The sequence below is a fragment of the Eptesicus fuscus genome, chromosome 17, assembly GCF_027574615.1.
Source record: "Eptesicus fuscus isolate TK198812 chromosome 17, DD_ASM_mEF_20220401, whole genome shotgun sequence".
In the NCBI taxonomy this organism is placed as follows: domain Eukaryota; kingdom Metazoa; phylum Chordata; class Mammalia; order Chiroptera; family Vespertilionidae; genus Eptesicus; species Eptesicus fuscus.
In genome coordinates, this window is record NC_072489.1 from 11,179,574 (window position 1) to 11,251,347 (window position 71,774).

A 71,774-nucleotide genomic window follows, 5' to 3' on the forward strand; every position below is an offset into this window, starting at 1 on the left:
AGGGACGGAGCAAAGGAGAAGGGATCGCCAGGCAGCCTGAGGGGCAGACAGTGGAGGGCCTTCCTGGCCACACTAGTGCTTTCTTCTCCACCTGCTCGTGGTTCTGGGCTGCGGAGGAATCTGTTTGCTCCAGTTCTTTCTCATTCTGAGTTTACCACATCCTCGGGCATCATGGGAGTCTCTAAACACCAGGCAAGCTCACAGGCCAGCAGTGTGGCCCTTGCTGGGTCAGAGGCTCGGCCATGAGCACCAAAGCATCCAGCCTGAGCCAGGGCATTGCCCCCTGGTGTGCAGCTGCCACAATTCAAGGGCCCTGTGCCCACATCTGGGGAAGAATGAAAAGCAACAGGCATTCTTCCCATGAGCTCAAGATGGCACAGAGGGCACCAGAGCTCATTGTAGCAGAAAGCAGCCTGGGCAGGAGCCACCTCACAGGGTTGGAGACCTAGGACTTGGATGAGGCCTCCTCACTGGGCCTATAGAGGTATTGGGCAGAGCCACATCCCCTTAAACCACATAGTGTTCACTTTATGCCTCAATGTCAGACTAAAGTATTATTTAAAAAAATGACGTCTCTAAAAATTAATTAGAAATCAGTAAACTTGTCCAGTGGGTGTATTTTTAAGACAAAGATTTGAAGCTAAGAGGGAAGATGGTTTATCCATGTCCAACGGGCAGTTGGTACCAGGATGGGCTTTAACCCCGGGGCTGGGAAGGTCTGGGCTGTTTCTCCTCCACCACCTTCCTTTCTGAAGAAGTCAGGGATGCAGAGAGCCAAGCGAGAAATTGAAATTGCATGCCCACCTGAGGCTTCCTGACAATGGCTTCTGGGGACCGGGTGAGTGTCATATCCCCTCATCCACCCTACCCCAGCACAGAAGGCAAATCTCCCACTGAGCAAAGGAAGCAGAGCGAGGGGCAGAAGAATGGTCCTCTTCCCCCACTATGCTGCCCTCTCAGGCCCATACCCAAACCCACACCCACACCCACACCTCCCAGACCAGAAGAGCTACATAGACCCTCTGATCTTCCTCAACACCAGTACATTAGACCATCCCAAATGGGCAGGGGGACATTCACTGGACTCAGACAAAACCAAAAGAGAGGCAGGCCCAGAGACACTCACCATTGCTTCCTCGAGGGCTCAGGGTCCCCAGGCAAATGCGCACTTCCTGGCACGCACAGGCTTTTTATGCTGCCCTGCAACCTGAGCCACCAGGCGCTGGTCTTTTAAGAACTCTTTTGGATAATTTTCTTCCTTATTGACTCACTCAATCTCACCCCCACCTGGGTTCTGGAAACTTGCCACTGAGTTCCCAACACTACATACATGTCACTTTAGAGTTCACAGAGCACGCTCAGGGCATGACCTCATCTGTACCTCCCTGGGCTCTGTGAATTCAGTGGCAATCATCAGTGTCTGGGTTTTACAGATTTCCAAGAATCCAGGGTCCTGAGAAGACGAAAGCCAAGGAGGCAGAGTGTGGGGCAGATGAGGAAGCAAGTTGCCCAATAACCTACAACTATTGCAAAAGCACATGCATTTGCATATTTCAAGAATCAGGGCTTTCTGTGCCACCTTCTCTTTGTCCTTCACCTCAACATTACTACGCAAATAGTGGGAAAGAGCTGGGAGCTTCTTGGCATTTCTGGGCAGGGGTGGAGTAGCTAGAGGGTTGCAGAGGCTGCAGCATTCTCTGAGGACGGTGCCTGGGGAGTCACTCTTTTGCTTCCTGGTCTAGATCTGGGTGCCTCTCACTTGGTTTTTATGGGATGGATGTCCTTAAATCCTTGCCATCATCTCCCCACTTCCTTAGCTGGTGTTGCCTCTGTGTGTTGCTCTAGTGAGCAGGTTGGACCCTGAGCTGCTGATACACTATTGCAGGCCTCCTCCAGGAAACTCTGACTTCCAGTGGCCATGGGGCAGTTGCCTGCCCTCCTGCTGTTGCTGTCATCTCTACTCCCTTCTAGGTCCCTGTGGCTTCATATCTTGCATCAATGGACTTTTGCCTAGGGCCACATACCAGCTGCCCAATGCCTGCAATACTCTCCTTTGGCCACTCCATTGGGGGTGCTGACTGCTCCTGGGTTTCGTTGCTCCTTGTGTATTGTAGAGTCTATAATGCCAGTTTTCCTCGGCTCATAGGAAAGGCTCTTGTTTCCCCTATTGCAATGTTTTGAAGCAGGATCCCATAGTAGAGCCACCTGTGCCTCAAATGATAAAACTCTTTCATTATTAACATCCCCATGCTAGGATGTTCGTGTGCCTCCCAGAGATCTGGATCAGCATGGAGGCTGAACTGACCTGAACCATTGCTCTCCACTCCCCACAGAGCCTACCTGACAAGTCTTATCCTGGTAGCCTGACAAACTCCTATTTATGGTGACTTTTATTTCAGAAGCCCTATATGTCTTCTCTGTTTGCAACTTAGCTTCTATTAGCTGCTACCTCCTGGCCTATTAAGTACTCCCTCTCAATGCCTGGCATCCCCCTATAACACAGACTATAGTGTTTCCTTCGTCTAACTCCACATTACAACAGAGTCTAATTTTATTTATGACCCAACCCAGACACTCCTGTTACAATGATAACCTTTGCCTTCCTCAGTGACACCAACACAGGTGAGAAGAGTCAGATATCAAATGATGATGACAGTGACTTTCATGAATAAGAATCAGTCAGAAATGAAGAATCCCATAGCTGGCATCAAGAATACAGTGAAAAAAATTTTAAAGTAGGCTGGATTAACCAGAGGATATAATTAATGATTTAAAAGATAATGTAGGAAAAACACCCAATCAGAGCAACAAAAACAAAAAAGAATTAAAAAAAAAAAACCCACAAGGATAGTGTAAGGGAACTTTGGGACAACATGAAACATAACAATACCCACAAATTGGGGTACCAGGGAGAGAGGAGAGTGAGCAAGGAATAAAGAACCTGTTGAAGAAAGAATGAATGGAAAATCCCTAACCTAGAGAAGGATAGTGTCATATAAGTTCAGAAAGTCCTAATAAAGATGAAGACAAAGTGACCCACATTAAGAACATCATAATTCAAATGGCAAACTTTAAGAGAATCTTAAGGACAGCAAAAGAATGACAGTCAGTTGCCTACAAGTGAGTTCCCTAAAGCTGTCAGCTGGTTTCTCAACAGGATCACTATAAGCCAGAAGTGACTGGCATGAAGTATTCAAAGTCACGAAAAGCAAGGATCTGAAAGCAAGACTACTCTATCAGCAAAGCTATCATTCACAATTGAAGGTGAAATAAAAAGCTTTCCAAACACAAACACACAAACCTAAAGGACTTTATTACCACCCAACCAGCATTGCAAGAAATGCTAAAGAGGCTGTTGTAAGAAGAAGAGAGAGACGGGAGGAAAAATAGGCATAAAAAGTAAAAATGGCAATAAATACAATAAATAAGTACCTATCTATACTAAAAAAAAAAAAAAAAGCCTAGGTGGCCCCCGCACCCTCACAAGACACCCCCACATCATCACAAGATGGCCACCACAAAATGACTGCCACAAGATGACTGGCAGGGGAGGGCAGTTAGGGGCGACTAGGTCGGCAGGGAGGGCAGTTGGGGATGAACAGGCCAGCATGGGAGGGCAGTTGGGAGTGATTGGGCCAGCAGGGGAGAGCAATTGGGGGCAACCAGGCTGGCAGTTGGGGGTGACCAAGCCAGCAGGGGAGGACAGTTAGGGGTGACCAGGTGGGCAGGGGAGGACAGTTGGGGGCGATCAGGCTGGCAAAGGAGGGCATTTGGGGGTGATTGGGCTGGCAGGGGAGCAGTTAGACATCAATCAGGCTGGCAGGGTAGCAGTTAGGGGGTGATCAGGCTAGCAGGCAGAAGCAGTTATGGGCAATCAGGCAGGCAGGCAGGCAGGCGGCAGGCAGGCAGGCGAGTGGTTAGGAGCCAGCAGTCCCGTATTTTGAGAGGGATGTCCGACTGCTGGTTTAGGCTCAGTCCCTATGGGTTGGGCCTAAACCAGAAGTTGGACATCCCCTGAGGGGTCCCAGATTGGAGAGGGTGCAGGCTGGGGTAGGGACAACTCTCCAGTGCATGAATTTCGTGTACTGGGCCTCTAGTCTATATATATAAAACCCTAAGTGACGGGCCGACCAAACACTGAACACCAGGGAGCAGATGCTCAATGCAGGAGCTACGAAGTGACAGCAACTATGCAGAATGCCCTCTTGCATTCTGGGACCCCTTGGGGGATGTTTGAGAGCTGGTTTTGGCTGATCCACGCAGGCCAGGCTGAGGGAGCCCACTGGTGCATGAATCTGTGCACCAAACCTCTAGTCAATTATTAAATTAAATATAAGTGGACTAAGTACTCCAATCAAAAGACACAGAGTAGCTGAATGGATAACAAAATAAAACAAAACAAAAAATGACCCATATATAGGCTGTCTATAAGAGACCCACCTCAGAACAAAAGATTCACACAGGATGAAAGTGAAGGGATGGAAAAATTTTTCCAAGCACATGGAAATGAAAAAATAGTGGGGTAGCAATACTTATATCTGACAAAATAGACTCCAAAACAAAGATCATAGCAAGAGCCAAAGAAATTCATTACATAATACTAAAGGGATTGTTCCAACGAGAGACTATAACCCTGGTAGACATATATCCAACCAATATAGAAGTACCCAAAAACATTAAAACAAAAACTCTTGGAGGACTTTAAGGGAGAGATTGACATTAATACAGTCATAGTAAGGGATTTTAATACCCCACTGACATTACAAAAGAGATCTTCCAGACAAAAACTCAACCCAAAATCAGATGAAGAAAGGAAATAATAAAAATTAGAGCAGAGTTGAATAAAATAAAGAACAAAAGGACTCTACAAAAAATTAATACAAAGAGCTAGTTCTTTGAAAAGATGAATCAAGTTGACAAATCCCTGGCTACACTCACTAAGGAAAAAAAAAAGAAAAGATTTAAATAAACAAAATCAGATGTGAAAGACAGAAAGTACCACAGACAACACAGATATACAAAGGATCACACTAGAATATATGAAAGACTATCTGTCACATAATCAAGAATAAATGGATATATTCCTAGAAATATATAACCTTCCTAAAATGAACATGAAGAATTGGAAACTCTAAATAGACTGATAAACAGTGAGGAAATTGAAACAACCATCAAAAACCAAGTCAGAAATAAAAGTACAGCACCAGATGGCTTCACTAGTAAATTCTACCAAATATTCAAAGATTTAATGCCTATTCTTCTGAAAATCTTCCAAAATATTGAAGAAGAAGCAATACTTCCTAACACATTTTATAAGGCCAACCTAACCCTCATACCAAAACCTGGCAAGAATAACACAGAAAAAGAAAACTACAAACCAATATCTCTAACAAATGCAGATGCAAAAATCCTAAACAAAATACTAGGGAATGGAATGCAATAATACATTTTTAAAAATAACACATCATGATTAAGTGGGGTTCATTCCAAGGGTACAAGGATCGCTCAGCATATACAATCAGGGTAACACATCACAGTAACAAAACAAAGGATAAAAAGTCACATCATCTTATCAATAGATGCAGAAAAAGCATTTGATAAGATTCAACATCCAGGTATGATTAAAATACTCAAAAAATGGCTATTGAAGGAAAGTACCTCAACATAATAAAGACCATATGACAAACCTCCAGCCTATATCATACTCAAAGGTGTAAAACTGAAAGTTGCAGGATATAAAATCAATGTAAAAAATCCACTGCTTTCCTATATACTAACAATAAAACCTCAAAAAAATAAATGAAAAAAAAGTCCTTTTGCAATTTCAACCATAAGAATAAAATACCTTGGAATAAACTGAACAAAGGATGTGAAGGACCTATATACTGAAAACTACAAAGCATGATTGAATGGGATTGAAAAAGACACAATGAAATGAAAATATATTTTGTATTCATGAATTGGAAGAATCAATATAGCTAAAATGGCCATATTACCCAAAATAATATATAGATTTAATATGAGCCCATCAAAATCCAAAGTCATTTTTTTTAAACAAACAGAACCAAAAACATCAAATTTGCATGGAACCATGAAGACCCCCTAATACCCAGAGCAATCCTGAGAAAAAAAGAACGAAACCAGAGGTATCACACTACCTGGCTTCAAATTATACTACAGAGCTATAATAATCAAAACAGCATGGCATTAGCAGAAAAACAATCACACAGACCAATGCATCAGAATTGGGAGCCCAGAAATAAAACCACGTGTATATGGGCTAATAATTTTTGGCAAAGGAGCCCAAAACACAATAAGGAGAAAAGAAAGCCTCATCAATAAATGGCACTGGAAAGGTTGGAAAGCCAGATGCAAAAGAATGGAACTAGATTACAGTTTGTCCCCATGTACAAAAATTAATACAAAGTGGATCAAATACCTAAATATATGATCTCAAACAGTAAATTAGATAGAAGAAAACATAGGTACTAAACGTAGGGTCCTTGTTTGTAGAGAACATTTTATGAATTTGACCCCAAAGGAAACAAAAGGACAAAATAAATGAAATGAACGATATCAAACTAAAAAGCTCTGTGCAGCAAAAGAAACTGACAACAAAACGAAAAGGCAACCAACAGAATGGGAGATGATATTTGCAAACAACAGCTCCAACAAGGAGTTAATTTCCAAATTATATAAAGAACTTATACAAAAACTAGAGGCCTGATGCACAAAATTCGTGCATGGGGGTGGAGGGGTCCCCTCAGCCCAGCCTGCATCCTCTCCAATCCAGGAACCCACGGGGGATGTCCAAAACTGGCAGTCGGACATCCCTCTCACAACCCTGGACAGCTGGCTCCTAATCACCTGCCTGCCAGTCTGGTTGCCCCTAAATGCCACCCCACTCCCCACCAGCTGATCACCCCTCACTGCCTCTGCGTGCCAGACTGATCTCGCCCAACTTCCCCCCTTGCCGGCCTGGTATCCCCTTATTGCCCCCCCTTCCAACCTGGTCACTGCCCACTTCCCACCTCTGCTGGCCTGATCCCTCTTATCTGTCCCCGCTGCTGGCCTGGTCACCCCCAACTGCACCCCCTCCGCCAGACTGGTCAACTCTTGCTGCACCCCCTGCTGGCCTGTTAGCCCCTAACTGTCCTCCCCCCTGCCAGCCTGGTCACCCCCAACTGCTCCCCCTGCCGGCTTGGTGGCCCCTCATGGCTTGCTGTTCAGTCGTTTGGTGGTCCCTCACTAACCTCCCTGCCGGCCTGGTCGCCCCACGCAGCCTTCTTGTTCAGTTGTTTGGTTGTGCCTCACTAACCCCCCTGCCAGCCTGGTCATAGGCAACCATCTTTGTGAGGGAGTGACAGTCAATTTGCATATTACCTCTTTATTATATGGGATATGCAAACAAACAATATGATTAAAAAATGGGCAGAGGACCTAAACAAGCAGCTCTCCTAAGACATACAGTTAACAGAATATGAAAACATGTTAAACTTCACTAGCTACTAGAGAAATGCAAATAAAAATTACAATGTGATACCACATCACACCTGTTAGAATGGCTATTATCAACAAGGCAGGTAATAACAAGTGTTAGAGAGGTTGTGAAGAAAAAGGAACACTCATTCACTGCTGGTGGGAATGTACACTGGTGCAGCCACTATGGAAAACAGTATGGATAATTCTCGAAAAATTAAGAATAGAGTTATCATAGAATCCAATAGTCCCTCTTCTGGGTATCTACCTGCAAGCTCAAAAACATTTATACTCGCCCTGACTGGTTTGGCTCAGTTGATAGAGCATTGGCCTGAGGACTGAAGGGTCCCAGGTTCGATTCTGGTTAAGGGCATATACCTTGGTTGTGGGCAACATCCCCATAAGGGGGTGTGCAGGGGGCAGCTGATCGATGTTTCTCTCTCATTGATGTTTCTAACTCTCTATCTCCCTTCCTCTCTGTAAAAAATCAATAAAATATATTTAAAAAAACAACACATTTATTCTCAAATATATATATATATACTCATGTGTTCATTGCAGCATTATTCTTGGTGGCCAAGACAGGGAGACAACAAAAATGTCCTTCAGTAGAGGATTGGATAAAGATGTGGTACATACATACTATGGATACTGCTCAACCATAAGAAAAAATGAAATACTACCATTTGTGATAACATGAATTGACCTTGAGAATATTATTCTAGATTTTGAAAATGGCAGCAGGCAGGATGGAGGTGAGGGAGAGGATGAGAGTGAGTGAAGGGATGAAAGGAGAGTGTGTGGATGTGTGTGGTGTGTGTGTGAGTGAGTGAGGGACAGTTAAATCTGGCAGGAGCAGCAGGTGCTGGCAGACCAGGCTCTCTTGGACAGGGAGAGACTACCACAGCTGCGGGCACTCCCTGGACTGTGGGACTCGGGCATGGAGCCCAAGCTGTCTTGAAGGGGAGAGCAGCTTCTTCTAGGAACTCATCAGCACCACTACCCAGACAGACCTTGGACACTGCCGGCGACCCAGCAGCAACTCCAGCCAAAATCCTGCTTCCCTACCTGCACACCCAAGGACCCTGGGACATCCACCTCCAAAGGTGCACCACTCCCGCAGCAGTAAATGTGACTTCCTCCTCCCCAGTGGCACACCTCCAGACATCAAAGGGCATAGGCCTCCAGGGCACACCACTCCTGAGGCCACTCTTGGAAGCCACTATGAGTCCCTGCTGGGTGTGATTTTGTACAGACAAGGGCGCACTGCCCTGCAGTAGAAATTATGAATTCCCTCTTCTTGAATAACTGCCCACAGATACCCCAGCTGCGCAACTTCAGCGCCAGGGCCCCTCAGAGTGCATCAGAGCTCTGTGCCGGCAAACGCACTGACACATTCACACATTTCCAGCAAGCAGGTCCCCTAAGCCCATCAATCCACAGGGTGCCCTTCGGAGCCTCTGTGAGCCCCCACTGAATGCAATCTTGGACAAACCTGGACGCACTCCCCCAGCAATAGAAATTCTGAATTCACTCATCCTGGATACCTGCCCATAGACACTTCAATTGCAAGGCTTCAGTACCAGGGCCCTTCAGAGTGATTCTGTGCTCTGAGCTGGCAAATGCACCGCGGGTGGCCCTGTGAGTCACCTCTGGGAACGCGCGTATCCAATCATAGGTGCAGTAGCAAACACTGAGTCTTCCCACCCTGCAGCTGCAGAATTCTGGACACTACAGTCACAGGATTTTCTAGCGTGCAGGCATCCCAAGCCCACTGCTCCACAGGCAGCCCTTGGGTGCCACTGTGAACCCCCACTGGGCGTGCACTTATACAAACAGGGGCACACTGCTGGGCTGTAGAAACTCTGAATTCCCTCTTCTGCGATACCTGCCCACAGACACTGCGATTGCGTGACTTCAGCGCCAGGGCCCTTCAGGGTGTGTCAGTGCACCCTGCTGGCAAATGCACCATGGGTGCCCCTGTGAGCCACCACTGGGGATGCATGCATCCAACCACAGAGCAGAAGCAAAAGCTGAGTCTGCCCACCCAACAACTAGAGAACTCTGGACACTACAGTCACGCCTTTCTAGAGCACAGGCCTCCTGAACCCCACCACTCCAACAGACAGCTCCTGGGTGCCACTGTGAGTCCCCGCTGGGCACGTGCAATTTCAACCAAGGGCGCAAGACAGCAAAAATTGGGATACTCCCCTCTATGGCAGCTGACTTCTAGACAATGCAATTGAGCCTTTCCAGCTCGCACGCCTACATCAAGAGAACCCAAATAGCTCAAGTAGGGAGCTACACTAGATTACCAGGTAGGAGACCTGAGAGGTCACACCAGTAGCACCATCCCCAAAAGAACCTGGGTAGCAAAGCAATCAGATCTACAATTAAAACTTCACAGCAAACCATGGGAAAACAAAACAAAACAAAACAAAATCCCTAAAGGAAAGAAAAAGAGGAATCACCAAAAAGGGAGTTAAATGAAATTGAGGAAAATAACTTGTCAGAGAAAGAATTCAGAGTAATGGTTATAAGGATGCTCCAATGGCTGGATGACAAATACACACAACTCAACGAGAATTAAAAGGAGCTGAATGAAAATTTCACCAACATGAAAAGCAACCAAGAGGAAATGAAAAACGACATAGCTGCAATAAAGAACAAAATGGAAGGCTTCAACAGTAGACTAGAAGAGGCTGCAGACCGCATCAGCAAATTGGAAGACATGGTAGGAAAAAACCCACAAACACAGCAGAAACTGGAAAGATAATTTAAAAAGCAAGAGGAGAGCCTAAGGGAGCTTTTGGACAACACAAAATGAAACAACATTCACATAATATGGATACCAAAAGGAGAGGAAGAGAAGCGAGGAATAGAAAACCTGTTTGAAGAAATAATGACAGAAAACTTCCCTGATATTGGCAAGAAAAAAACTATGCAAGTCCAAGAAGCACATAGAGTCCAAAACAATATGAACCCCAAAAGACTGACACCAAGACACATCGTAATTAAATTGGCAAACACCAACGACAAAGTAAGAATCTTAAAGGCTGCCAGAGAGAGACAGAAAGTTACCTACAAAGGATCTCCCAGAAGGGAATGGAATGAAATATACAAAGTGATGCAAAGCAAGGGACTAAATCCAAGAATACTACCCAGCAAGGCTATCATTCAAAATTGAAGGTGGAATCAAGAGCTTCACAGACAAAAAAGGGCTAAGAAAGTTTATTACCACCAAGCCAGCAATGCAAGAAATGATAAAGGGACTGCTGTAAAAAGACCAAACAGAAAGGCAAAGAAGAAACACAAACATTAAGAAAAAAAAAAATGATGACAAACAAATACTTATCAATAATATTAAATGCAAGTGGATTAAATGCACCAATCAAAAGACAGAGGGTAGCTGAATGGATAAGAAAACATGACTCATATATTTGCTGTCTGCAAGAGACCCACCTCAGAACAAAGGATTCACACAGACTGAGAGTGAAGGGATGGGAAAAAATTTTTTTAGTCAAATGAAAATGAGAAAAAAGCTGGGGTTGTGATACTTATACCTGACAAAATAGACCTCAAAGTAAAGGCCATAACAAGCGATAAGAAAGGCCACTACATAATACTAAAGGGAACAATTCAACAAGAAGATATAATTCTGGTAAACATATATGTACCCAATACAGGAGCACCCAAATACATAAAACAACTTCTGGAAGATATCAAGGGAAAGATTGATAGCAATACAGTCATAGTAGGGGACTTTAATACCGCACTGTCAAAAATGGATAAATCCTCTAAACAAAAAATCAGCAAAGAAACAGCAATCCTAAATGACTCACAAGATCAGATGGACTTAATTGACATCTTCAGAATATTTCACCCCAAAGCCATGAAATATACATTCTTCTCATGTGCACATGGACATTTTCAAAAATAGACCACATATTAGGTCACAGGCAAAGACTCCCCAAATTCAAGAAGATTGAAATCATATCAAGCATCTTCTCAGACCACAATGGCATAATATTAGAAATAAACTATAATAAAAACAATACAAAAAATTCAAACACTTGGAAGCTGAGTAGCATGCTATTAAACAATGATTGGGTTACCAAAGAGATCAAAGAAGAAATTAAAAACATCCTGGAAACTAATGACAATAAAAACACAACAACCCAAAATCTATGGGACACAATGAAAGCAGTCCTGAGAGGGAAGTTTATAGCTCTACAGGCCTACCTCAAAAACAAGAAAAAAAATGATAGTAAATCATCTAAGCCAGTTTTGGAAACCACTGCTCAAGGAAATACAACCATCCTAGCAGCTTTCTGCCTGCCTTTTTTTACCTTCACAGGGAGACCCAGAAGCCAGGGGGCCAGGGCTTCTCCATCCTTGTAGCCCTTCACCAGGTGAAGGGGGTCCTGCTTAACTCCAGTGTCAGATCCCAAATAATCTCCTTCAGCTGCTCATGGCTCACTAGTAAAACGCAACTGCCGACCCAAATACTTCCCTCTGCATTTCCAGGGTCTGACTGCCTCCTGGCTTCAGGCAATGGGCTTGGGTCTGGAACATCTCTGCCAAATATCAGAGAAGGTGAGGCACTGCACAGGTAAAACCGTAAGTGGGGAATTGTGTTCACATGAATTTGGGACTTTTGTGCATGTGTGAGTGTGTGAGTTTGTGTATAGAAACCAAGAGACCCAATGCTTGAAATTCCCAGCCTCCTGTTATTAGCAGCCCCAGCCACTACCTCCCCACCCCCACCCCCAGCCTATATTCAGGTGCCTTGCTCTGCACACCCCTCACTGAGGAGCTTTGGCTTGGGTGATGTCAGGGGCTCAGGGTGAGGTATGTGCATACTTGGTCATGGACAAAGTGTCCACAAGTGGCCTTGAGCTGAGTACTACCACCCCTGGGCTCAGGAGAGATTGTGTGGGTGATAATGTTACAGAGAACCGGAACAATCAAACAATGCAGGAGACTTTGGAGATACACTTTATTCACCATGGTGGGCTTAGAGAAAATGAATTCAAATTGTAAGTAAAGCTACAAGCAGAACTTCCCTTTTTATTAAGGAGCCAGCCCTCTGTGCAATTAGTGGTTATCTCGCTGCTGTCTTTGAAAACAAACACAGTTCTAAAAATTATGGGCATACCTAGTCTTGACCTACAAGGTCAGACAGGTAAATTTATGGGCATATCTAGTCGCTGGCCTACAAGGTCAGACAGCTAAGTTTATGGTCCTCATTATTCAAGCAGACTAAAGCAGGCTAGAAAGCAAAGTTATTTTTTTAGAATAAGAGGCTGCCTAAGAAAAACAGAAGAGAATTCCAAACAGCAATTTTTACAAAATAGGGGTTTGCCTTCTCAATAACATCATCCTCCTCCTGCAGGGCCTGGCTCTTATTGTCACCATTGTCCTCTCCTTCAAAGCCTTTATCTGACCATCGAATGTATGGCTACTCCAACACCAGTCCCCATTTCTACACCCAGGTTTATTTTCTTATTGGCCGTTGTGGACATTGAAATCATCCTGACCATTTACTTGTTTGGTTTTGTCAGTGTAGCCAAGTCATTAAGAAGACACTGGAACCCTGTCTGGTTTGGCTCAGTGGATAGAGCATCGGCCTGCAGATAGAGGGTCCCAGGTTCGATTCCAGTCAAGGGCACATGCCTAGGTTGTAGGCTTAATCCCCTGTAGGGTCATGCAGGAGGCAGCCGATCAATGATTCTCTCTCATCATTGATGTTTCTATCTCTCTCTCCCTCTTCCTTCCTCTCTGCAATCAATAAAAATATGTTAAAAAACAAACAAACAAACAAAAAAACAGACGCTGGAGCCAGACTGTGTGGATTCACACACTGTGCAGCTGAGGTCCTGAGCAAGTCACACACACACTGGGCGTTGGTTCCCTTCGTGGTAAACATGGGCTATGACTAGTGCCCCCCTCACAGGGTGTGAAGAATAAATGGACTGGCACAATAAGGCAGCCAGAAGAGCACTGGCCCTGATGAATGCCATGCAAGCATTCCTTCTTGGTGTTACTGTGATCAGTTTGATAAGCTTTCATACAATGAAGTCCCAGGGCCCAGAACAGTGCTGGGGACCACCTCACTCTCAATAACTGTTGAGTGAATAAAGGAGTAAACAAATAACTGAAGGAATTGCAGTGCTCCCCAAAAATGTGTGACCCCACAACCTTCTCAGGAGCTTGACTGAGCTCTAAGCTGGAACCAAGAGAGAAGCTGCTTGGAGAGACTTACTTTGTAATATGGCTCTGGGCACAGCTTCCTTTCTTGGGTAAAAGCAGTGGCTTCATGCTGCCCTCTGCTGGTGTTTCTAAGACAGGGTGAGCAAACTCAGAGAGCCAATATGGGGGCAGGTGAGTGGTGGAGTCCTTGTCTGCAACTTCAGATGTTCCTGCTTTCTTCCCTGCGGCCTTGATTGCAATACCCAGTTAGAATGCCTTTCCTAAATGCCCCTCCCCTGTAGGGCCAGGGCAAGATACACTGTCCCACTGGGTGAGCAGAAAACCTCATGTCCAGCAATCCCTGGAACTGGTGGAATTCTCTACCCCGGGTCTGTGTGTCTCTCTCATGTCCACACCTTCAATGTGAGCTCTTCAGAAAGCCACCCCTCAACACCCCCCCCCCCCATCCTCCTTCTTGTCTACCCATCTCAGATTTCTGTGTTTAGGCTGAAGTCAGATCCCTGCCAGGACAGGACTGGCTCTGTGGAGGCTGGATGTGTGGGCATCCCCCTTAGCTACCTCTGTGTATCTCTGGGATGTTCAACCAGAATCAAGCTCTATTCTTCCCTCTTCCCCAGCCCCTCAGCATCAGCCAGGAGAGACTGTGGACTTCTCTCTGAACCAGGTTCCTTTTTACAACATTGATAAGTGTTTGCCTGTGGCCTTTGTGGTGCAGAGGAGTTCAGGCTGAGGACCTATAACTAAGGAAACATGAGAGACGGCCTGGAACCAATGAGGACACCAGAGGAGGGCTCAGCCCACATCAAGATGGTGGGGATCTCCTGCAGGTCTGCAGTGGAGATGACTGTTGTCCCACTAGCTGATAGTCTGTGTTGTAACTGTCCTTGGGCTTCCTGGAAGCCCAGCTGATGGGAGCACCAGGATTATTGCAAGGGACCCAGAAGATGCCTTCACTTGCTCACTGATGCAGCTCAGTGGCTCCCTCTGGTTGGGTTCCCTCAGGTCCTGAGGAGCCTTGACTTCTTACACCAAGAGCGGCAAACACTAGAGCACGTGTTGCCCCTCTCCTCCTCCATACCAGGAGCAGACATGGCTACTCAGCTATTAAGTATTTCTCTCTCTGACCGCCACCAGCGCGGCTAGAGAGCAGTGCATGAATCCTGAGTAGGGGCAGCTGGGGATTGAGAAAATGAAAGAAAGAGACACAGAGACAGAGTGGAAAACCTGGGACCAGGTGGGACAGCTGGCCATCTGATGAAGAGACAGTGACCCACAGCCAGTGCAGTGCATTTATTATATACAGTATAATTCCAGGAAGTTTTACTAGAGTTTAAAATAAAGGAAATTATGTGAAATCATGGTTAAAGATCAAGCTGTAATTTTTCATTCCTTGTGGCTTCTTTGTAATCGTGACTCCTGGCTACGCACAGACAATTGCGTCCATTCCTTGCACCTGACTGAACTTAGATAATGAAACCCACTCCCTGGCACCTGAGCTAAGGGTCAGGCTGATGACGTACCTGCCTCTGGCATGGTACTTCTCCAGGACATGGCTCTGCCAACCCCACTGGATTCAGCTGACAATGATGTAAGAAATGCTCATGTGCCTTCCCAAGCGCTCTCTATACTCAACACCATATCTCAGCCTGGATGAGACCCTGGGGCCATTTGAACCCTGCAGTGACTACCAACGGATCTGAGATGGTGTGTGGAAAAGAACCCATTGTCCAGCTCTGCCTGGTGCTTCTGCCAAGTTCAGCTTCTTGTTAACAACACGTGGCATTGACCACCACAAAAGCACTATCAGATTTCGTAGAAGAGTTGCCTGTGTGACCCTTTACCCAGCAAGAACATTATCTGGAGAGAAAACCTTGGCCACCTGTGCTGACCCTTTCTCGTGCTCTGTCTGCAGTTCCTAGGTGATCCTCTCCCATTACATTGATGAAGTCTGGTACCCAAGCATTCCAAGTGCAGGGACCAGGAAAGGTGGGGTGCATTCAGGATGCACCATGTGGAAGGGGTCTGAGGAGTCCGGAGGCACCCTTGGTCTGAGATGGAGGGTGGATAGATGCTTCAGAGGTGGCTTAACACCACACTCAATGTCCATGCTTTTATTTTGTAACTAGAGGCCCGGTACACGAAATTCATGCATGGTGTGTGTGTGTGTGTGTGGGGGGGGGGAGAGTTCCCCACAGCACAGCCTGCACCCTCTTAAATACAGGTCTCCTCGGGGGATGTCCGACTACTGGTTTAGGCTCAAAATCGGCAGTCAGACATCCCTCTCACAATCCGGGATCACTAGCTCCTAACTGCTCACCTGCCTGCCTGACTGATTGCTCCTAACTGGCCCCCCTGCTGGCCTGGTCACACCCAACTTCCCCCACTGCCAGCCTGGTTGCCCCTCAATGCCCCTCTCTGCTGTATTGGTCAACCCTCATCCTTCGCCCCCATCCCCCAACCCCCGACAGCCTGGTCACCCCACACAGCCTGCTACTCAGTCGTTTTGTAGCCCCTCACTAAACCCCCTGCCAGCCTGGTAACCCCACACAGCCCACTGCTCAGTCATTTGGTCATCCCTCACTAACTCCTTTGCTGGCCTGGTTACCCCATGCAGCCTGTTTGTTCAGTCGTTTGGTTGTTCCTCATTAACCCCACTTCCGACCTAGTCTCCCCAGGCAGCCTGTTCAGTCGACCGTTCAGTTATTTCGGTTACGATGGTGGCTTAGGCTTTTATATATAGAGATTTTTAATAATGAAAGTAAAGTACATTTTCCTCTGAGTATAGCTTGAACTCTAGTCCATAAATTTTTGCGTGTTTACTGCTCTTTAATTTGATTTTCTTTAATTACTACTAAGATTGTACATTTTTCATATTTCATTACTATTGGCATTAGTAGATCTTATTTCATTAATTTTCTCTTCTCATTCTTAGATATTTCTCTTCTCATTACTACTTCAATATTCATCATTTTCTTGTTGATTTATCTGTTATATATTTGCAGATAAATGAGCATTTCAATTTTAATCTTACATTGCCTTAAATTTTGGCAGAGAAGTTTTATATTTTAGTTCTGATTTTAAATTTTATATGTAAGTAAAAATCTGATTTTATTTTTTCACTAAATGCTTACCCATTTAACTGAGAATTATTAATTGAACCATTCATTATTTTCCTATAATCTTGGTAATGTGTTTTTATCATGCATATATGATATATATGTATAGACATACTTGGGCCTGGCTTGGGTAGCCTTTACATTTGGCCCATCTGTTCCTGTGATAGTAACACACTATTATAATTATGTTAGTTTTATAAAACCTTTTAACTTAAGAGGACCAACTGCATTCTCATTGTTTTGTAAGTAATTTTTCTGACTGTTCTAGGTTGTTTATTCTCTCATAAGTCCTCCTGATGGGGTCCTCCCAACCTCACTCTGTTTTGGAACTGAGTCTTTGGAGAACTCACATTCGTCTCATCCTCTTACTATCTTCTCAGGACCTCTGTGGCCAGGGCCAGGTGTCCTGGGCTTGCTCAAAACCCAGCACCCAGCAGCGCTCTTATCCTCCCCTTCCTGCCCTGATCCAGCCCTCTGATCACAGAATGCATTCCCTTGGCCTGAAGATGTCATCTGACCTTTGGCTTCGGCCTGACTCCGGCCACTTACATGTGAAATGAAGCACTCAAACAATTAATAAAAGTGCAGAGAGGCTGGCAGGGGGATCACTGTGCTATTTCATCAGGTCAATGGGCCTGGAAATGTCTTGAAAACACTTTCTTCAACCATACAAACTGGCTTACAAATAAGAATTCAGGATTTCATTCACTCAACTCTTTCATTTTTTCACTCTGTCTTCTTAAGAAGCAAATATGAAAAGTACCGTTTGCTCAGGTAGGGAGGGCCCTTGTGAGTCCTTCTGTGGCTCAAGGTTGTTTGAGTCAGGCAGCCTGAGAGAGACTATATTGCTAATGTAACTGAAAGTCAAGTATATTAATATTCAATATTTGTGCAGTAAAGATGGGCTACGTATGCTGCAGTGACAACCTCCAAACCTCACTCAAGGTCCAGGTATGTCTATCCAAGTGATCTTCAGTGTTTTCCCTGCATTTGCTCAGGTTTCCAGAACGCTGGGTTACACAACATGTTATAATCACGAATGCTGCTGCTCCCACCATGGCAGCAGAGAATATGGCGTTTCAGACAGTGAACTTGCCCTTATGTGCTTCTACCCAGAAGTGACACAGGTCACAGACCACCTTCATAAGGTCTCTCAGATTGAAATATTCACAGACACACAAAAGAAACAACAGCAGTAAAGCCTATGAGAAGACACCTGCCATTGGCCATAAGGAGGCCTAATAGATACAGCTTGGCCAATAATAAGAAGTGTCTTGGTCTCTCAGTAGCTTGGTGATCCCACAAAGAGATGGCTCTCCTCTATTCTCCTGGTTAAAAGGATTTACAATCATCCACTCATTTCAAATCTTCTTCTTGAGTGCCTCTATTGTGTGCAGGAACACAGTTCTTCAGCTTATCCCTCATATCAGGGATGTCCAGGGCTTATAGCATCTAGGAGGGTATGACTATGTGCCCAGATAAATATTTAGCTTATAAATATGTCGTTCCCTCTAGTAGATACATGGGTTCTTGGCTCTCCTATATAAACATTGGTAGCTTGAAAAGGTCAAGCACACCATTAAACTTGAATTAAGAATATCCAGAAGATAAGAGTGATTGAGAATGCCCTCAACTTAAGCAACTCAGTTCTCGGTGTTTTATATTGAGGGAATTCAGGACAAAGATAAAAGATCCTAACACCACTAAACATCAGAGTGCGCCCCACTGTCAGTTCCTGATGGGAAGTGGGTTGGTCGAGTAGCAGGAAGGTTGAGAACCAGGAGGTGATCTGAGAATACACTATTGAACTGAGCAGGGGCTTCCCCATGGAGCTGCTGTGGTTGTCACCCTCCGCACGTGGAAGGACCCCAGGCTGCTCCCAGGATGTTACCTGGCAAGGTGAGGGTCATAGCATCTCCTGAGAGGTCAGAGTCACACAGTATTGGCTTCACTTGGCACCCAGGCTACTCCACTAGGGACCAAGCTACTATGGGTGGGGCAGGTCTAATGCTGTTTAATGCCAGAGTTCACCTCTGCCCATGAATGGGAATGTAGGAGAGGTTGCTGTGCTAAGAAAGTGTTAAAACCTGAATTTTCCGAAATACTGGCCTTAGTCCTTGGCTTTCGTCGGGCTGTGTCTACAGAACCCAAATGGCCCTCCTTACTTGCTCTCTGTGCTGGAGAGCGAACCAGACCCCGTGCTGAGGTGGATATAAAGCTTCTCCTAGGGCCTGGGATCTCCACAGTCCTGGCCTTCAACACCACAGGACACATCTTTTCTTCCTATTGACTCAGTTATGCCATTTCACTCCACTCTTGTCAAAGAAATAGGTTGCCTTACGTGCTGGGTGGGAAGTGGTCACTTTTAGAGGGACTGCCAGACCACCATGACCTTGCATGGGTCCCAATGGCCATACTGTGCTGTGTGGTCCACCCCCAGGCCTAGTCTCTTGGACCAGAGGTGGACACCTGAGACAGGCCGATTCACTTCCACAGGAATTTTGACCTGATATCAAGCAAGAGTTTCTGATCTCTGTGTGACACATGACTGTGCTTGGGCAGCTGAGAGCCGGAAGCAGAAGGAGGTGATGGCAAAGGGAGGAAGAGGGGCGAGGGTGCACAGAGGCAGAAGCAGGGAGACCGCACAGCGCTGCGTGTGCACCTGCAGTCCCTGAGCCACCTCAGAAATCTTCATTTTAAGAAAATATCCCTCCCTGGGCTTAACCCACATCCACTGCTTTTTCCTTTTTATTTGCAATGAAATACCTTTCTCAGCTCCCTGGTGCATGGTGTCCAGGTCTAACTTCTGAATTGAAAATTATTTGCTCACCATTGTATAACTGACATATTTGAGAAGCTACCAGGACCTGGGGCTTTTTTGTCAGTAACAGGAACAAGGTCTCAGCAGAGAGACTGAGCTGAGTGCTGCTGGGAGGTGTGGTCTTCTTTTCCTTTTTTTTACCTATCAATAATCACTTTATTTATTTAAATTATTTTTCATTTTAAATTTATAGGTGACATACTGTATTATATTAACTTCAGGTGTACATCCCAGTGATTAGTCATTACATAACTTACTAAGTGATCATCCTGATCAATCTCATACCATCTGACACCGTGGTGATCAGATGTGGCCTTTTGCTCTCAGACCTGCTGTCCTACATCTGAGGTGTGGCTGGGAAGTGTTGGGAAGAGGGATGTGACTTCCAGTCCCTGGGAACAAAGGAGGGATGGTTTCCTGTCTGGGGAGGAGTCTTGTTGCCTCTCCTATGAGCCTGGGTTTCATCCAGGTGTCCTTCCAATTTCTTAAGCACAAGTGTCATTAAAGTCAACTGGTACACAGAGGCCTTTGGCCCCGAAGTTGACAGGCCAGAAGTATAAGGGTTGGGATAAGATGACCTTTCTCGTGTCCAAGTTGTAGCACTGACACACACACACCTGGGACCTTGAGCAAGTCTCCCCATTCTCTGTGGGATGAGGAGGAGGAACTGGCCAGCTGTCTCTGAGGCAGCATTGGGGAAGAACCTCCTGGACGGAGGCAAGGGGAGGGATGGGGGTGAACCTGAGCTTGCCTGGAGCCTCTGTGCCTGAGATGTCAGCTGGAATGGGGATTGTGAGGTGGGACTCCCTCCCATGAGCCGACAGGCAGTCACAATGACAGGGGAGAATGAGGTCCTGGTGTGCAGGGATGCAGAGGAGGCTACTCAACTGGGCTATACAGTCCTGCCAGGGAGGTAGATGACCTACCAGGTGAGCCCATGGCACTGTGCAGCTTCTGGGGCTCAGGCCTTGAAGCAAGGAGCAACCACTGGAACCTCCCAGCCCTGGGGCTCCAGCTAGCATTGGCCAGAGGAGTCCGGGGCTCTGGGAGAGGTCCTGAGCAGGCAAGTAATGTGGGTGCCAGGGATCTGAGCCCTGGACAGAACAAGTTCATCCCTGGAGTGAGGATGGGGTGGGGAGAGAATGGAGAGCTAAGACTTGAGCACATCTCCATTAAGTGGTCAAAAAGAGGAGGAGGGGCTAGCAAAAGAGGAAGATAAGGAACTGCCCTAATGGGACACCAAAGCAAGAGGAAGAAGAGTGACAGAGGAGGGAGTGACAGAGGAGGGAGTGACAGAGGAGGGAGTGAGAAGCTGGGTGGACAGTTTGAGAAGGCCAAGGGCTGAGGAGCCTTTGTATTTTGGACCTAATTTTATCCCTTGCAACTGGGAAAGCAGGCTGGCCCCTTCTTCCTCTAACAGAGCATCTAGTATGTGAAGGCAGTTTCTTATTTTATTCTGAGAGAGGAGTTCCATGGGAGCCCTTGGCTGGCCTCATTCCACGGCTCTGTGCAGAAGCCTGGCCACAGAGCCATAACCTCTTCTTTGTCGTGTGGGCAGCACATGGTTCTGGGTCTGGCTCCTGGAACACGGCTCCCCCTCCCACTCTACGACTCAGAACTCGCAGATCACAAGGCGCTTCTCTTCACAGGGTATGTCGTTCCATTTGCCTTTGGTGAAGATCTCCACACAGTCCTCATTGCCACCCTTGTTGTTGGGCTCCCCGGGGTTCCAGTTGGAATAGCCCAGGGGCTCCCCTCCGGGGTAAATGAACTTGCCCTCCGTCTGGGAGTCAGTCATGCTCAGGAACGCAGCACCCTTGTCCTCAGCCTCCACCAGCTGTTGCAAAGCCTTGTTCTCAGCTGCAGAGCGTGGGGAGGGCAGATGCCCCCCGGCCTGTGCGCACACTTGCTTTGCCTCCTGGAAAGGTTTCTGAAAGCCTGATGTCTTGAAGACCTTCTGGCCAACACCTCGGCCGTTGGGGAAGAGCTCCACTAGGAGGAGAGGACAGTGAGGTTGGGGTTCTGGGGGTACCTGCCATAGCTCCATGGCTCTGAGACCTTTGTGCTCCAACCAGAGCCCAGGGCCTCCCATAGAGGGCCTCAGAGCACCAGGGAGGACAAAGGTGAGACTCCAGCTTCATGCTGCGCTCTGGAAGGTGGACCTGCCTGTCTAGGTACAGGTGAGAACACTGGGCTCAGAGAGGGTAGCTCAGCTTCATTAACCATCACATGTGGAGTTGGAGAGTCACCCTTATCTGATCTCACACTAAACCTGAGACGTGCTCTTTCTATTTCACCCCACGTTGCATGGCAGAATCAGTTTCCCAATTCCTGGGCGGGACTGGAAAGCTTTGGCATGGTGCAGCGAAATGGCATCGTGCGGCCTCTGAGAGCTGCAAACAAGGAAGGTGCCCCCTCTGCTCTCACTGGGACCCTGCATAACAGCAGGGCAGGTGGCATTGGCAGGGAGGTCCGTGCCATGTGTGGACGTGGGAAAGAAGAGGGGAGGGTGGGCCCTCTGAGGGCAGCGATGTGCTAGTCTCTGCACTGTGTGCAGCCCAGTGGTGGCGCCTAGGTGTGCATGTGGGTGCGGCTGGAGGGCTGGGAGAGAGGAAGAAGACGGCTGAGAGGTGTGCATGGGCGTCAGGGGCAGGAGAGAATCAGTGTTGGAGAGAGCGCTGTCTGGGACCCAGAGGGCCAGGTATTCAGCCCCCCTTGGCCATGCCTGTCCAGGTGGCAAGGAAAAATCACTTCTTTTTTCCGGGTTACCAGTTCCTCATCTCCAAGATGGCAATACAATTGATAAAAGCATCACCTGTGTGACATTCAAATGAAGCATAGTAACAACCATCTTGTGTAAAAACTGCTGTTTGAAATTTTAACCCTACTATTTTGGCTTCTGTAAACGCTTGCTTGCTTAAATAATAAGAAAAAATAAGACTACTCCCATTCCAGAGAGGCCATAAACTATGCCCCAGACAGAGTTGTCATGCTGGTGCCAGGACAGGCCATGAGATATGGTCTCACGGCCCTGTCCCAGAACACTGGACTTCTTTCTCAGAAGATGTGAAAGTCTCATTCCAAATGTGGAAGACAAAGAGCTGAAAAAGTATAAATAGAGAAGACTTCCACCATGTTGGGGCCCAGAATTTGACAGAGATATTCTACTCTGAGCCCACTAGCACTAGTGTAATAATAAAAGACTCCAAATTAATTTGGCTTATTGATTAAGGTGTCTTCTGGTTTGCAATATAACACAACTATATCTTTTCATTCCATCTCATTTTCCATCCCTTTGTAGTGTGTGTGTGTGTGTGTGTGTGTGTGTGTGTGTGCTTTAATATATTTTTATTGATTTCAGAGGGAAGGGAGAGGGAGAGAATGATAGAAACCTCAATGATGACAGAGAATCATTGATTGGCTGCCTCCTGCACGCCCCCTACTGGGGATCACGTCCACAGCCCAGGCACATGCCCTGACCAGGGATTGAACCATGATCTTCTGGTTCATAGGCCAATACTCAACCACTGGGCCATGGTGGCCGGGCTCATTTTCCATCCCTTTGACTTCTGGGTTCGTGCATAGAAGACTTCAGGGCTCCTGAGAGGGCTGTGCTCCAGCCCCAAAGGGCTGGTGAGGAGCCCAGGCTGCACCCCGAACCACCGTGACCCTTCCACAGGGTTCAGGGGGCAGACTCTCCACAGGCTCAGGAGGGCACTCAGAACAGCCCTGGACAAGAGTTCATCTGCCATTCATTACATGCGCCCGGGAGGGTGTGCACACACGAATATGGCCACGTGTCCCTCTAAAGGTACATGGGAACACTGAAGGCCCACCTGGGTGTGTGTGAATATGCATTTGTGCTCATGGGTGTAAATAACATGAGGTGAGTGAATTCATGTGTGTCATACACACATGTATGGCAGGTGCATATCATGAATTTTCCTTTGTTTGCATCAGTGTACATGTCAGGGAGTGAGTGCACATGCATGTTTGTGGAGAGAGGAAGTCATACCAAATGCTTTAAAACCCTTGGTATGTGGGTACGCAGTGGCCTTAGGTGCGTAGGAGCCAACCCTATGTCTCACCCCTGCATGCTCTCCTCCTTCAGAAACTCCTCTTTGGATCAATGAGATTTGCTGAAGGATTTGAGCTGAAAGCTGACATGGCGAAAGCGGGGAGGAGGAGTGGCAAATTAGGGACTCAGGTGAAGATGCCCACAGGCACAGGGCACTGGCTGTGCTCCTGGGGGCCTCTGACTCCTCAGCACCCAGGTTAGGGAAGAGTCTCCACCATGAACACCCAGGGAGGAGCAGGGGAACCCAGCACTGGGCAGAGCCCAGAGGCAGCCTGCCTCCGCCGGACCCAGGGCCTGTCTCAGGTGAGATGCTCAATGGCCACATGCCAAGGTCAGACCATCACAGCCTTGAACCCAAGCACAGCAAACCAGCCCCAACTCTCAGGACAGTGTCTGGAGGTGCTGCTGCTGTGGGCTGGGCAGCAATATCTTGAGGGGTTTGTACACCTAGCCCCATAGAGATAAGAAATGCATCCTGGGTAGTGGGGTGTCCAGGGACCAGCACAGGTCAGCAAGAGGGAAGGTCTGAACAGCTGGGCTTGGGGCATTGATCTGGCTCGGGTCCCAGGTGGCTGTGATGGTGGTGGCTGGAGCCTGGTATCCTTGACCATGCTGGCGCCAGCCCACTGAGCTGGTGTAGGTGCCACAGCCTGATACGTGTCCCTTGCATCTGCTTCCAGCTCCTGGAACATGTGGCTGCCTTGCTCTTCCCGACCCTATGCTTAGCCTCAGGTCCTTCCCCAGTCCCAGGTCCAGCCCATCATCCAAACCCACTACCATCCTAGAGCCCCCAATTCTAGGACCAGGCCTGCCTCAGGCCCGGCCAACTCCAAACCCAAACAGACCCCGCCTGGGGCCTGCCCTTGGCGACTGGCTCAGGTCCAGGTCCAGGTCCAGGAACTCACCTTTCTTATACTGAAGGAAGTCTCCCTGAAGGCGTCCTACCTGCCCCTGCAAGGCCTCCACCTGCTGCCTCAGAGCAGCGATGTCTGCAGGAGAGAGAGGCCCAGTGAAGACCAGGCCCTCACAGCCAGGGATCGGCTCAGAGTCCGGGTCCTAAGGGAAGGGTGCTGAGTGACAGGCTTTCCTGGGGGAGGGGAAGGAGCTGGGCCTCAGCTGGCCATGCTGCCCTCGGGTTCCCGGAGGCTCTGTTGTGAGCACACTGTGCCCTGGGCAGGCCTAGCACCCCACTAACTCTGATCCAGATGACATTTCACAGCAAATTCTGAGAGTCTGGGAGCACATTACTGAGGGTGGGAGTGCGGGGGAGGGGGAATTGCATGTCCCACAAGTGCTCTTCATCCCTGGGTTATATGATGCTCAAAGCTCTCTGATGAGCGGGGAAGAGAGCTGAGCTGTCCCTGTGACCAGATGGGAAGCTGCTCAGGCTTGTCTTCCCCCGAGTACCGGGACTGTCCAGAACCTCATCTTCCTGCCTTCAGCCCAAATGCCTTTCCTGCTTTCACAACCCCACCCCGCCCCCACAATTGGCTGACCCCTGAGCTAGTGGGCCCTCCTCCCTCTGCATGCTGGTGGGGCGCCCAGAGCTAGGGGACATGACCTTACCTGGAAGCCCACTCTCTCCCTTTGCTCCTCTCTCCCCAGGAGCACCTCTGTCCCCCTTCAGTCCTGGGAGGCCCCTGGCACCGGGAGGTCCTGGTAGACCAGGGGGTCCTGCAGGCCCTGAGAACAGACAAGAAGAGGAGAGTAAGCTTGGCACACATTTTTCTGCATTTTCACCTCCCAGAATATGGACTGTGCTACTGTCCAGCAATACACCCTCCCACGTACAGTCTGTCCCAAAGCCAGCCAAACACCCTCTCTGTACACTACTGTCCCATCACCCAGCACCCGGCCTTCCCAGGATGCAGACTGTCCCTGCTGCTCACACCGCACTCTCCCCAGTTACAGAGCTCAAGCCCAGCGAGGCACCTCCTTGCACACACTCCCCAGGGCCCAGTGTTGCAGCTCTGAGCTGGCAGGGTGATGGGGCAGAGACAGGAATCCACAGCTTCAGGTGGACACAGGAGACCTGAAGGCCTGCCCCAGCTTTGCCCATCACTCACCTGGTGGGCCTGCATTCCCAGGGGCTCCACGCTCACCAGGGGCACCTTGCTCTCCTTTGAGACCTGGGGGGCCTCTTGGCCCTGCATAGCCCTGCATGCCTGGGGCACCCACTTCTCCTGAGGAAAGAACAGATTGGGACAAAGGCTGCTGAGAGTGTGTGCTGGCTGGATCATTTCGTCGGCTCCACATGGAGAGGGAGAACTGGGGGGCTGCGCAACCAACTCTCTGGGCTCCACCAGATGATGGGGTGTGGGGCAGTGGCCGCAGCAAGTCTGCCAAGGTGATGCCCTGGCTTCCCTGGCACACTGATCATCCTTAGGTCACATCATGGATTGCCATTGTCATTCCTCCGTCTCCCTTCCGGACCACCACACACCAACCTCCTACCTTTGGCCCCAGGCTCTCCTTTGGGGCCTGGTTCACCTTGGCGTCCTACATCCCCCTGCATTCCCGAGGGACCCTGTCTTCCATCCGGCCCGGGTGGACCTGCAGGTCCCGGAGGTCCTGGGAAAAGAACCAGTCAATCAGTCCACTCAGTCTTTTCGAAAGCGGGAGAGCGTGAGAAGGTGAGAGCAGTCATACAGGTCAGAGAACAGCACCATCATACAGACGCCCAGCAGGATTACAGCCTTCCCCGCGAGAACCCAGCACCACCGGCAAGGCACCCTCCTTCCTGGGATGGGTATGTGCATCCTCCCGCATGGCCTAGTAGCAGGCATTGCAGTCCATGCCACTGCTCACCACTTGGCCCCGAGTCTCCCTTCGGTCCAGGTTCTCCAGCAGGGCCGTTGTCCCCTTTGGGTCCAACTGGGCCAACAGGTCCAGTCATCCCCATTGGCCCTGTAGCTCCTGGTGGACCTGTAGCAGCAGAAGAAATGGGCATAAACCTGGCCCTGGGCCTAGGAGGAGCCAGCACTGCAGGGCTAGTCCCTGCGTTCCTCCAGGTTCCGCAGGTGTAGACATTCCGCCTCCACACTCCTCAGTCCAGTGGTGACCCAGGAGACGGGTGTGCACAGCCCCGTTTCACAGGGGAGGAAACAGGCCTGCCAGAGCTGGATGAATGTCCAGCCAAGGACTGTCTGATTTCCATGCAGTGCACCCTGCCTGCCCCGAGGCTGCAGGATTACAGCAGGGGATCTGCCAGCTTTTACCCTGCATCATGGACTCCTGGCTTTCCCCTTCCTAGGACCAAACTTTATATCAGAAATGGTCCCTGATAGGAGTCACCAGGGAAATGCAAATCAAACCCATGAGATATCATCTCACCCCTCCTAGAATGGCGACTATAAAAAACACAAAAGCTCACAAGTGTTGGTGAGGATGTGGAGAAGAACCCCTATGCACTGTTGGTGGGAGTGTAAATTGGTGCAGCCACTATGGAGACCAATATTCAGTTTCCTGAAGACATTAAAAAAGATAATTTTTTAAAAAAGTATGATCCAGCAATACCACTTCTGGGTTTTATCCAAAGGAAATGAAACACTAATTTGAAAAGATATCTGTACCCTCATGTTCATTGCAACATTTTTTACAGTAGCCAAGAGGTGGAAACAACCTAATAGTGTCCATAATGGATAAAAATGTCACACACACACACACTGGAATATTATTCAGCCATAAAAAAAAATCCTACCTTTTGCCACACATGAATGGATCTTGAAGGAATTATGCTAAGTGCCATACGTCATACAAATTGAGACAGATACAGTGTGATCTCACTTATATCTGGATTCTAAGAAATAAAACAAAGAACCTGAACTCATAAATGCATAAGATGGCAGCTGGGTGGTGGGCAAAACGGGTGAAGGTCAAAAGCTACAAACGTCCAGTTATGAATTATGAGCTCTATTTCCTCCTCTCCGTAGTGCATTTAGGTGAATCCTTTTGATCAGGCCTGAGTGTGGGGCCACAGGGCCTCATCTTTGCCCACCTCTCATGCAGTAGAATTTAGTTAGATATTAACACATTACACATAAATCATTGCACCACAATGAACAATTGTAAAGTGCCACAAGCTTGGTCCTAGAGGGCCCCAAAAACCAGTCATTTACCCACGATTTGCAATTCTTGGGGTGAGAGGGATTAGAAGATCCTAGGGGAGGAATCCCCACCGCTAGAGCAGGGGCAAAAACACCTCGGGGCTCAGGACAGCCTATCATTTACCACCTGGTAACGAGTTGTTTCAGGTGGACTGAATGTCCAGGGAACTTCTTCCCCAGCAGGTGGGCTTCCATTTCCAGGTCTTGCACGGCAGAATACCCAGAGTTGCTGAGTTGGTCCCAATTCCATGCCCACCCATGCCCACCAGGACAAGCCCACGGCTCTAGCCCTACCTGGATCCCCCTTCTCGCCCCGGGGGCCCTCTTTCCCATCTCGTCCATCACGACCAGGCAGGCCATTCTCCACAGGGCCACATATGACCAGGGTGCAGGCATCAACCAAAGATTTCTGGGAAGCCGTTGTCACCTCTGCTCCCCATGACCTTGGAGGCTGTGTGATCAGGACCAGCGTGGAGAGGAGGAGAAGCATGGCCTTCAGGGGTGGACAGAAAGAGAAAGGACATGCTCTTGGTTCCAGAACACGGTTAGTGCTTAGCCCACCGCCCAGAAGTCAGAGAGGCACTTCCTACTGCCTCTCCCTTCTGTGGGATCAGGAGCTGCAGGACTCCCAAAGCAACTTAGGATAAGGCGACCAGACAGTCTGGCCTGGGCGGGCATGAGTTACCAGCTGAACTCTGACATGGGTAATCAGCAACATCTACCTCTTCTCAGAGCCCCATTTTGTCCCTTCTAGTGACTTTCCTTTCACTGCCATCAGCACGGCTAGGATGTGCACTCCTCACTGAGGCCACCTGTCACAGCAGGAAGGATTCAGGAAGTGCCTTTGGGCAGGACAGTCCCCCTCTTTGAACCTCCTTCTCCCTGTCTGTATCAGTAAGGTGGCCGGGCAGACCCATTTCCTGTCACTTGCACCCGTGCATGGACTAGCACTGGCGGTTTCAGTGCTTGCCTGGAACGGAGCCAGAATGCTCAGGGACATTTGTCCTAACACAAGATGGGCACATGGCGACATGTTTCCCAGGTGGTCTGCCATTCACACTGTCTCCATGAAGCAAGTTCCAGATGGAACCCAGAAAAAGTTCTCAGAATAGCTGGAGAGACCCAGGGACGCCTAGAGTGCTGGCCCTCCACCTGGGACGACTTGGGAGAGGGGCCTCGTGGAGGAGGGCATGTGAGGTGTGCTCCGTCAGGGAAAGGGGGGTTTTAGGTGTAGGAAACACAGATGTGCACTAGGGTGTCCAGTGACATGTGAGAGGGACTCCGCAGCTAAGTGAGGTCAGGGTGGGTGCAGGACCTGGTCACTCCCAATGGTGGGCTTCTTTCCTCTTGAGAGAAACTGTACAGTTAGGAGCCAGGAAAGCGCGCATGGGAGTTGCAGAGGCTGGGAACAAGCCTGAGGGACGGAGCAAAGGAGAAGGGATCGCCAGGCAGCCTGAGGGGGAGGCAGTGGAGGGCCTTCCTGGACACAGAAGTGCTTTCTTTGTCACCTGCTGGTGGTTCTGGGCTGCGGAGGACCCTGTTTGCACCAGTTCTTTCTCATTCTGAGTTTACCACGTCTCGGGCATCATGGGAGTCTCTAAACACCAGACAAGCTCACAGGCCAGCAGCGTGGCCCTTGCTGGATCAGAGGCTCGGCCATGAGCACCAAAGGATCCAGCCTGAGCCAGGGCATTGCCCCCTGGTGTGCAGCTGCCACAATTCAAGGGCCCTGTGCCCACATCTGGGGAAGAATGAAAAGCAACAGGCATTCTTCCCATGAGCTCAAGATGGCACCGAGGCCACCAGAGCTCATTGTAGCAGAAAGGGGCCTGGGCAGGAGCCACCTCACAGGGTTGGAGACCTAGGACTTGGATGAGGCCTCTTCGCTGGGCCTATAGAGGTATTGGGCAGAGCCACATCCCCTTAAACCACATAGTGTTCACTTTATGCCTCAATGTCTGACTAAAGTATATTGAAAAGTGACGCCTCTAAAAAATCAATTGGAAATCAGTAAACTTGTCCAGTGAGTGTATTTTTAAGACAAAGATTTGAAGCTAAGAGGGAAGATGTTTATCCATGTCCAACGGGCAGTTGGTACCAGGATGCGCTTTGACCCCGGGCCTGGGAAGGCCTGGGCTGTTTCTCCTCCATGACCTTCCTTTCTGAAGAAATAAGGAGTGCAGAGAGCCAAGCGAGAAGTTGAAATTGCATGCCCACCTGAGGCTTCCTGAAATGGCATCTATGGTCCAGGTGGGTGTCATATTCCACTCACCCACACCCTCCCCCAGCTCAGAAGGCAAATCTCCCACTGAGCAAAGAAAGCAGAGTGAGGGACAGAAGAACGGTCCTTCTTCCCCCACTATGCTGCCCTCTCACGCCCACACCCAACCCACACCCACACCTCTCAGACCAGAAAAGCTACATAGCCCCTCTGATTTTCCTCAACACCAGTACATTAGACCACCCCAAATGGGCAGGGGGACATTCGCTGGACACAGAGAAAACAAAAAGAGAAGCAGGCCCAGAGACACTCACCATTGCTTCCTCAAGGGCTCAGGGTCCCCAGGCAATGAGCGATTCCTTGGCCCGCAAGCAGGGGCTATTTATGCTGCCCTGCAACCTGAGCCACCTGGTGTTGGTCTTTTAAGAACTCTTTTGGATAATTTTCTTCCTTGTTGACTCACCCCACCTGGGTTCTGAAAACTTGCCACTACACACATGTCACCTTAGAGTTTACAGAGCACCCTCAGGGCATGACCTCATCTGCACCTCATCGGGCTTTTTGAGTTCAGTGGCATCATCCGTGTCTGGGTTTTACAGATTTACAAGAATCTGAGGTCCTGAGAAGACCAAAGCCAAGGAAGCAGAGTGAGGGGCAGATGAAGAAGCAAGTTGCCCAATAATCTACAACTATTGCAAAAGCACATGCATTTGCATATTTCAAGATTCTGGGCTTTCTGTGCCACCTTCTCTTTGTCCTTCACCTCAACATTACTACCCAGATAGTGGGAACGAGCTGGGAGCTTCTTGGCATGTCTGGGCAGGGGTGGAGTAGCTAGAGGGGTTGCTGATGCTGCCGCATTCTGTGAGGACAGTGGCTGGGGAGCTGCCACCTGGCAGGGGTCACTCTTTTGCTTCCTGGGATGGATGTCCTGAAATCCTTGCCATTATCTCTCCACTCCTTAGCTGGTGTTGCCTCTGTGTGTTGCTCTAGTGAGCAGTTTGGACCCTGAGCTGCTGATACACTACTGCAGGCCTCCCCCAGGAAACTCTGACTTCCAGTGGCCATGGGGCGGTTGCCTGCCCTCCTGCTGTTGCTGTTTTCTCTGCTCCCTTCTAGGTCCCTATGGCTTCATCTCTTGCATCAAGCGTTTTTCTAGGCCCACATACCAGCTGCCCAATGCCTGCAGTACTCTCCTTTGGACACTCCATTGCGGGTGCTGACTGCTCCTGGGTTTTGTTGCTGCTGTGGCATCTCCTTGTGTATTGTAGAGTCTATAATGCCAGTTTTCCTCGGCTCGTAGGAAAGGCTCTTGTTTCCCATACTGCAATGTTTTGAAGCAGGATTCCCAAAGTAGAGCCACTTGTGCCCTAAATGATAAAACTCTTTCATTATTAACATCCCATGCTAGGATGTTCTTGTGCCTCTCAGAGATCTGGATCAGCATGGAGGCTGAACTGACCTAAATCATTGCTCTCCACTCCCCACAGAGCCTCCTGACAAGTCTTATCCTGCTAGCCAGACAAACTCCTATTTATGGTGACTTTTATTTCAGAAGCTCTATATGTCTTCTCTGTTTGCAACTTAACTGCTGCCTCCTAGCCCAGTGGTCGGCAAACTGTGGTTCTGTTGACTAATGAGTTTGCCGACCAATGTCCTAGCCTATTAAGCACTCCCTCTCATTGCCCTGGGATCCCCCTAAAATGAAGCATTCATCTTATATAAAAGCTACTGCTTAAAATTCTATCCCTGCTATTTTGGCTGCTGTAAATGCTTGCTTGCTTAAAGAGTAAGGAAAATAAGACTGCTCCCATTTCAGAGAGGCCATTAAACCTTCCCCATGTGAAGTTATCAGTGCTGGCCACCAGGACAAGCCTTTGGTTGAGGTCTCAAAACCCCAGCACATAGGGGTTCTTTAAGAACTTGCAAAGGGGACAGGAAACACCCCCTATTTGGGAGATAAAGAAGGTAAAAACATATAAATACGGAAAGTTCCTCTATGTTGGGGCCCAGAATTTGAGAGACATTTTCCTCTGGGCCCGTGTGTAATAATAATAAAAAATGTAACTCCATCTCTCCAAGCATTGCTTGGTTCTTCTCTGGTTTTCTGTAACACTAATGGCTTTCTAGACTGGGAAATAACCATGCTTGGCCTTTTGGCCTCTGGTGAGTGGGCCGGGTTTGGGCCCCGCCGGAGCCAGATAGGCCACCGGGAGGTGCCGATCTGCTGATTTAGCAGAATTGAATGGGGGGACTTTGGGTGCTCCCGGACCTCAGCCCAGGACCCAGCTGGCATCTGGAGAGAGTGGACGAACACTTCTGGACCTGTCAATGGAATTGGTAAGGTAGGGCCCCTTATCAGTCAGGCCCACTCCGGTGAGTGGAAGGGGGAGCTTGATCACCTCTCCAAAAGTCGAGGACTTCCTCAGGCAAATTAATCAGGAATCATGTGGACTATTTAAACTCTGGGTAAATATCTGGTAGAAGTAAAAAACTCTGACTATCTGGTATATAAAAGTGGGACTCCGGAGGTGAGTGAATTCAGATTTGATTAAGGAATTATGAGTTTACTCTGCTGTTTGTTTATTTGTGGGATTAGCCAATTTGTTACTGAGAAGGAGGACTGGATGCAGTCTTAACTCCTCCTATAGGTTCTCACCAAGACGTTGGTCGAGAATTCTATTCTGGGGAATGGATGCCAGGAGTGCCCCCAAGTCCATCTGGGGAGTTGGGCATTGTTTTGTTTATCTGCTCAGCTCCAGTCTAGGCTAATCTACTGAGAGAGTGTGAGTATGGATGTTTGTCTTTCTTGGCATAATTATCTGCTCATTAACTGGTCCATGTGAAGCAAAAGCTACTTTGTGCCTTCTGGCTGTACACATGAGTGTATTTGTTATCTCTTTCTATTGTTTAATTTGTTTAAAGATAGGGCAGACCTGCTGTGATGAAATGCAAAAGTCTCTAGCAGCTGTGAGATTTATTTTTCTCAGAGTATTTTGCTCTCCTTCAGAGAGGGAATCAGATCACTTAGCTAATAAAAATTTCTGTCTATCAGTTGCTCTTCCCTGAGTTGTGAATTTGCTGTATTAAATTGAAATTTTGAAATTCTGGGGTAGATTTAAAGGTATAAATTTTTGAAATTTCAAAGAACAAAGAACTTTTATTTATGGCTTTTCTTATCTCATTTGGTGGTCGGAGACTTGCAGGAGCAGGGCTTACAGTTCCACAGGGCAGAGAGATTTATGGGCCCTGTCCCTGCCTGTGACATATAGTCTAATGTGAGCCACCTGAGGCAGAACTAAGGCTGAAGTTATTACTAACTATCTATGGACCCCATTAACCCTGGTTGTGGACCCCATTAACCCTGGTCTGTTGTCTTCATGGTTGTGTGTTTTATTTGACTAGCGGTTTTCAGTTATTTATTAGGATCCTCATAGAGGACATAACCTGGTCTTTTTCTTCCTCCTTCATCCTGATTCTGATAGCATCAGTAACCGGATTAAAGATCTTTTCTTTTAGGAGGCCCTCCAGGCTTTCAGTCCGAAAGAAATCTCCCTACACACTCTTATCCTCATCTGCTATCTTTCCAGGCCAACTAAGAGTTGTTTTTCGACAGGTTGGACCCCAGCCTCCGGGAGGGAGGACTACTACAGTGGTAGTCTGTAGTTTTCTCCAAAACTCCTGCTGTTTCTATTTCTCCCCTCTGTTGGAATGTCTTTCTCTGACTCACAATAGGAAAGAGAGACAAGCAACTGGACTAGGGGACAGGGGAATGCTCAGAGAGATCAAGAGTAGTAAAGGAGGAGGATTTAAGATCCTCTAGGGCAGCGGTTCTCAACCTTCCTAATGCTGTGACCCTTTAATACAGTTCCTCATGTTGTGGAGACTCCCACCATAAATTTATTTTCATTGCTACTTCATAACTGTAATTTTTCTACTGTTATGAATCATAATGTAAATATCTGTGTTTTCGGATGGTCTTAGGCGACCCCTGTAAAAGGGTTGTTCGACCCCCAAAGGGGCCGTGACCCACAGGTTGAGAACCGCTGCTCTAGGGGCTTAAAGAGGAAAAATCTATGAGGGAAAACAACTGTTACAGAAAGAAAAAAAGTGTCCTTAAATGTAAAAAGCCAAAATATACAGGATCTCAGACCATTTGCCTTGTTTCAGGACAGAGTAGATAGGTGATGCAGAAAGAGGGGGGGAGTTACCAGCAGTTAATTATGAAGCAGGGAGAGATAAGTTTTTTTTTTTAAATAAATCTTTATTGTTCAGATTATTACAGATGTTCCTCTTTTTTCCCCCAATAGCTCCCCTCCACCTGATTTCCGCGCCCCCCCCCATGCCCTTACCCCCTGCTACTGTCCTCATCCATAGGTATAAGATTTTTGTTCAATCTTTTCCTGCACCCCTCACGCCCCCTTCCCCCTGAGAATTGTCAGTCCTCTCCCTTTCTATGCCCCTGATTCTATTATATTCACCAGTTTATTCTGTTCATCAGATTTTTTTTATTGACTTGATTTTTAGATTCATTTGTTGATAGATATGTATTTGTTGTCATTATGTTGTTCATAATTTTTATCTTTACCTTTTTCTTCTTCTTCCTCTTCTTAAAGAATACCCTCATCATTTCATACAATCCTGGTTTGGTGGTGATGAACTCCTTTAGCTTTTTCTTTGTCTGTGAAGCTCTTTATCTGACCTTCAATCTGAATGATAGCTTTGCTGGGTAGAGTAATCTTGGTTGTAGGTTCTTGCTGTTCATCACTTTGAATATTTCTTGCCACTCCCTTCTGGCTTGCACAGTTTCTGCTGAGAAATCAGTGACAGTCGTATGGGTACTCCCTTGTAGGTAACTAACTGTTTTTCTCTTGCTGCTTTCAAGATTCTCTCTTTGTCTTTTGCCCTTGGCATTTTAATTATGATGTGTCTTGATGTGCTCCTCTTTTGATTCCTTTTGTTTGGGGTTCTCTGTGCTTCCTGGACTTGTAAGTCTATTTCTTTCACCAGGTAGGGAAAGTTTTCTGTCGTTATTTCTTCTAATAGGTTTTCAATATCTTGCTCTCTCTATTCTTCTGGCACCCCCTTAATTCAGATGTTGGTACACTTGAGGTTGTCCCAGAGGCTCCTTACACTACCTTCATTTTTTTTTTCTTTTTGTTTTTCTGGTTGGGTGTTTTTTTTTGCTTCCTCATATTTTAAATCTTTGGTTTGATTCTTGGAGTCCTCTAGTCTACTGTTGGATTTCTGTATATTATTCTTTATTTCAGACAGTGTATTCTTAATTTCTGACTGGTCCTTTTCCATTTTTTTGGCATTCTCATTAAGATCCTTGAAGGTCTCACTAAGTTCCTTGGAGGTCTCACTAAGTTTCTTGGCAGTTTCTAGAAGATTCTTGAGTAACCTTATAACTGTGGTTTTGAACTCTATATCCAATAGTTTGCTTTTCTCCATTTCTTTCATTCGTGACATGTTTCTTTGTCTCCACATTTTGGCTGCTTCCCTGTGTTGATGGAGTGGCTTTGTGTGGTAGGTGACCTATAGGGCCTCCCCAATCACCTGAGGTGGACACTCTTGGTGCACCCCTTTGTGGGCTGGGTGCACAGTTTGTTGTAGTTAAGCCTTGATTGCTGTTGGTACACTGGGAGGAATTGATATTCAGGCCAATTGGCTGTGAGGATCAGTTGTGTCTATGATGGAAGAACTACTGTGCTGGAGACACCCTTATGGAGCAGGACTTGCTTCAGTGGGGCTTTGGTGCTCACAGAGTCTGCCTCTTGAGTGTGCCACTTATGGATGTGAAGAGTTGAAATTTGGTGTCATCTCACACTGACCACTAGGTACACTGGCTCCTGGATCTTCAAGGAGGTGCAAATCAGCTCCTGTCTGAGGCCACCCAGCAGGAGCTACAGCAAGACCTGCAGATTTCTCCTCTTTGCTTAAGATTTGGAAGTTTTGGAGCTGACACAGCTGCAGTTTGTTAGGTTAAGCTGCAATAGGGCAGGCCATCCATATGCAAAAGCCACTGAGCACAGTTTGGGTGGGTTTGTAAATTGTGTGGGGCGGGGTCTCAGGGAATCACTAGGGCATGGCAAACAGCGATGGCTTCCAGTCAGCCGTCTCTGCCTCTCTGTGTTTCCACGTCCCCGAGTCCTGTGCCCCACGCAGTAAACAAGGATTCCTGTGTGCACCTGTGCGAGAAAGCCACCCTCACTTTCCAACCTGATGCCAGACAGTCCAACTTCTCCCCATAGGCATCTGGGTCCCCCGAATCTCACTGGAAACTGGAGTTCAGAGCAGTCGGGAGCTTGTGTCTCCCTCCCGCTTGAAAAAGACAACTGTGTTCTCAGTTGCCAGCCTTCTCCTCGCACGCCTCTGTACCTCTGATTTTCCATGACTCTGCAGCTCCTACACAGTCTCAATGCAGTTTTTTCTTTCCTTCTAGTTGTAAAACTTCCACTCAGCCAGTTTTCCTGTGGTTCTGGGTGATGGTCGTTTTGTCTTTTAGTTGTAGTTTTGGTGTGGTTGTGCAAGGCATATAAGGTACAGGCATATACCTTATGTTGCCATCTTGGTTTTCCAAGAGATAAGTTTTTGTTGATTTTTACTGGCTGCAGACTGCTCTGCTGGCATAGGGGCCTGGTCCATAGCCTATCACCAGGTGTCTTATCAGAACTACACTAGATTCAAGGTTGCAAGTTTTCTGCAAGCACAATTAATCTTTCTCTGCTCTGGTTTATTCTTTTTAACCCTTCCAATACTAAATTAGACTGATACAATATACTGTACTTGAAATTACATAAGAAAAATATAGTAACTCAGAACAACTCAAAGCAGCTGTGCCCTTGCTGCTCTGACACTTGGCTTTGCTGGCAGGATCTAAAAGATGTGCACATCCTAGCAGGAGCCAGTGCTCCCAATACTAGGTGCCAGGGCAGGACTTTAGGGGTAAGTGCCCTGTTGGGAGGTCATGTTGACTCCCCACCCCTTGAGGACTTGGAACCAGATCCCCAAAGAGCAGAGGGAGCAAGAGGCTTGGGAAAGACCTTCATCAGAGAAGCAAGAACAGGCAAAAGAAGGTAGAGAGGCCAAATATCTAAGTTGCCTCCAGGCAATCCAGAGATCTCTCAACCCCAGCAGAAACCCTTGCCTAGAATGAGAGCGGGCAGGTAAGTGGGGGTAAGAAGAGTGAGCCGGAGGGAAGGCCAGACACCCAGAGCCCAACAATGACAAGCGCGGGATAGCAGACATTTACCTGATACTAGAGCTACCCCACTGCTGCCCAGTGAGTAATGAGCATTTTACAACAAGCAATATAAGACTTAGGTTTTTGGCTTGCTGGCTACAGCAGTTAAACCAGAAGCCAGTGACTGCTACTAGCCTTCCTGCAGCCCCAGGAATAGAGCAGCAAGCCCGGGATCTGTGAAAGCAGCAGACAGAGCTAGTGAGAGCTCACTGTTTGCAAATGTACTGAAAGGATTCAGTACCTGTTGCTGCTGGAAGAGGAGGGGCTGATATCCCCTTTCAGTGCACTCCCTTGGGAGAGGCCTGGTCTGCCACAAAGGGGACTGGTGGGAAGACAAGGGGCCTCATACCCAAGCCACTGCCACAGGAAGCGCTTTGCAATATGCAAAGCTGTTTCTAACTGCAACTCTGGCTGTTTTGCACTGGCAGCTTAAAGTTAAAGGGCAAAGGAAAGGCACTTTCCCTGGACCCGGGAGCCTTCAGGACTTTGAGATTCTCCAGGAGAGGAGGAGTCTGACTGAGGGACTGGCTGAGAGCCCGTTGGGTTAGGAGGACCGGAGGCTGCATATTGAACTTATAGACTGTGGTTTGCTAGGCAGAGGTCCAGGCCCACTTGTGTAGAGGATAAGCTGCCTGTGTACAGCAAAACAACTTTCTCCCATGTCAGAATACATTTTAGGGAAATCGGACAGACTGTGTTTGTGGCTAGAAAGAAGAACTGGCTGCCACGCACAGCCCTGACAGTGGCCTGCAGAAAACTCTATAATAGACTTCGATGATGCCTGCGTCTTCATGGACATGGCTCCAGAGAGACAGGACAATTTTGCTTTGTGTAGGAAGGTCAATAATATACTTTAGTCACCTCCCTAAGATATTTGTGTAGCCCTACCATGTGTCATATATGGTAGCAGAAGATTTAGCTACCAAAGGTGGCCCCAGTGCCAATATTGTACTTCATTGTGTTAATAATATTGCGTTAACATTCCAGATCTGAATGCAGTTGCCAAAAGGGCAGGTGCCCAAATGGGCAAGGAAAATACCCATCTGGTCTTGGTCTCTATTGAAAGACAGTTGGCAGCCAGTATACTGCCTTGCAGGCCTGTGTGACCATGCCCATTTCAGGGGTGGCACAAACCTCAACTTTAGGAAACTGGGGGAGGCTTGTTTGGAACAGAGGGAAGTAGTGAAGTGATGAGTACTAGCCTTTTGTTACAGGAATTATAGACCCTGTGAGGTCCTGTGACATGTGAGACCCTGTGAAGCAATAAAACTCCCTTAGTCCGTTCTGAGAGGGCGTGTCATTCCTCCCAAAGACTATATGTAGTTTAAGGACAAGTAAAGTAGGGGGAACCCTACTAGAGGGACAGCTGTAACTTTCTACTTGAATATAGACACATTTTTAATTTCTTCTTGCCATTTGAAGACAGTAATATTACTCTAAAGAGACCATGAAAAGGACTAACAAGGAAAATCAGAAGATCTTAAAGCAGGTCAGTATATTTTTCTCCTTATATAATTCCTCTGAAATTTGGCAATGCTTAATAAATCATGGCAATACATTTCTTTGCATAAATTCAATAAGACCGGTTTTCAATAGTGGTTTTATTGATCGAAAACTTTGACTGGAGTATGATGTTTTAAAGAGCCCTGTCTGAACTCTGACGACTTGAAGCCAATAAGAGTGCCATGGAGAAAGCCTGGTATCCTGCTTGATAGCCCTGAAAATAGATGATGCTGGAGCATCAGGCCCATACCCTGCCATTGCTGGTGGTTGGTCAGAGTAGAAGGAGAGCAATAAGGGCTCCTCTATGTCCCTGCGGAATCCCATGCACTCTAGGCTGCAACGAGTAGGAGGGCTTCCTTGAAGCCTAGGGCATGGGCCCAGGTAGAGTCACTGCAGGTGAGGGATTCACCTAACTCAGCAGATACTGCAGGCAGGCCTGATGGCAGCTGGATGGCTTGGCTTCCTGGACCTACGGGGAACAATAAGATTCAATCATGAAATTCCAGCAAAGGTAGTCAGTTACCATTCTTATTGTGTTTGTGCAAATGATCAGGCCAAATTAAATACAATAGATAAATTGGTCTCGATTTGGCTCTTTTAATAAACATAGAGGTAATTTTGAGGACAAAAATTCTATTTCAATAGAGGTTATTAAAACTGAAATGTTTTCTTTGTCTTCCACCAGACCATTTGTTACAGTTTGTCTCTGCCAGGCAACAAGCCTACCTCCTGTGCCCAGGCCTCATCGTCCCTCTTACAGACAGCAAGGATCTCTTGGCTCTGAGAGAAAACTCCATCCCTCCTCAGCATGAAGCAGCTACAGAAGAAATTCAATGTCCATTTTCCCTAAAAGAAATCAGATCCAGGGATCCTTGAGGTAATATATTAGGCAGTTAGACAGACATGAGCAGAGCAAGGATGATGGGCCAATTAGTGCTACCTGATATAACTAAGTCTTTCCACCTCTACATAGGACAAAGGGCATTGCCAAAGAGATACTCACCCAAAGTCTCAGCCCCTAGAAAAGGCTGGTAAGCCTATTTGTCCAAAAGACTTGACCCCTTTGCATTTGGGTGACCTACTTGCCTCCAGGCTATAGCAGCCACAGCTATGCTTATTGAAAAAGCAAATAAGTTAACCCTAGGGCAGGAACTAATCCTAACTGCCCCACATGAGGTCGAGGCTTTACTCCATAACACACTGGAGTGCTGGATGTCAAACACTTGAGTTACCCAGTTTCAGGCTCTCCAGTGGACAAAAGAAAAATCAGTAACAATTTATATTGATAGCAGGTACACATTTACAATGGCTTATATACATAGTGCTATTTGCAAGGTAAGGGGACTCCACAGAAGCAAGAAGCAACTGGGCCACAGATGAAGCAGCCCAGGAGGCTGCCCTAAAACCAGTGGGGCTTTTACAGATTCTAGTGACTCTTCCAGACCCTGACCTACCCAATCTAGAAAAGCTGAAATCCATAACCAATCTTTACTCAAGTTCTTACAGGCTTTACAGTCTACCCAGGAAGCAATCCAGAAGTATGTCCGAGATGCTCTGCCTGTACCAACTTCTGATCCGGTTCATCTCTTCCACCCTGGTGACTCTGTTTGGGTAAAGAAATTTGCCACCCAAGGACTGACTCCTACTGGAAAGGACCACCTCCACGGCAGTCAAGGTTGATGGAATCCCAATGTGGCTTCATTACACCTGGCTTAAGACAGCCCAGGCAAAATAGAGAGTCCAGAACTCTTCAGACCCTCTAAAGATTACTCCTGGCCCTCATTCTGGGACCTTATCTTATAAGCAGGCCCACTAACTTTATTAGGCAGAAAATTAAGATTATAGTCCTCAGAGGTAAATATAACTCCCTCCCTGACAATGACCAAGAGTCAATGATTTGACTTATGTACATAAAACCAATGGGGAATGAGGCATCCATCTTATATAAAAACTGCTGCTTAACATTTTAACCCTGCTATTTTGGCGTCTATAAACACTTGTTTGCTTAAATAATAAGGAAAAACAAAACTACGCCCATTTCAGAGAGGCCATTAAACCTTCCCCAGATGAAGTTATCAGTGTTGGCACCAGGCCAAGCCTTTGGTTGAGGTCTCAAAGCCCCAGCACATAGGGGTTCTTTAAGAACTTGCAAAGGAAACTGGAAACACCCCATATTTGGGAGACAAAGAAGGTAAAAAAATAAATAGGGAAAGTTCCTCCATGTTGGGGCCCAGAATTTGAGAGACATTTTCCTCTGGGCCCATGCATCATCATCATCATCATCATCATCATCATCATCAATGTAACTCGATCTCTCTAAGCATTGGTTGGTTCTTCTCCAGTTTTCTGTAACAATAACACAGACTATAGTGTTTCCTTCATCTAACTCCACATTACAACAGAGTCTAATTTTATTTATGACCCAACCCAGACACTCCTGTTACAATGATAACCTTTGCCTTCTTCAGTTACACCAACACAGGTGAGAAGAGTCAGATCGCAAATGAGGACCACAATGACTTTCATGCAGATGACCACTGAACCACCCTGTGTGAAAGATGAGGGCTAGGATGATCACACAGTTTCTTAGGTTGCTGGCCACTGATGTTATCCTGCAGCCTCAGCAATACCTGCAGCCCCTAATGGACGTCATTAGCTGCACTTTTGTCAGAGCTGAGCTGCAGCCTGGATGTTTGGTTTACCAGGTGCTTGCCCACATCATTGCTGAAACTGAAGCTCAGCAGACCCATTACCTTTCTTATCAGTGCTAGACTGTAGGGCAAGCATATCAAACTCAGGGTCTGCGTGCCGCGGGCCTCTTTAAATAAGTAAACCAGGCATGTGACACATTGGCCGCAAGTTTGACATGCTTGCTATAGGGCAGCAATTGTCAAACAGTGTCCTGCAAGACTTTTTAAAACATGCAATACCTGACTATTGAGTCAGGGGCACTGACCTCTTTTCCCTCAGATTGTCAAATAAACAAATAACAGCAGCTGGGATTCCAGGATAACGGCAGAGTACCTGGAAGCTGTATCACTTGCTTCTGGAGTCAGACCGAATTTACAGCTAAATTACAGAGCAATCAACTTGAAAAACAAATTAAACTATAGCTGAGCTGAAATAGTATAACCAAGGAGCACAGGAAAAGCCAGGTAGAGACTGCTAAGAGGTGTGGAGATGCAGAAAGGGAGATCCCCTCAGGCAGGGACAGCTGGGAAGCCAGGGGGACAGCACAGCTGCCAAACTCCCTCCTCCTAGCAATGTGGGGTCTCAACCCCACGCAGGGATCCCCAACCCAGAGCAAGAGAGACAGGAGTGGAGCCCATGTCCAGCAGGTAGTGGGAATCAGTGGAGATCCTGTCCACCTGGGAGACTCTGACCGCACCATCCTAGGGAAGGACCTCCCATTGCTGCAGCACCAGCCTGGAGTTCCCTCTGCACTACTCATCCATACTTGGGTTTTAAGCCCGGCACGACTTTGAGGGGCCCTGTTCTCTGGAAAGGCTTTAAGGAAAGGCATGGTCAGTGATTGAACTGTGTGGGCTGGTGGTAAGGAACGGTCTCTCCCACCTCACGCACACAGATGGCACCCCTTCCCCAACCTGTTGAGCTCCTGGTCTACTCTATCCTGTTGGGTGCAGAGGCACTGGGAACTAGTTCAAGACTGAGCCTTTTCGGCCCATACTGTGAAGTATGGTAGCACTCATTCTAGGGTAAAAATTGCTGTTTAACATTTTAACCTTGCTGTTTTGGGTTCTGTACTCATTTAAAAGTTATTCTGATTTTCTGAACTTATCTCACTAGTCATCGAAGCACATTCCTGGGAATCAAGACAGATCAATTATCCTAAATTGTCTCAGTAGCTACAGATAACTGAGTTTTGGTTGACTCAATGGTCCCGGAAGCACAAATTATCCTAAATTGCCTCAGTAGCTACTGATAGTGCATTCCTGTTGACTCAGTGATCCCAGAATCTGGACAGCACAATTATTCTAAATTGTCCCGGTGGTCAGTCCCAGATAATGTGTTTCTGTTGGTTCAGTGATTCATAGATAACTAACTTGCTCAAATTCTGCTTCTGTAAAAATGCTTTTAAGCGAAACAGGTTCCTCATTCCAGACCCAAAGATGTAATTGATACTTTTATGATATGCTGTCAATATAAGCCAGACATGGCAAGCTGTTCGGGGCTGCGAGGTCTGGGGCATTTTTGCTCCCTTGTATGCCACCGGCCTTTAATAAATGACTCCATAATTCGACTTTTTTTGAGATGTCCTTTGTAAGTGGGGGTTACATCACAACAACTGCTAGTTAAGTGGTACAAGAGAGCCAAAATTTCAGCCTGTCCAGCTGGGTTAGGAGCTGAACACAGTTGAGAATTTCAGCCCTGCACTGCTGAGATTGTTATATTCTAAATCAGCGAGCCAACATGAGATACCTTAATAAGCCAAATTAATTTGGAGTCTTTTATTACACTACTGCTAGCAGGCTCAGAGCAGAATATTTCTGTCAAATTCTGGGCCCCACATGGTGGAAGTCTTTCCTACTTATACTTTTTCCAGATTTTTGTCTTCCAAATTTGGAATGAGACTTCCAGACCTTCTGAGAAAGAAGTCCTGTGTGTTGGGAAGGGGCTGTGAGACCATATCTCAAGGCCTGGCCTGGCGCCAGCACTGACAACTCTGTCTGGGATATAGTTTATGGCCTCTCTGGAATGGAAGTAGTCTTATTTTTCTCTGTTATTTAAGCAAGCAAGCGTTTACAAAAGCCAAAATAGCAGGGTTAAAATTTCAAACAGCAGTTTTTACACAAGATGGAGGTTACTATGCTTTAAGACCAGACACATGGAGAAACCTGAGTGCTGTGCAAGGCTGATTTTCAGCTCTTCCTTCTTGGTCTGGTGGTACAAGTGAAACAGAATTTTTGAGCTGGAACCCGGATTCTTTGTCTGCCAGAGTCAAAGAATAAATCCACGGACAGAGAGTAGTATAGCAGAGGTAGAGATTTATTGAAGAGCAAGTACAGACTCCCATGTGGAGAGGGGGAAAAAGTCCCACTAAGTTTCTTTTCCCTGTGGCTTATCAAGGCTGCAGATCCTGGTGCCTTGATAGCTCCTCTGATTGGTCACTATTCCCTTAGACTGGTTACTATAGTAACTTCTGAATTCAAAGGTCAAACACCACATGGGACATGTGATGCCCTCCGCCCTCATTGTTCTTTTCTTTCTGGCTTTCTTCCTTCTTCTTTATTTTGTAAATATAGACCTTTTTTTGGCTACTTCCAGCTCCCTTGTCTTATGTAAATGCAACTCTTCCTGCTCCCTGCACCTGGTTTCCTTGTCTTATGGAAATGTAACTGCACCTGGCTTCCTTGTATTATGGAGATGTACCTGTTGCTGCTTCCTTTTCTTATGGAAATGTAACTGCACCTGGATTCCTTGTGTTATGGAGATGTACTTTCTCCCAATCTGTAACCCTGTGTTTTTCCAAGGACCCCAATTCTAAAAATTCCCTAAGCCTGCCTATATTCCCCTAAAATTCTTGTTCCACAAGGGCGCCAGGGAGCTGCCCAGAGCTGGGATTTTTGGATTGTGTCTCCCAAGGAGGCTTCTGTCTGGGAGCCAACTGAGCGAGGGCTGGTCTCTGAGGCTGCTTTGCAGGGAAGTAAATCCGAGCTCCCCTAATGTCCCAGGAAGGAGAAGAGGTGCCTAACCTGCCTCTTACAGTCTTTAGTGAAAGACTGTTTGGATGAGGCAAGATATCTGTCCAGGGTAAGGTTGTCTCTTGGCATAGCTTAGCCATAGCCTGCTTTAGAGTCCGGTCCATGCGCTCCACTTTCCCTGAACTCTGAGGCCTGTAAGCTGTATGTAGATTCCATTTAATTCCTAAAGCCTTGGCGACCTGTTGTACTATTTCTGCTACAAAGGCTGGGCCATTATCGGACCCTATGATCAGAGGCATTCTATACCATGGAATTATATCCTTCAGCAATGCTTTAGTGACTTCTCTCGCCTTTTCAGTGCGATGGGATATGCCTTGACCCAATCTGAAAAGGTGCAAACCAAAACTAGTGTGAACGAAAGGAGCCACATGCTAACCTGACAAGCTCAGGGGAGGCCTACGTGGCAGTCTTGCAAACTCAGAGACCTGAAATAACCACAAAGGATGGTTTGAAAATTAAATATTTAACTACAAGCAGGTTGTAGTGGGTAGTCATGTCCTAGTCCGATATCTTCCCTGACAAAGATCAACTTAGATCTTTCCTGAGCCCATTTGCCTTTTTGCCTCTAAGATAACATATCTGTGAGATGTCTGGGTAACTTGTAACTTCCTTTTTACCCCGGACCCCTCAGGGCACAACAAATGGCACCGGGGCCATTCCTTCATTGTTATTGTTATCAAGTTAATTGTCAACTGTTAATTACGTTAAAGTATCCTGTATCTATCTCTGTAAGAGAAGCACATGTCCATCATTTTACTTTTTATCCAATCCCAGAGGTTTCCCACCGTTTGACTTTATCCCACCTCCTTAATCCGTCACCAATGAATTTCATGTAGCCCACCTGTGTCCCTCCTCTGATGGCAATGTATAAATACAGATGTAACCCACCATTTCTTCGGAGCATTATCTCAATTCATTGAGGTTCTGCTTCCCGGCATATGTCGACATTTTGGCTCAAATAAACTCACTAAAATTCTTTACAGGTTTCAATGGTTTTTTTCGTTAACACATGCCAGTGCTGCTTATTCTTTAGCAGCCAGCTTGGCTGCGGCGTCAGCACGCTAGTTTCCTTCTGATACTGAGTCTTTCCCTTTCTGGTGACCTTTGCAATGGATGACGGCTATTTCCTTGGGCTCCCAGACTGCTTCTAGTAACTTTAAAATATCATTCTGATTTTTGATTCCTTTTCTTCCTGCTGTCAAGAGCCCCCTTTCCTTATATATGGCGCCATGGACATTCAGGGCAGCAAAGGCATAGCGCGAGTCAGTGTAGATGTTGGCACACTTATTACTGAGTTCTAGGGCTCTTACTAGGGCCCAAAGTTCTGCTCTCTGTGCTGACTATCCTTCAGGCAGGGCCTATGCTTCAATTGTCTCAAAGTTTGATACCACTGCATATCCAGCTCGTCTTTTTCCTTTATCTAAGAAGCTGCTGCCGTCTGTGAACAATACCAAGTCCGAGTTTTGCAGGGGCCTATCCTTTAGGTCTGGCCTGCTGGAATAAACCTCCTCTAGGATTTCCAGGCAATCATGGTTAGTGGCCCCCTCAGTGATAGGTAGAAAGGTGGCAAGATTAAGTGTTCTCACTGCTTTTAATCCTACTCGTGGATTCTCACTTAACAGCCCTTGTTACTGAGTCATTCAATCATGAGTCAGCCAGTGCTACCCCCTGGCTTCCATCAGAGTGACAACAGCATGAGGTACTTTTACATTTAAGTTTTGTCCTAAGGTAAGCTTATCCACTTCCTTGACTAACAATGCAGTGGCTGCAAGGGCCCTGAGGCAACGGGGCCACCCGGAGGCAACTGGGTCAAGCCGCTTGGAGAGATAGGCTACTGGTCTTTGCCAGGGTCCAAACTCCTGGGTTAGAACTCCTAGGGCTACCCCTTGTTCTCGTGAACAAAAAGATTAAAGTCTTGTGTCACACCTGGTAGCCCTAGTGCCAGGGCCTCAGTGAACTTTGCCTTTATGGTGACGAAGGCTTTCTCCTGTTTGGGACCCCAGTCAATCGGTGCCTTCTCTTCTCCTCTTAAAGCTTCATAGAGAGGCTTGGCTAGGTCTGAAAACCCTGGGATTCAAATTCAACAGAATCCTGCCGCTCCCAGGAATTCCCGAATCTGCCACTGGGAGCTAGGGACTGGGATAGCACACACTGCCTGCTTCCTTTCAGTCCCTAGCCTTCGTTTCCCTTGGGTGATCCGGAAGCTTAGATACTTGAATTTTTCTGACAAATCTGTGCCTTTTTCTTAGACACTGATAACCTGTTTCAGTTAGTAGTCTCAGAAGGGCTTGTGCTCCCTCCAGCACTGAGCTCGTGTGGAGCTGGCCAGTAGGAGGTCATCTACATACTGGAGTAGAACAACCCAAGTCCTATCCTGGGAAGTTAGACAGATCAGATGCTAATGCTCCACTAAAAAGAGTAAGGGAGTTCTTGAACCCTTGTGGCAGTCTGGTCCAGGTGAACTGCTCCTTGGCCCCTGTAGTTGGGTTTTCCCATTCGAAAGTGAAGAGAGGCTGACTGGAAGGCACTAATTGAAGACAGAAAAAGACATCTTTCAGATCTAGGCTTGTCAACCATTCCGCCTCTGATGGGATGAGTCCCAGGAGAGTGTAGGGCGGTGATGGCGAACCTTTGACACGTGTGTCAGCACTGACACGCGTAGCCATTTCTGATGACACGCAGCCGCTGGGGCAGCCACATGCCGAGGATGAAACATTTGCTGCTCCTGAGGATGAAACATTTGCGACTCTAACTCCAAGACTCTAGTCGCAAATATTTCATCCTCCCCTATTAGACACTCTGTGCCGGAGGTCTGTAGGCCAAAACAACAGAAGTCCGGCACAGAGCGTCTAGTTCTGGGACTTCTGGATAAGCCAGGATCTTTGCCCTCACTTCCGCCAGCAGAGCAGGGAGCAGCGGAACGCAGCGGGGGATGCATCTCTGGGGGCCCTGCCATTACCAGTAACTAAATAACAGTTAACCACAGCAACCATTATCTACTGTTCTGGGGTGTCATGGATTTCTAATCCATCATTACTGAGATAAGTGAGGGGGAGGCTGGGAGAGGCGAGGGTTTGTGGCATGCTATGGGTGCCGTTTCCTGCCATTAGAAATAGCGGCAGCCATTTTAATTCACATAAGGAGCACCATCTTGCTCCATAGTGCAGACTCCATTTCACCACTATTACTGTTGTGCATCCTTATTAACCCCTATTTCTGCTTATTAACCCTGCCCTTTCCTAAAAGACAGTTATATGCACCATTTTGTGGTTAGTTAGGCTAGTTAACCCCTAATTGCCTGCAGGCCTAACAAGCTATCTATAATTCTATCTTCTGTCACTGACCCCCTGATGGAGAACCCAAAAAATAAAAAACTAAGGTTAAGTAAAGAAAGTGGTAGTAGCAGTGGCCAACCCTTTCAAGAGACATGGACCGAGATGTATGGCTTTATAGAAAAAAATGGAAGATCATTTTGCGTTCTATGTACTGAAACGGTAGTAAGCAGAACGTGGAATATAAATAGACATTTTGAAACTAATCATTCCCAGCTCTTGGAAAAAAGTGAGGATGAAAGGAAGGAATACATTTCCAGGCAGCTACACCTTTATAAGAGCCAATCTAATTCCATCCTTAAATTTATGAAAGGCTCTACAAATTTAACATCTGCAAGTTTGAGCATTGCTCACTCTGTAGCTCAGCATGGAAAAGTGCTCAGTGAGGGAGAATTTATTAAAGAAACTCTCCTAAGATGTGCACCAGTTCTACTTCACAATATGCAGATAAAGATGCAATTATTAAGAGAATATCTGAGTTACCACTCAGTAGAAATATAAAAGACCGGATAATGAGACTGAACACAAACGTACAACATCAATTAAAGAGAGACAGGAAGTGTAAATATTTTTCGATCTCTCTTGATGAAACTACTGATGTCACATCACATGCTCAGTTGGCCATTATTGGTCGATATTCTGATGGTCTCACAATGAGAGAAGAGTTGATAAAGTTAGTATCAGTGTCAACAAGTAAATCAGGAAGCGAAATATGTAAGGTTGTTATACAAACATTTTGTGACCTAAGTATTGATATCTCTAAAGTTGTGTCAGTGACGACAGATGGGGCACCAAATATGGTGGGGGAAAAAGTTGGATTTGTCAAATTGTTTACAGAAGCTATTGGACATCCGATTGTGCCTTTTCATTGTATTATCCATCAGGAGGCTTTATGTGCCAAAGCAGGATTCACCGACTTAAACGACTTAATGTCAATTGTTACAAAAATAGTTAATTTAATAGCTGCTCACCCCTTTCACAAGCGAGAATTTTCGGCACTTTTACTGGAGGTTGATTCCACCTACAGTGGACTGCTGATGTACAATAATGTAAGATGGCTAAGCCGAGACAAAGTTCTTGAGCACTTTGTGGAGTGCTTTGAAGAAATTAAGGTATTTCTTGACGATAAGGATCTGGGAAACTTTCCTCAGCTTAATGATGATAAGTGGGTCAACACCCTGATGTTTTTTACAGATCTCTCTGTTCATATTAATGAACTGAACTTAATGTTACAAGGTTTTGGCAAAAGTATTGATGTTATGTTTGGATACATAAAAACTTTTGAAAGTAAAGTTAAAATTTTCAAGCGAGATGTAGAAACTAAAACTTATAAGTATTTTCCTCGAGTAACAAAGTATTTTGAGAAGGCCATGCAGCTGTACAAAATGAAATGAAACTCTTGCATATGAAGTCCCAGCATGTTTTAGACTGGTTACTTGACCAGTTTAGTGATAGATTTAGTCAATTTACAAGTCTAGAACAGACCATGAAAATAATTAAGTATCCTGATGTAGTAGTCTACAGTAGTTTGGAATTAAATGGTTTCCAATGGATGCAAATTGATGATTTGGAGATGCAACTTGCAGAATTTCAAGACAGTATCTGGCTCAGGTGTTTGTCGACTTGAGGTCAAAGCTTGAGAATCTGGAAAGGTGCCACTTGGAGAATCAAGAGGAGTGCCACTACGAACAGGAAATTTGGAGTGCCTGGAACCGACTACCAGACACTTTTAGCACCCTGAAAAATATAGCAATGGCTTTACTCACAATTTTTCCCTCTACATACTTTTGTGAGGCCTTATTCTCAGCGTTAAATAATATCAAAACCAACAAAAGAAACAGATTGACAGATGAAGTTAGTAGCACTTGCTTGGGCCTGAAGTGTACAAAATACCAACCTTCAATTGAAGATTTAGCCAATGAAATTCAGCAACAAAAAAGTCACTAATAGGCAGGTTAGTTAAAGAATTCCCCCTACCCCTCACTTATCTTAGTTCACAGCACCCCACACAAGCTAAATAATATCAAGACCAACAAAAGAATCCAACTGACGGATGAACAAAGAAGTCACTAAGCAGGTAAGTTAAATATTTAGTTTTTGGTTTATTAAATACAATTATATATAGCAATTATACACTTATGTTATTTAAACTATAAATATCGCGAAATAATGTTTTTTCCTCAAAGTGACACACTACCTGAGTTATGCTCTGTTTTTTGGCGAAGGTTGGCACACCAAGCTCAAAAGGTTGCCCAACACTGGTGTAGGGGTTTGGCAGTGCTGAATACAGGGTTATAGCAGCCTCATTAACAGCCCATAGAGCCTGCAATGGGCAGTAGTCGTTAGTCCCAGGCTTTTTGACAGGCAGGAGACGCGTGTTCCATGGAGACCTGCATCGTTTAACAAGTCCCCACTGAAGCAGCCAGTCTAAGTGGACCTAGATTCCTAGGTGTGCTTCCCTTGGAATTGGATATTGGCGGATTTTAACAAGCTGTGCCCCAAGCTTTAACTTGATTAGCACTGGGGCGTGGTCCTTAGCCAGGCCTGGAGTATTCCCTTCTGCCCAGACCAGCGGGAATTCCTTCTCTAATTCAGGTTCTAATGGTGAGGCCTTTGACTGGGGGGCATAAAGTCTCCATTCTTCCTCCCTTCGCACTGCTAGAGACAGGATCATTGAGGAGGTCTCCTCACTTAGGCGAAGCTGTGCTGAGCCATCTGGAGCAAAAGTGATTTCTGCCCCCATTTTGGCTAAAAGGTCTCTACCCATTAGAGGCACTGGACAGTCTGGCAAGTACAGGAATTCATGAATTACCTGATGACTGCCAAGTTGGCATTGACGAGGGCGGCAGAATGGTCTACGGGTCTGGTCCCCAGTAGCTCCAATAATGGTGACCTCCTTTCCTGAGAGAGACACTACTTTCTGAGTTACTACTGAATGCTTAGCTCCCGTATCAACCAAAAAATCCACAGTCTAGCCCCCAATTTTCATTCTGACCATGGGCTCATGGGGGCCTAACTGAAGTGAGCCTGATCTGTCCTATTCGGAATCAGCCATTGCTAGCCCAATGAGATCTGCTTCAGGTGGCTCTGGTTAATAGTGACTGGGCGGAAAAGGGGGCCTAGTCTTTTTACTTTGCCATTTGGGACATTCATTCTTCCAGTGTCCTGTTTCCTTACAATAGGCACACTGGTCTCGTCTCAGGCTTGCTCTTCCTTTTCCCCCTGGTCTGTATCCTTGCTGATCTGTCTGGGAGCCTGAGCCTCTAAAAGCCGCTGCTATTATATTGGCCCTTCTTTCATTCTCTTTTCTTCCTCCTTCCTTGCTGCACTGTCTCAATTGATGAAAACCTTATTAGCTATCTTTAGCAGTTCAGCAGCATTCTTTTCTGCAAAACCTTCCAGTTTCTGTAATTTTCTTCTGATGTCAGGCTGGGCTTGGCCTACAAAAACGGCATTTACCATGGTTTGATTTTCTGGGGCCTCAGGTCTAAAGGGGGTGTAGATCCGGTATGCCTCACATAGTCTCTCGTAGAAAGCTGCTGGATTTTCATCAGGCTTCTGGAAAACGTCAGAGATTTTAGCCATGTTGGTAGGCTTTTTGGCTCTGGCCCTAACTCCCAAGAGGAAGGCCAGCCGATATCTTTCTAGCCCAGTCCTTCCATCTTCTGAGTTCGGGTTCCAATCAGGTTCCTCATCTGGGAAGGCCTTCCTGGCCCATTTGTCTGTATCTAATATTCCTGCTGGGGCCTGGGTCTGGAGCCACTTCCAAGCCTCTGTTACTACTCTCATGCATTCCTCAGTGTTAAAGAACATGAAAGGTAAGCTTCTGGGTTTGGAAGATCATTTCTAGGAGGCCTATCATGGCCTGAGGTTTTTCAGAATAAGCTGGAGTGTGATGTTTCCAATTCCCAAGATGTCACTGGTGGTAAAGGGCTGATAATAATAGACTGGCCCTCCCTCCTGCAAGGTCTCATCTTCTCCAACTACTTTGGCACCCTGAATCTTCCTTAGAGGCATCTGACGTGCCGGTTGTGACCTGGGCCCTTGGTCAGCTGAACACAAGCACTGCCCAACTGGCTCTGGAGAGCCTGGTTGATGAGACATGGAAGGGAGCAGTGTTTCTGGACCTTTCAAACCAGCTGGGACCAGTGATAAAGACCCTCCCACCCCCAACCCCCAGGGCAGTGCATTGTTCACAGTTTTTATGGCCTGACACGCCTTGCAAGACCAGTTTCCTCCTCAAGGAAAGGCCTTCACACCTCACTAGAGCTCATCACAACTAGCCACACAAGTGGCACACCCAAAGAGGGAACCCAGCAGACACCAGATTCTGCTGGGAACAGCATGCCTGAGAGGGCAGCCCCTGCATAGCATCTCATACATGTTGATAGAGCTTTACCCCTATAGTCACCCAGCCTGAAGGCTTAACTCAGATGGGGCAACTTATCTCACACAAGGGACATGCCTAGAGCACCCAAACTGAGAGAACAAAAATACCAGCACTGGCCCTACAGGACCCTACTTCATGAGGCCACCCCATGAGGATGGGGTGTCACACCAGTTCTATCTCATGTTACCGTAAAAAACCATTGAAACCTGTAAAGAATTTTTGTGAGTTTATTTGAGCCAAACTGTCGACATATGCCAGGAAACAGAACCTCAACAAATTGAGATAATGCTCCGGAGAATGGGGAGTTCACACCTTGTTTATATAAATTACCATCAAAAGGAAAGTAAGTAAGTGGGTTACATGAAATTCATTGGAGATAGATTAAGGAGGTGGGAGAAAGCAAAGGGGGGAAACCTCTGGGATAGGATTAAATGTGAAATGATGGACATGTGCTTCTTCTACATAGATGGATACAGAATAGTTTAACATAATTAACAGTTGACATTAACTTGATAACAATAACAATGAGGGAATATCCTGATGCCATTTGTTGTGCCCTGACGGGTATGGAAAACAAAAGGGAAGTTACTAGTACAAGTTACCCAGACATTTCAGATATGTTATCTTAGATGCAAAAAGACAAATGGGCTCAGTAAAGAACTAAGTTGATCTTTGTCAGGGAAAATACTGCCCTGGGACATGACTACCCACTATAACCTCTTTTTAGTTAAAGTTTAATTTCAGACCATCCTTTGTGGTTACTCTAGGTCTCTGATTTTGCAAGACCATCATGCAGGCCTTTCCTGAGCTTGTCAGGTTAGCATGTGGCCCCTTTTGTCCACACTCATACAAGGAAACAAACACAAAGAGACAGCCACATCACACCTGTTAGAATGGCTATTATCAACAAGACAGGTAATAACAAGTGTTAGGTTGTGAAGAAAAAGGAACGCTCATTTGTTAGGTTTGATTAAGCAATTGAGTTGATACCCTCCACTCCCTCCACTCCCTCCTCCCACCCCCTCCCCGCTGCTCAACTGGCTTTGCAGGTCATTTCACTATGGACATTCCCTTTGCTGAAGACTACTTTTCACTTGCGGTGACCACATTCCATTCTCTCCCCCAGGTATGCATAAAGAAGTCTCCGCCCAGAAAAATTCCGCCAAAAGTCCTTTAAAAGCCTCTGACTCCCCTCACTGGGTGCTGGTGCCATCCAGGCTCAGCCACCTGGTGTGCAGATGATCGAATAAATTCATAATCCCTCACCACTCTGGCCTCGTGCATTCCTCCTTCAGTGACCTAACATCATTCACTGCTGGTGGGAATGTAAACTGGTACAGCCACTATAGAAAACAGTATGGATGATTCTCAAAAAATAAGAATAGAGTTGTAGAATCCAACAGTCCCTCTTCTAGGTATCTACCACCAAGCTCAAAAACATTTATTCGCAAATATATATATACCCCTGTGTTCATTGCAGCATTATTCAGAGTGGCCACAACATGGAGACAACCCTAGTGTCCTTCAATAGAGGATTGGATAAAAATGTGGTACATACATAATATGGATACTGCTCAGGCATAAGAAAAAATTAACTACTGCCATTTGTGATAACATGAATTGAACTTGAGAATATTATCCTATGCAAAAAATGTCAGTCAGGCATTCTCTCTCATCATTAACCTTTTGCACTTGGATGTCGAGTGTGACTCGACACGGTTAGTATCGGTACCAGCTCATATGTCGAGCCACACTCGACACGTAGTTTCACCTCGGGGTGGGGGGCAGGGAAGGGAGATTTTTGTCTATTTTTCCAGTATCTTTTCTTGTTTTCATTAGCATGAAAGGACAAGTAAAATGTAAATGCCGTCTCAACTGATGCCACACCTAAGCTTCACCAATGGCATCTTCAAAGGCTATTTGTTTCTAAGACACATCAGTCATGTGAAAAAGGTTAGACCAGTACACTAACTTCCAGGGGTAGATTATTATCCACTAACTTAGAGAAACGTTTAGCTGGAAAGCTCCATATAATCACACCTCACCCTAACAAAAAACACACAGATTGTGTTGTTTGTTCTAACAGAAAAATCAAAGGAGGAAGAAGAGAGATGATTTATATTTGCGAAACATGTGAATGTAAACCAGGTCTTCATGTGGGTGAATGTTTCAAAAAATATTACACCATGAAAAATTGTAGAGATTAAAATTACTCTTTGAATGTATCAATAATTTAAAATATAAAAAAATCCAAATAAATAAGTTTGTATGAAAAGAAACTCCAGTTTTTTATTCTACTGCCGCGCTTTGTAAAATATGGGGTATTTAAAAAATTAAATCCCGAGTAGAATAAAGGAATCGAGAAAAAAGCAAGCGAGTGCAAAGGGTTAATGTTTCTATCTCTTTCTCTTCCTCTCCCTACTTCTCTGAAATCAATAAAAATACATAAAGAAAGAAAAAATGTCAGTCAGAGAAACCTAAGAACAATATGATTTAATTCATATGTGAGATATAACACTGAAACTCATAGACACAGACAACACTATGGTGGATACCAGACAAAAGAAAGTGGAGGGTAGTAAAGGGTAAAAAAAAAAAAAAAAAAGCCAAATGTATGTAATGGAAGATGATTTGACAAAGGGTTGTGGGCACACAATACAGTGTAAAGATCATGTATCAGAGAAATATACATTTGAAACCTATGTGATCCTATTCCTGTAAGTAAACTACATCAGAAATAGATAAATTTACTTTAATTTTTTTCACTTGTAATGCTTATGATAAGACACCCATGGAATTACACTGGTGTCAGAATAAGCCAAAGGAAAATGGTCTGGTTAAATGGAAAGGTCCTAAATCTGGTTTATGGAAAGGTTGTGACCCCTTGTTAATCTTTGGTTGAAGATATGCTTGTGTATTCCCAGAAAACTCCTCCAAGCCCATGTGGATTCCTGCAAGGAACATTCAACATGGATCTGAGCAAGGAACTGACCAGACTACTCCAGCCACAGAGAGCAGAAGCCTCAAGCAACATGCTGAAGATGGGAGGAGAACGAGACAGGAGAAAAAGTCCAGAGATGACCTAGGGGATGGAGAAGAAGCCTTGTCATGTTATCAGACATCAGTTGTGCAATGGTGCAGGTTGCCCTGGACAGAGCCAAAGAAGGTCAGACCTGCATTGGCATTGCCCACCGTTTGTCCACCATCCAGAACTCAAATATCATTGCTGTCATGTCACAAGGGACAGTGATTGAGAAGGGAACTCATAAAGAATTGTTGGCCCATAAAGGAGACGACTGCAAACTAGTTCCTTAGATGCATGGAAGCAATTTAAAAAGGACATAAAAGAACTCGATCATTTTCATTGTCTTATATGTTTATTTCTACTCTTCAGATGCGGAATGAAAAGTCTTAAAAGAACTCAAGCCCTAGGGATGGTATACACCTTTCAAAATTTATTAAGAAAACAAAAAGGGGAAATGCTGAAGGCTAAGACCAACAGTAGTTAGCATATTAATTCGATATTTAGCAGGGCTGAAAATCAGCATAATATTGCCCTACTGTTAGCCAAATGGCTCAAGGCAATCCCCTAACCTGATGATCCTCTTACTGTTTACCAAACTTTACTTTTGCTATGCCTGTATACATTCCTAAAGGGCAAATGTATATTCAAGTGAATAAAAGCAAACGGGACCTAGAAGTCAGGGAAATTCCCCACCAGAGGGAAGTTTCCACCTGGCTCGACCACGGCTTTTAAATTCATATTTTTTTGTCTAGTGTATTCATTTGTGTGTGGCTCCTTCTTTAGATCCTGAACCCTAGCTGCAAATGGATGTGGCATTCACAACACACAATACAATGTAAAGATCATGTATCAGAGAAATATACATTTGAAACCTATATGATCCTATTAACCAATGTTACCCCAATAAATTTAATACAATAAATAAATAGATAAATTTCAAAAGAAAGAAAATAATTAAATTATTTCATTCTAGTTGCCAAAATAATAGGGGCATTAAAATCACAAGGGGCTTGGCTACCTGAGGACACTGAAGCCCAGAGATTAACTTGCCTGAAGTCAAACTCTAAGAAGAAGAATATGCCCAGAGGAACATAAAGCAGGTGAAAGCACGATTTTTTTTTTTTCATGCAAAAAGCAAAGGGTTTATTGGTACAGGCATGCCCGGTCCCACAACATACTCTGAACACAGAGTAGAGGTTGTGGGCCCCGAAGCAGGGTTTGAGCACAGGTTAAATACATTTTAGGGGGCAGGGTCTTTCCATTTTACAACCCGGTAACTTTCCACAGCGGTTTTCTGCTTCCTGGAATAGTTAAGACAATTAAGTCCGTTGACATATAAACATTTTTCTTTATCTATGCACAAGCTCTTGGTATCAGTTCCCCCCAGCTATAGATGGCTATCTGGTTTCTATCTCAACATTCTTGGCTGATTTGTTCTAATTGTCTTCAACTGACCTTGTCTTCAACTGACCTCAGGCCCTTACTGAAATGCTGGCTTTTATGATTTTACAACTCTTCATTCCCCCCTTTTTCTGTGGCCGGTCTCTAATCCTAGAGACCTTCAGATTCATCTAATGCTCAGTATTGCTGCCTGATTAAAGTGATGCTGGTGGGCGAAGGGCAAAGTTTGGGCCCACAGGTACGGGGACAGCTTCCTGTCTCAGTCTTATTGTAAACCATAATCCATAATCATAGCCCGGAGTATAGAATCTAAGACCCCATGTCTGTAGATTCTCTGATTTTCTCCCATTCTCAGTGAAGGAAATGTTTAACCCGTTACATAGAATGCCTGTCCCACAAGGGGCTGGTATTTCACAATCAGTGCTGGCTCTTCCCGTGATATTCCTGTATCCAGTCCCTTGGGGAACCTCATATCCACCAGGCTGCCCCTGTTGTTTTACACCCCCAAGCAGCACAATATAGAGATTCAGGCCCCCCCACAGGTCCTTATTTTTCCCTGGTCCCTCCCTTCCTTGGGGCATACATAAAATTCAATGTTACTGAGAACACACCGCCGGCGGGAATCACTGCACCCCGAGGTATGGGTACCGCTGGGATGGTGCCCATGATCTCGTATGAGCAGGGGGAGTTTGGTGGGGTCTTCTACTGCTCCCAGATCCCAAGTGTCTAATACTGTCAGTCTTTTCTACCGTCCATTCTGGTCCCGGCTGCTGCGGCGCAGGCTTGAGATGGGAGGCATGGATCCAAGACGTGATGTCATCTACTTTTACTGCTGTCGGGGTGGTCGGCAGCACCACGTAGGGTCCTTTCCACCGGGGCTCTAGGCTGTGGGTCTGGTGTCTTCTTACGAGTTCCGAGTCTCCGACTTGGAATGAGTGGGGCACTCTAAGGTCTCCTGGTTGATAAGCGGAGGCCAACGGCTTCCAGACAAATTACTGGATCCCTTCCAGAGCCTTTAACCTGGCAAGCAGAGGGGTATAGGGTAATGAGTCTTTACCTAGAATGGGTGATATTCTTGAGACCGGAGGTGGGGTTCCATACAGAATTTCAAAAGGGGTGAGATTGTACATAGAGGACGAGGGCGTGTTTCGAGCCCGAAACAGAGCATAAGGCAGGAGCAAAGTCCAGTCCTGAACGCCAGTCTCTAAAGTCAATTTAGTTAAGGTCTCCTTAATGGTTCTATTCATTCTCTCTACCTGCCCTGAACTTTGGGGATGATAGGCACAATGTAATTTCCAATTAATCCCCAACACCCTGGCCACTCCCTGACTTACCTGGGCCACGAAAGCAGGTCCATTGTCTGACCCAATTACCTGGGGCAGTCCAAACCGAGGAAAAAGTTCTTCCATAATCTTCTTTCCTTCCGGGTGGGGTAGGCCTCTACCCATCCTGAGAAAGTGTCTACAAAAACTAAGAGAAATCTTAACCCATACTTGGCTGGCCTGATTTCAGTAAAGTCCACTTCCCAGAATTGGCCAGGCCTATTCCCCCTTAGTCTCTTTCCCTCTGAGGTTTGGGATAGATGTGCATTCACAACCTGGCAGGCTTGACAATTCTTAGCTACTTGTTCCGTCAACCTCTTGTTTTCTGTAGCCGTTAAGGAAAAGGGTTGTTCCCTCAGCAGTTCTTGCATTTTTCTGGCACCTAGATGAGTGAGCTGATGAACATGCTGTAAGTAGGAAGTCGCCTGTTATTCCTTACTCTTAGCAGTTGTGGGTGTCAGGTTCTCCTCATGAGTCTTAGTCACTAGTGCTAGAACTTCTGCCCCTCGAAGGGCTGCTGCCTTTGCTTCCTCATCTGCCCGCCGGTTCCCTGCGGCTATGGGGTCTGATCCTTTCTGATGACTGGGGCAATGGACTATAGCCAATTCGGTGGGCAGCAGAACTGCCGCCAGTAGCCTAAGGATTTCAGCCTTATGCTTAATGTCCTTTCCGGCTGAGGTTAGTAGTCCTCTTTGCTGGTATATGGCCTCATGTACATGAGCAGTAGCAAATGCATAGCAGCTGTCTGTATAGATGGTAGCCTTTTTCCTTTAGCCAATTCTAAGGCTCCTGTGAGAGCGATTAGCTCCGCTTTCTGGGCTGAGGTCCCTTCTGGCAGCCCTGCTGACCATATGGTCTTAGTTTTGCTGACTACCGCCGCCCCCGCATGTCTCTTACCACCTCGCAGGAAGCTGCTACCGTCCGTGAACCAGGTTACTTCTGAGTTGGGTAATGGAAGGTCCTTCAGGTCGCAGCGAATTCCTGCTTCCTCTGTCAAGATGTCCTGGCAGGAGTGCAAGACCGGATCCGCAGCTTCGTCCGGGAGCAGGGTGGCAGGGTTTAAGGTAGACGGGGGCCCGAAGGCTACCCGATCCTTATCCAATAAAATGCTCTGATAATGGGTGATGCGAGCATTTGAGAGCCATCGGTCTGGGGGCTGCCTGATGACGCTTTCCAGAGTATGCGGGGCTATGATGGTCAATTTTTGTCCCAAAGTCAATTTGTTAGCGTCTTTGGCCAACAGAGCAGCGGCAGCTATAGCTTTCAAACAGCGGGGCCATCCTCCTGCTACTGAGTCCAGACATTTGGACAGATAGGCCACTGGCCTCCTCCAGGGTCCCAAGGTCTGAGTTAGGACTTCTCAGCTCAACATCGGGGAGTGCCAGTGCTGAGGCTGACAATAGGGCCCTCTTGATGTCATCAAAGGCCTGCTGCTGTTCTGGCCCCCAGGAAAATTCCGCATCCCCTTTTAGAAGTGGATAAAGTGGGGCGGCTAATGACGCAAACCCCGGGATCCATAGTCTACAGAACCCGGCCGTCCCCAGGAACTCTCGGAGTTGTTTCCTGGAGGCAGGTACGGGAATCTGCACAACAGTCTTTTTCCGGGCCTCCGTCAACCACCGCCTTCCTTCCCGGAGAGTACATCCTAGGAAAGTCACCTCCCGCCTACATATCTGGGCCTTCTTAGCTGATGCCCGGTACCCCAGCTGAGCAAGCTCTTGCAATAGGGAACGGGTCCCATACTCACATTCCTCCTGAGACGGTGCAGCCAACAGTAGGTCGTCTACATACTTGAGCAGATTCTCCTCCGGGTGTCGGGTTCTGAAGGGACCCAAGTCCTGGTGGAGGGCCTCATCGAAAATGGTGGGTGAATTCTTAAAGCCCTGGGGTAGCCTTGTCCAGGTCAGTTGTCCCGCTATCCCGGCCTCCGGATCAGTCCATTCAAAGGCAAACAATGGTTGGCTGCTTTCACAGAGCAGCAGACAGAAGAAAGCATCCTTCAAGTCTAATACAGTATACCAGGTTCTGTCAGGTTGGAGGGTGCTTAGAAGGTTGTAGGGGTTAGGTACAGTGGGATGTATGTCCTGTACCCTACTGTTAATTTCCCTTAGGTCTTGTACTGGTCGGTAGTCCCCTGTTCCTGGCTTTTTGACAGGGAGAAGCGGCGTATTCCAAGCCGACTGGCAAGGCCTCAAAACCCCGTCCTGGATTAGCTTCTGAATATGTACTGCAGAGGTCTTCAAGGTAACCACCACTGGGGGTTGATTTTCTGCCAGCCCTAGCCCGGCTTTCTCGGCCCAAGCATCTGGGTATTCCTCAAGCCATGCCGTCATGTCCTGGACCTTTTGGGACAGTCTCTTTTCCAATGGCCCTTCTCCTTGCAATATGCGCACTGGTCCGAGTCCAAATTTTGACCGCCATCGTGGACCCTGGTCCCCTCCCTTTCTACTTCCTTTCTCTTGTGTTACTAACTACTGTGGCCAGGATTTTAGTCAATGCCTTGTCTCTCCTCTGTCTCCCTTTTGTGAAAAACCTTGTCTGCCTCCTTAACTAGGTCTCTGAGAGTCAAATCCTGGAGCCCATCAAGGCACCGTAGTTTACGCCTTATATCCGCAGCTGATTGGCCAATAAAGGCCATGGCCACCGAGGCCTTCTGTTCCTCTGATTGCGGATCAAAGGGCGTAAACCTCCGATAGGCCTCCATTAACCTCTCTAAAAAGACTGTGGGCGATTCGACGGGGGCCCCTGAAAGATTTCCCTTACCTTGGCCAAATTGGTGGGCCGCCTGGAGGCTGCCCGGAGACCTGCCACAAGAGCCTGGCGGTAATAGGACAGATGCTCCCTACCTTCCGGGGTGTTAGGGTCCCAGTCTGGGCGGCGCAGGGGGAAGATGTCGTCAATGCGGTCTTGCAATTGCGTTGGTTGTCCGTCCTGCCCGGGAACGTTTTTCCGCGCCTCTAGGAGCCTAGTTTCTCTCCTCAGTGGTGAAGAGGGTTCCCAGGAGTTGCTGCCAGCCATCCCAAATGGGTTGACGGGAGAACATTAAGGGCTCCACGAGACCTCTTAACCTAGGATAGGGCGGAGGAGAGTCTAAAAGGATCAGATCAGGTTGTGCCGAGAAGACGGGAGGGGCCGAGGGCGGCGGGGAAGGGGTAGCTGGTTTCACAGGCAACATCACGGTCTGCAACGTCGTCGGCAGGGTCCTGGGGAGAGAACTGAGGAGCCAGAAAGGCTTTCTGACCAATGATCCAAGGTCAGGGACAGAGGAGTGGAGGTGGACTGACCCATGACAAGAACCATACAAATGACAGTAAACAATGAACAGAAGACAAGGACAAACACAACACGCTCAGACAAAAATCCAAAAGGTCTCACAGCACCAATTGACCTGGCTGGCAACAGAATTTCAGAGTACTCTAACAGATGGGAGGATTCCAGGCGCCCCTGGGCCTCCCCAGATGGGAGGATTCCAGGCATCCCTGGGCCTCCCCCGAGTCCACCAGGGCGTCCCCCGGGGATGTGGCTTGCGACCTCCCGACACGTCTGTCAGCCGCAGTCGGGGGAGACTTACGCCCCTCCCTGACAGCCACCAGACCAAACAGATTTGCCAGCCTTAACCCTCAAACTAAACAGCAAACAGAAGACAAGGACAAGCGATCGCTATCCGAGAGGCGCCGTTACTTACCCCAAGAAGCGTCTGTTGGAGCCTGAAGGCGGCTGCAGCAAAACTCTCGGTGGAACCTCCAAATGTAAGGCCCGGAATGCTGGCTGCACTCACAAAGCACCAAGAGACGCCTCTCATGCAAAAAGCAAAGGGTTTATTGGTACAGGCATGCCCGGTCCCACAACATACTCTGAACACAGAGTAGAGGTTGTGGGCCGAAAGCACGATTTTTAATGGGGAAGTCCATGGCTAAGGTGCAGGCGGAGGAAGTGTCTGACTTGATTCCAACATAGATCATGCCTCCCCAACCCAAATGGAGGATAAGCACGAGGAACAGACTTGATGGGCAGATGACCTCATGGGAGGCCTGTGAGCCATGCCTGTAGATGGGTCCTGGCTGCTGCTAGGAGTTTGAGGCCTTGAGGGCTCAGCCAGTGCATTTGGGCAGCACTAGGTGTTCTGAGTAGGAGAGAGCGCCATGTGCGAAGCTGGAAGTATTGAAGGAGTTTGGGGACTAAGAGAGCAAACCAAAATAAGGTTCAACCTAAACTGATTTAGGCTGCTTTTCCCCACCCCAATAAACCAAAGTTCACATGAGCTTTTTTGGTTTTATTTTTTCTCTCAGTACCTTGAATTCACACCAGGTGGCAACCTTCCCTGTGCCTCCTCTATCAAGCTGCTTCTAAAACACATTTCCACCAGACTTGCAATTCCTTGCTTCACATTCTTCTCTCAACTCCAGTCAGTAGTGCCTCTGTTCCTACTCCATTATTTCAATCTCATTGGCAAAGGTTAACAAAGGCCCTAAGTTGCCCAGCCAGATGGTTAATCTTCTTCCTTAAGTCATCAAAACTTTTTAAAAAATCTCTCTTAATTCAGATTCTTATTTTAAGCTTAGCTTCACGGTATATCCACTGAGTCCTTAATGCTTTTGAAAAATATCACACACCATATACCAGTGTATGGTATGTGAGCCTCCCACCCGGGGGGAATATGAGGAAGGCCGTCGGGAAGTGGACTGTGGGTCCTTGGGAGCCTGGTGAGTGTGTGAACTGCAGGGAAACAGCCAGCATTTGGATCTCACACAGTTTGCACACAAGTACACCCCAGCGCCTGCACACACCTGCTTGCTTTGTTTTCTGGACTCAATATAACCATGAACTGTGAAAGCCTGTGATGAAGAAAACTTCACCAGCAGGCCACACTGGTGTCCATATAAGTCTAATAAACCCGTGTCTTTCACAGCCAGTCCTCTGGTTTATTTCTTTCAAACCAGCAGGCAAGCTCTAGCCAGTTTGGCTCAGTGGATAGAGTTTAGGCCTGCGGACATAAGGGTCCCAGGATTGATTCCAGGTCAGGGCATATGCCTGGGTTGTGGGCTCGATCCCCAGTAGGGTGCATGCAGGAGGCAGCCAATCAACGATTCTTACCATTGACGTTTCTCTCTCCCTCGCTCTCTGAAATCATAAAGAAAATAAAAAGTGAAATCAGCAAGCAACACACTGATGGTTTTCTCAGACCTCAGCTCTTTGTAGAACAAGTCACTTTGTCCAGTAGGTGGAGGCAGGATGCGAGGTGGTGTGAATGTAGTGGGGGAAATCCCAGGTGGTAAGCCTGATTGACCGTTGGGGACCACCTGGAAAACGCCAATAGGACTATTTTTGGTCCTGGAATCAGTGGTGTGAAAGCTGCCACTGGCAAATGAAAGGAAAATGAAGACAATGGGTCTTTGGCCTGGCCACAGTGGCTCAGTTGGTTGAGCATCATCCCATGAACCGAAAGATCACCGGATCAGTTCCTATCAAGGCACATGCCTGGTTGCAGGCTCCATCCCCAGTAGGGGGTGTGCAGGAGTTAGCCAACTGATGTTTCTCTCTCTCTCCCTTTCCCTTCCTCACTCTCTCTTAAATCAATTGAATATATTTTAAAAATAAATTGGATCTTTTAAGCACCCTTATTTCTTCTGGTGGCCCTGAGGATGCTGTGGTCCCGGGGACAGTGCAGAAATTGGTGCCTCCCCCAAACTCTGTGTGGGCAGTAGGGGTGACTGCCCCACCTCAACATGAGATGGCAAAAACTGACACTTTTAAAACTGAAGTGGTGGAGGTTGTCCAAGCCTAATACCCTCCCTCATCTCCAGCCTTCTTATAAGTTGGCAAGGACACTAGGTAATTAAGCAATGCACTAAAGGAAAGCAATAATCACCAAGAATTCAAATGGTGGTTTAAGGTTAGTGAATGTCTTTCAAAGTTATTAACATAACATACATATTTGTTTTGCCTGGGTTTACAAAACGAAGTTCATGTTATTTATCTCTGTTACAAAATTTGCCAATAAAATGGCTCGCGTAATAATTAACTTTAAAATCTCGTACAGTTAGTAAAAACAAATAAATTTGAATCTGAGAATGAATATATTTTTTACTTTATTTGAAGTATGTCTCTTGAAAATGTGAGTCTATTTGCCAATGAAAAACACCTGTTTCTAGAAGTTATGAAATGTATTCATAAATTTGTCAATCTAGAAAATGCTAATTACTTGCTTTTATATGTCACTTTAAGTTAAGTGTTCTAAGAATTAAGAATTCTAATTAAGTTGGAAAAAAGTATATGGTCTTGGTAATGGAATGTGTAAGTTGTCTGTCTCCTAAGTAGCCTGGGAGAAACTCAGAGTCAAAGCTGGTGTGTCTGCTGTCCCGAGCACAGGGTCCAACACACCAGAGGTGGTAGCGAATGTTGGCTCCACAGAATGAGATGAAATTCTTTCCCTGCACTCTCTCCATACCAGGTGAGGACCATGTTCTGGTTTGTATCACTTCCCACCCTTCTGTGTGTGGTGACAGTGTCCTTCTCAGAACCCACAACCTGTGAAGATGCCCAGAAGGCCTGCTCAGTGACTACCGGTGGCATCCCGGTCACCAATGGCACCCCAGGCAGAGATGGGCGAGACAGAGCCAAGGGAGAAAAGGAGAACCAGGTAGCCAGGCTGGTCTGACTTCTTGAATCTTTACTCCCCAGAGGGATGTGGGACAGAGCCATGAGCAGGCTCCCCTTACATTATGACGGGTATGAATCACTCAGAATAATTCTTGTACATTGTCATTCCCTCCTAAACAAAGACGCTGCTGTGACCTGGATCTCACATTCCACGGAGGAATCGGTGGGGTGTGGTTGTGTGTGAAGAGGCGGTATCTGTAGCCGGGCAGCTGGCGCTAGAGGCAGGAGGGCTTTCTTTCTCAGGTCACCACTAGGTTGCTGGTGGTTTCTGGAGTTAATGTGAATCTAGTGCTGAGCTTTTGGAGGAAGAGAATAAGTGACAGACACTGGGCCACATGTCCTTCATCTTCCAACAGGGCAGGGGCTCTGAAGCTTGCAGGGCCCTCCAGGGAAACTGGGGCCTCCAGGAAGTAGAGGGGCTCCTGGGCCGAAAGGAGTGAAGGGCCAAAAAAGGAGATCATGGAGACAGTTCAGGTAAGGTGCTCATCTCAGCACAGCGTGGGCTGAGGGGCCCAGCCCGGGAACTTGAGGGCCAGATAGGAGGGGTCCTTCTCCACTGCCCCACTGGCAGACCTCATCTCTGCTTTCTGACCCAGCACTCTCACTCCTCCCAGCCTACTTGGGGTCTGAAGGGATTCCCACAAGTGCCTGAGAACACACTTGCAACCCTGTCTGATACTCCTCGTGCATCCTGCAGATTGACCAGCTCCCTCAGCTGGAGCAGCCAATGCCAGGCTCCAGGGTGCTTGGGAGGAAACTGGTGCCCTTGGGGGTTGGGTTTAAGTCTGTTGTCATAAGAGTGGCATGAAGATGGTCTGCTTCATAAGATCCCTGGTCAATAAAGTAAAGAATAGAGTAACTAAATATATTCATCCCAAGTGAAATAAAGTAATTAGTACCAACAAAACAAAACTGATGACCTCACATAAATATTTGCCCACCAGGCCATCACGATTATAAGAATACTAGAGAAAACAGAGTCAAGTCCCCGCCCACCCACACATGCCTGCCCACGGAAACAGCCCCGCCCACCTGTGCACGCCTCAGTGTGCACACAGCCTCCTGGTGACCAGTCTTTGATCGTTTCGGTGTGACGGCCGTCACGGGCAAGGGGTTTTTATAATAGAGATTAAAAGGTTCACCTGGAATAAGAAATGAAAGCATGATTAAGAAAATTTTTCAAAAAGGAGAATGAGTTCAGTCTTTTCCTATAAATGAGTACAATATCACAGTATTTAAGCAGTATGTGAAGAAAAGGATCCAGAGCTACAGATTGCAAGTTACTGTTATTGCTATTATTACTAGTTTCAGAGTTACAGTTTATAGGAGTTATGAATTATGTCTGAGAAGGAATACATGTATGTTTATTTTTCTCTTCCTTTTGTTTTCATATTTTTCTAGAATATTTTCCTTTTGTTTTCATATTTTTCTTAATATTTTCCTTTTGTTTTCATATTTTTCTTAATAAGCTTCCCCCCCCAAAAAAAAATATTCTTGAATTTAGGGTCTTTTTCTCAATATCTGCCCTCTCCCATTGCTTTGCAGTTTCGGAGACTAAGCTGGCAAACTTAGAGAGAGAGCTGAGGAGCCTGGAGGTGGAACTGGACCGCATCAAAAAATGTAAGCCTCTTCCTGCCCCGCTGGGTTCCCGCTCTCCTCCTGTCCATGAGGGCTCTGGGCTTTCAGGAGGGTGAAGAGAACTGACAATTGTGAACACGGATTATATACCAGAGCCTGTGCTAGGTTGGCATTTTCTCACAATATGGTCTCATTCCGTCCTCTCATCACTGCTGTTTGTGACCATTACGCTTATTTAATTTACAAGGGAGAGAAAATAAGTACAGGATTTGTAGGTAATTCATTCACCGTCACCCAGGTGGGAAGCAGCAAAAGAAAGATTGCATGGAGGTCTGAAGCCTCCAAATCTTCGCTCCGTCCTCAGCACCCACTGTTCTCAGATGGCTGTCCCTACCCCTTTCTGTCTTGGCGTCCAAGCCTGGCAGCGGGGCCCACGCCTGTTTCCCTGTCCCCCTGCATTGGACAGTTTGTGCCGGGGACTGTCTCAGGCACAGGCTCCCCCAGGAGAGGCGGGCTCTCCGCCAGGGCCTTCCCCACGCTGAGGAGCTCCTCCTCACTAGGACCTGACCTGAGGGGGTTGCACAGGGGCTCTTTTTCAGAGTCCTGACTCCCTGACAAGGGCTTGGTCATCTACTGGCTGCGGCTCCAGGCCTAGTCAATCCCACCCATCCTTTGTGATTTCAGTGCAAGCCTTCTCCTTGGGCAAGAGATCTGGAAAGAAGCTCTATGTGACCCAAGGTGAAAAGATGCCTTTTTCTAAAGTGAAGGCTCTGTGCGCTGAGCTCCAGGCCACCGTGGCCACCCCCAAGAATGCCGAGGAGAACAAAGCCATCAAGGACATGGCCAATGACCATGCCTTCCTGGGCATCACAGATGAAGTGACCAAAGGCCAGTTTGTGTATGTGACAGGAGGGAGGCTGATCTATAGCAACTAGAAGAAGGATGAGCCTAATGACTGTGGCTCAGGGGAGGACTGTGTGCTCCTTCTAAAGGATGGGGTCTGGAATGACGTCTCCTGCTCTTCCTCCTTCGTGGCCGTCTGTGAATTCCCAGCCTGAAGAGGTGGTCCCTCAACCACTCGTTGGTTCTGCTGAGCTCTCTGCTGCCCTAAAAGAAAATTCAGTGATGTTTTCCTCGTGCGCAGTGTTGACTCATTCTTTGGTGGGGATGAGAGGAAAATGAAGGGATGGGTTTGATTATGGGATTAGGGAGTGAAAAGAGGCTGACATGAGGGTTTCTGGCCCAGTTCTTGGCAGAGGACACCCTCTGTCTTGCCTAGAGCAGGGCACTGGGTCACAGTGAAACCGTGGAAAGGGCCATTCTAGTCCTCTCCTTTCTCAGCGAGGACACTGCAGCCTGCCACAGGGACCCATGGAGGGCCACATCTGTGTCAGTCAGCAGCGGATCTCGGCCTCCAAGAGATCCAATTCCTTTTGTCCAAGTGCTGCCACCACTTGATGCTCTCGATCCCTCCCCATGGCTCGCCCAGTCCTATCTGTGACATGGATGTGTCTTTATTGCTCATGTGCTACACCAGAAGTCCCTTCACCTACTGTAACACCTGGAAACATGCAATGTCCATGTTAGAAGTCCAAACATGTAGAGAATGTTTATAAAAGTTTATCTGAACCAAACAGAGGATACACCTGGTAGCCAGACAACAGTCCGAGAAAATGCTTCTAGAATGCCAGTTTGTGACTTCCTTTGTGCACTTGGAATTGAGGAGGGAACTAAGGGAGATAACCTGAAGGTGGAGAAAAGCAAGGCAGGAAATGGATTGCAGGGTAGGTAACGAGATTCCGTGCTCTCTTGAGGGTGGTTTCTCTTGAGGGGTCTGAAAAGAGGCCGTTCAAAGGTGTGTTAACTCTTTTACTAAAAACACTAGATGCCTGCAGTGTGACTACTCACTGTGACCTGCCCAGTTAGAAATCTGTGATCAGATCACACTGGGAGGTTATGTTCCATGGAACCCCTTTTGCTACCACAGCAACATGGTACTGTGATTAGTCCCAGGAATCCCCAAGTGGCTGCAGCCTCCTTATACCCACCAGGGCAATCTTGAGAACAAAGCACAGCCTTTCCTTCCAGCATACCTTTAGGACACTGATTTGATATGCGCGTGCCAGCATCACTGTGGGGGCAAAAGGTCAGGCAGACTCCTGACCTCCCTCTTCACAGGGCACTGTCAGTCTCAGTCTGTCTGTGTTCAGTGTTCCCTTCCTCTGGGGACATCCTCATCCCATTATAGGTCAATGGGTCCACTATTAGTAGATACAAAAGGAAAAACTCCCCAATGGTGAGCTTCACACCCTGTGGGTCAAATGATGCAGCGTCAACTAGTAGGGCAACCAAACTCCCCCCTCCCCGCACCCGAACTCTGAGCAGGATTCTGACACTGTGGGCCCACAGTCCTGCTCATGACCATGCATGGTTGCAGCAATCTCAGGGTCGGTGGAGCTGAGATGCTGCAGAACCCATGCAGCAAACGGGAGAGAGTGAATTGAAGCTCCACTCGGAGCCCATTCACCAAATAAGGTTGAAAAGTAGTTCATGAATGTGCCAAAGGCCACTTAATAAGATGCTTTTATTAAAATTAGTTTTCTAGCCCTAACCGGTTTGGCTCAGTGGATCAAGTGTCGGCGTGTGGACTGAAAGGTCCTAGGGTCGATTCAGGTCAAGGGCATGTACCTTGGTTGTGGGCATATCCCCAGTAGGAGCTGTGCAGGAGATAGCAGATTGATGTTTCTCTCTCATTGATGTTTCTAACTCTCTATCCCTCTCCCTTCTTCTGTGAAAAAAAAAATCAAATATATTTTTTAAAATAAAAATAAATAAAATTAGTTTTCTATTCTGTTTTTCTTTGTATCTGAACTCCCAGAAAGAGCACCATAAACTTAGGAAATGCTCGATGAGTATTTGTTAATTGGGTAACCCCCCAAAAATGCCCATATGGACGCATGGAGTGGATCTGACAATTAAATGTAGGGAGAGGCCTCTCTCAAGTGCCCTCCTTCTGCAGGACTGTGGGGCAGGGGTGAGAGGTGGCCTGGGAAATGCTGAAGGCTGGTAAAGTAGGGGTGACAGGGCAGGACCTGTGTCACATCACTAGATTTTTAATCCCATGAGACTCTCTCTTTTTAGCACTGCACCTGGGGGCAATGCCAAGAGTAATTTTGTGATGTCAAGCAGAACAATTCTCTACTTTCAATTAAAGTCCATTCTGCTTACCAGAGGAGTGGGAGGCTACTTCAAGTTTAGAGGCACCTATCAAACCATTCATCAAGGCAAATAGAAAAAGGAAAGACTAGAAACTTTCAAGAAGAAAGGAAGATACACATATGATGACTCAGCAAAGAAGGATTACTGCAACCAAGCATGAAAGTTAACGCCTGAATTTTTCTACAGCCAAGAAAACACAGAGAAAATGGACTGGTAACCATTATATAATTATTTCTATATTTTGTAAGGGGCAGGGGGATCGTGCTCTGCCCTGAAGGGAATGTCTTCGTGTTTATACTGTGCATAAAGGACAGGATCTTTAGGTATAAAATTGTAGAAGACAGTCATGTACTTCACATGGATTGTTTCCCTGTATGTAATAGTCAGGAAAACAGTAAAAATCTATAGGACAAGCTCAAATTCTTCCATTCCCCTTCCAGCCTTCTCCTCTGCCTGTCCCTCTCCTGACCTCGCACCTGATCATCTTTTCAGAGCTCCTCTCTCTAAATGCATCTGCCTGCCACGATTCTGCCTCCATCTAGGACTGAGGCAACCACCTCCTTAATATTCACTTCCCAGTTCTTATCAATAAGAAATGGGACCCATGCAAGTTAGCTCTGGTGAGAGTGGCATGAATCTAAAGATACACTATTCTCATGAGAGTCTAAAGGTAGTAACTACAGTTCATCCAGGCTTCCCAGGATCTGGAACAAGACGGACATATGGATTTAAGGAGCCTCTCCAGACAGCCTCTCCCACTACCTCACGGGCTAAGGGCAGGCAGTTCCCTTCACCCAGGGATATACGATGATGACATCTCTTGCACAGGGACCTAATGAAACCAGGGGGTCCAGGACAGGCCTTTGGGCCTTAAGCAGCACATTCCCCTTGGACTTCAGGAGTGGGAAGGACTGAGTGACCTTCTTGAGCTCCGCTGTTTGCTGCATCCCTTCCCACGTTGGCTTTTGGACCAAGAAACCCACAGGCCTATCTGAGCTGCAGTTTTTCTCTGCTGCCTCTTGCAAAGAGTGAGGACCCGAAGGTCATGACTCAGCGCATTCCTGGACAGGAGGCAGGTGCTGAGACCTCTGTGGAGCCTGGGCTCTGACTCCAGGGTTGTGCCCAAGGGAGACAAGGCCTGGGTGTCTGTGCCATGTTGAGGCTGGAGGGGAGGCAGTAGGTTGATGGGAAATGCAAGGTTCGGAAGCATGTCCCTGCCTAATGCATTGGGTGGCATGTGAGCTCCCCGGGCCTCAATCTCTATATCTAAATTGCTCTGTCAAGGCTTCTCCCTGCTAAAGCTGGAGGAGTCAATGGTCACACAGATTCAGATCTGTGGGGCCCATTTCAGGAACAAATGCTGCAGGATCTCAGAAATTTTTTCAGTCTTGGTTACCTGCCATTTTGTGCAAAGTCATTGTGGCCTGACCATGGATCACCTGTTTCTCAAGTCCATCGAAAGCCACACATAGTAAGTTAGAATGGCGAGTCCACCTTGCTCTGGAGATAGTAACCTTGAATTTAAAGTACATGTAAGTCCACTGTCTCCTGAGGGAGTATAGACCCAGCCAGTGTGATTTGCTTCCGCCACCAGAGGAGAAGCAGCTACCAAAGATTGCAAAGTTCAAGGCCTGGCTCCAGCTGGGCTCTGCACCTGGAATTGCAGGGCCTCACTCCTGCAGGATCATCTTTCTGTGGAGCCCTACAGCTCTGCTGTTCTCACTCGCAGCCATGCCCACGCCAGAGGATGGGGACTTGGGGTACCAACTAATGGCCTAGCATTCGCATTCCTCAGCCCTGGGCCACCTGCTTCCCTCTGTGTGGCCATCAGAGATCCACTAGCGCCAGGTCATAGCAGACCTGGACTTGTATTTGCACATGGCAGAGGGCCTCTGACCTGGAAGATTGTTTGTCATAATTGTGTAACTGATCTGTGCATTAAAACCTGCTAAGAATCAGGAATTCATTTCCCATTAACCAGGAAGAGACCAAATGTCATCATGGGGATGTTGGGAAGTGAACTTGGTAAAGTGATGTTGTCTTTGTAACCTTGAGTGCCACCTCATGTGGCTCTTCAGAGGTGTGCCAGCAGAGCTACCTGGAAGGCTTGGCAGAGTCATAAGGTTAAGTTGGTTCCACTCTGGACCCAGTGCATCAAAAGCTCAGAGACCTTCACCGTGGTGAGGTCCCTAGGCAAGCCAGATGTTTGGCCAGTTTTGGAAACCACTGCTCAAGGAAATACAACCATCCTAGCAGCTTTCTGCCTGCCTTTTACCTTCACAGGGAGACCCAGAAGCCAGGGGGCCAGGGCTTCTCCATCCGTGTAGCCCTTCACCAGGTG

The 71,774-nt window shown here is 47.0% G+C and overlaps 1 protein-coding gene and 1 pseudogene across 1 annotated transcript; one reads left to right on the plus strand and one right to left on the minus strand.

Moving 5' to 3' along the window:
• Positions 1–21,062: 21,062 nt before the first annotated feature.
• On the minus strand, positions 21,063–30,426 carry LOC103292863 (pulmonary surfactant-associated protein D). The gene is made up of 8 exons (XM_054729166.1): positions 30,349–30,426; positions 28,108–28,306; positions 26,516–26,632; positions 26,162–26,278; positions 25,774–25,890; positions 25,274–25,390; positions 24,613–24,696; positions 21,063–21,621 (listed from the first exon to the last, which is right to left on the minus strand). The coding sequence occupies exons 1-8, from the start codon at positions 30,349–30,351 to the stop codon at positions 21,242–21,244; spliced, it is 1,134 nt and encodes a 377-aa protein (XP_054585141.1). The 5' UTR covers positions 30,352–30,426; the 3' UTR covers positions 21,063–21,241.
• A 34,010-nt stretch (positions 30,427–64,436) lies between these two features.
• Positions 64,437–67,300, plus strand: LOC103292864 (mannose-binding protein A-like; annotated as a pseudogene).
• Positions 67,301–71,774: the final 4,474 nt, after the last annotated feature.

What these genes read in the sequence shown, in the direction of transcription:
- LOC103292863 (XM_054729166.1), bottom strand. An exon ending in AGGAGAGCCTGGGGCCAAAG is followed by an intron (nt 25,891 to 26,161) that starts GTAGGAGGTTGG and finishes TTCTTTCCTCAG; the next exon opens with GAGAAGTGGGTGCCCCAGGC. An exon ending in GGGAGAGAGTGGGCTTCCAG is followed by an intron (nt 24,697 to 25,273) that starts GTAAGGTCATGT and finishes TCTCTCCTGCAG; the next exon opens with ACATCGCTGCTCTGAGGCAG.